A 72,089-nucleotide genomic window follows, 5' to 3' on the forward strand; every position below is an offset into this window, starting at 1 on the left:
CGTTCACATTAACAAAATCTGTTTTTTGACGAAAAATAAATAACATAGGTCAAACATAGGGAAGGACCATAGACAAACCGCAGAATTCACCTTCATTAAACGCCCTTTGGTACTAATAAAAGGCAAGCCTACATAATTAGAGGAGCACGTGAATCTTTGATAGTTTTAAATAAAACCTTGAAAATGTTTTATTCAAACTGTTGCTTACAATTCATCTTTATTCACTGCACAAGTCCAGCTTTGTTTCGTCGCTGTAGTAACGAGCGAACGTTGCTCTGAGTAAATACTAAACAGCGCTTGCGCAGTGGCACTGCCCGGCCCAATCAAATACGCTATTAACATCTTTTTTTAACCTTCAGGATGCTTTAATACTATTTTCAACAAACAGTGTTAAAAACAGACGCGAAGAATAGCTGAACAAATAGATTTTAAATATCCCTTCGGACCCACCGCGGGCCTTTTTTAAATGACTTTACGAAGGGGAGCAGCAGCCTCTTGGCAAACACAGCCCTCTTTGATTTAGCTTGTGATTCCTTGATATTCACAAACCACCAGTGGCGCCCTTTCTCCGCAGGATCTCCTGAGTGTCTGCGGTTTGCCGCTTACAAAAACAAGTCAGGTGCGCGTAAACAGTGCAGGATTTGCGCAGCCGAACACGGAAGGGGAATAGCCAATTCGTACGTATTTGTCTCTGGGAGAAGTGTCCGAGGGGATGGGCCAGATTCTCGGGAAATGCTTCCTCCGTGTCGCTGGGATCCGCGCTGGGGTTCGGGAGTTGTCCGGCTGATGGCACAACACAAGCTGCTGACTACAACGTGAGAAAGGAAGGGCTCGTCTTGTCCGCCGAGCCCCAGGCAGTGTTACCCTCTGTGAGCGGCAGTCACCATGCCGAGCTCCGACGGAGGGGCATGAAAATGACCAGCACTCATCGGACTGCCTCAGCCGACGACGTGTTGCAATTAAGCGGAGGACGGAGCCGTCAGCGTCCAGCGGTTTGAAAACCACCGTGAGATTGATTTCGCTCTTTGACGGCATGCACCAGGTTTGCCTGACAGCCGGCACATAACCGAGGGAGCTCCAGCGCTTTGATGTCTCCGGGTCCATTCATCCTCCTGTTGTAATGACGTCTGTGCGGTTATTATAAACACATCAGTGAGACATTTGTGAATCCATCACCCACCCCAGCCCTGAGCCGGTGTCGGGGAGAGCGAGGCTGAGGGTGGTCGGCAGTCGGAGGGATATGGGAGAGCGAGCAGAACCGATGCAGTGGGTCTTGGCAAGGCATCGTCAAAATTCAGGTGAGCAGCAGCAGCAGCAGCAGCAGCTACCGGATGAGGACAGTTATCTTTAGCTATGTGCACATGCAGGGCAGACGGCACGCACGGCGTGACCCGGCTCCTCAGTCCATGTTTTCAGGTGCAGGTTGGAGACACATTTCTTAGGCCACATCTCCATTAGCTAGGCCCGCAGGTCGGATGCCACCTGAAGCAGCTGTCCTGATTAAATGAGATCAGACAGCACTGCCGCCGCCGCTGCTGCTAAACGACTTGTTGGAATCACACATTTTCATGCTGTTGCACACACATCAAGGGCTGCAGCTTCAGTGGCAGTGAGTTATTGCACATTATTTTGCTGTATGAAATGCCAAAACAACGGCAGACGTCGATCAGAAGTTACACGAGGTCAAAGTGATGTGACATTTGCTGTAGTGGAGTGTAGTTGTTGTAACCTGCACGGTCAGTACCTCAAAGTGTTCACCTGAAGTGAGTAAAATGACAGGCCCCATTACAAATGTCTTCTCCTCATTTGGTAGCTTTATGATTTAATGTTTCATAATTCATTAATAGTAGTAGACTTGACTAACCGGATTTAAAGCCTAGCCTACCATCCAGACTATGCATTTGGTAGTTTAGTAGATGACATGCTGTGACAGATCCTTATTATCTTTTTTTTTTTTTAACAGCGACAGCAAGGGGAATGTCACACCTGTTTATCATTTACACTTGGAATATTTCACAGATAATTTGTGCCCTCCTCCTCCTCCTCTCACGACTTCCAGTTATGGATCCAGTTTTTCTCTATTGCCATTACATTAATGCCATTGAAAGTGTAATGTTTCAGCATACATGACCAGAGGAGTCCTAATATATATAATAATAATAAGGATAATGAACATTTCTATAAAGGCTGTGCAAAAATGACATCAAAACAAGAGTTCGGGGAAGAAAAATGAAGGAAACGTTGTTCATTACGCATAAAGTGGCACATACTGTAGTCTAGACCTCTCTTGTAGTTTCTGGTAGTCGTCCAGTAGCCTTCTGTTCTACGCTTCGGCACAAGATAAGTTCTGAGGGGTACTGAGAATTCATGACACACAGAAGAGTACTGGACTTTATCCCAGAATTTACCATTAACATTTGATTTTATTCTGATTCCTGCACTGTGTTCTGTCTCCTTCCTCAAGCCTGCCGAGTTAAGACAAGCTTATACACTACATACTTAATCAAATTTAGATAAGAAATCAATCCAGGCCCAGCTTTGTAAGGCTGCATCAACACCAGTGTTTACACTTGGTTCACTGGCATCCCTGTAGGCTTCAGTCCTAGTGGAAACCAAGCACCTCCAGGGAGTCCTGGCAGATACAGCATGTTGTCTCTTTGTTTTCCAAAGCATTGTGTGTGGCCTGTCCTTGTTACAGAAAACTGGCTTCTCTGCTCTAATATTGGCTAATTAATTTAGATCATTTGATTTAGCAGGGCCTAATGCTGGCATTCAGATGTATAAAGGTAGTTACACTGCTTCCAATAATGATGGAAAACATTTTTTTTAATCATTTGTGATGCCCTAATGTTGTTTTTGCATGATTGCAGAGAATTTATAGCTCATATCTCAGGTTTGTGCCTTATACAAAGATTTGTACGCCAACCTTTAAAAATAATAAGTAAGGACTGAGTATAATGCATCGTTTAAGAACCACCTAAAGCCTGCTATCTTTTGATAACTACTCAGCTACGAGTGGAATATAACACGACTACACGATGACCCAAAATGTAGGTCACTCCTTTTAAACAGAAAGAAGTCCTGTGAGATACAACCGCCCATAGGCTGTTGTTTGATGTGTAGTTTATATTCCTGTTCTAAGTTTTCTCTACAAATTTTTCATCTTCACCATTTTGTCCTGGACTTCCCCTTTCCCCTTTTGAGGAAGGAGAAGTATAGTTTGTGCCGCCCCAAAAGGTTTAAGGGTTTATGTTATTTAGAAATAACACATCTATAGGCCATTTTCATTCACCATGGTACACACACTAGGTGTATGTTGTTTTTATGTATATGAAGCCACAATTTGTAGGCCTGTATAATCTCAGCAGCCCATCTCCAATGTCGTGTCATGTCGTGATGATGTGTAGGTGAGTGCTCGTGAGAGAAGAATGGACGTAGGAAATCCATACTTTTTAAGAGACTTTTTAAAATGTAAACGCCGCTCCATTAATGTGTACACATAGCCGCTAAACCAAGGAGTCATTAGAGTGAAACTTGCATTATCGTTCAACTGCAAATTTTCAGTCGCAGTTTGACAGCATAATGCCACAGACTCTTGAAATTCAAGTTCATTTTGTTGTGTGTGACGAATACATATCGGCATAAAAGGCACTTGTTATTTCTGTTATATCGGATCTTGTAAAACATGTTTTTTGACAACAGAGTATTTCTTTGAAGTGAACAGAAGTGTGTTTATTCGTAAGTTGAGTTGCCTTCCGGAAATCTCCCTGTATTCATTTATCAGACTGGGGCTTGAAATGCAAGTTCGTGAGAGATAATGAGGCAATTAACATTTCACGTTGCAGTTGCTAATAACCTTCTTTTATGTCCAGTGCATGTACAAGACTGATTTATATAAGATCTTCACTACACGGAGATGTAGATGCCATAGTATACACCTAAATTTTAGACCTTGTCTTTTTAACAGTGCACAGGACAGGTGATCCAAATGAGCCGCATGTAAAAGGGCATCAGTCTGTGACAATATCGGTGAAACAGTATTAATGGCCTGACAGGTACTTTGCCGGCGGGTGTGTGTTTGTGTCCACCCTTGGACAGACTTGCGTGTATAGCAAAATCTATACACTGAGATCATGTGATTCTGCAACAACGCCATTAATAGACAGCTGTGTGAAAAACACCAGTTTAATACATTCAGCACGCTACTGAAAACCTATGGCTGCAGCAGTGTGTTGCACGGACAAAACTGCTGCTACTATTTTCAGTATCTGACCAGATACAATGACAAACAGATCTGTACATGGTTTGTGGCAGCAAGCCACAGACAGGTTGGCAGAGCACATATGTTACCAAGACACGCAAAAAAAAAAATTCATGTGTACATAAACACACACATGCAATCAGCAGTGCACATACTATCACATCAACTGAAAGAAGAGAAAATGGAGTGGGAAGAGGTGAAAGGGATTGAGTGGGTGGCAGTGGGAGAAAAAGATGGAGAAAGAGGCAGAGGGAGAGTAGGAGTGAGTGGCACATGGCTTTCAGTCTAAAAAAAGATGAGCAACACGAAACCAAAACCAGAATCTGGATTAGCTAGATAAGGAAGAGGAGGGGGACAGGGGAAGGCTCGAGGAGAAAATGTAGGTTTCCTCTGCACTGAAAATGGTGCAGATGCACACGCTCAGTTTCATGCTCATAAATGTCCTCTAAAATATGAATACTGAATGAGTGTGTGGGTAGGAGGAGAAGAAGGAGAGAGCACGAGGATGGGAAGACAGAAGATGAGAGAGGCAGAGGGTGAGATGGAGGTAGGAGAGAGGGTGAGATTGTTTAGGATGGACAGTGTACTGCTGTAGTGTGACAGAATGGGGAGAGACAGGATTGCCGGAGACTGCAGGAGCGGAGCCAGAGATGTGACAAATGCTGGAGAGAATCTTGATCTGAGCAGAGTGTAACACTGACCCAGGCAGAAAAAGAGAGAGACGGGAACAGATGAATGTATGACACAGAGCAGGAGACGGAGATATCTGGGACTGTGCTGCAGCCGCGCCTTCATGCCAACCCGCCAGAACCTCAGCGTTTTCTGCGGACATTCTCAGCCCCCCCAAGCAAATATTTTTCCTTTTTTGTTGATTCTTACTGATTATGACTCCATAACAAGCTACCTGGAAGAGAAAGTCACCACATACCTGTGTGCCCACGGAGCTTCAGTTCACTAACTAATTGTGAAATAGTTGAATAACCCTTTAATACAAGTAACCATCACTTGATATGAGTCGGTCCTGTCCGAAAACCACTCTGGTTGAACCCTGTGTATGAGAATTTAATTATATTCCCAACAATCTTTTTGTTCACCAAATAAATGCGCCACATTTCACTGTCACATCCCATGGATCAGCACGAGACAATCGGTACTTGTTGCAGAAACTAAATGTGCTACAGTGAATGTCAGATGCATCCAGGATGCAGGCAGATGCTAAAGTGAAAGCCGCAGTCTGTTTACCTGGGTTTCGTTGGACCCACCTTAGTGTACATAGACTCTCTACTCACCTCCAATGTAAAGAATCACACCCTTGCTGATTACTGAAACATGTCAACAAGGGTTTTGGGTGGGTACAATCTAGAAATGTAGTTCTGTAGGAAGTATTTGGTGTCAATTGCTTGACTAGCGAAGTAACCCAAGCACGCCGCCAAGGGACTGCACTTTAGAAATGAAATAGATTTTCTGATGTGCTCTGTCAAAACATTTTGATCCGGTGTGATTACTGAGGAAGAGATGAGGTCACTGGTCAGTGTGATGTTTTTTTGAAGCACTCCACAGGAAATGCTGAGTGCATCAGAACAGAGCATCCCAATTTTGACTGGACATCCACAAAAACACAGTTTCAGAATGACATCCCGTGGTATCATCTATCATCTGTTAAAGGGGAGCAGTTATGTTTCATGCTTTTTTTCTTTTTTTAATGAAGCGCTGCAAAATGCACAGCTTGTTTCTGAGACAACCAGGTGGCCTGTTTTTTAGTGTCAGACTAAATGTGTGCACCTGCACAATCACCTGTTGTTTGTTGGTGGATGTACCTGTACCATCATATATCTGTTCAAGCTATAATAATAATAATAACCACAGTGTTGCTTGAAGTGAGGCAGCACCCAAAATCATTTTATGTATCAAACAGTCTCTTCCTGTAGGCCTGAAAGATTTCAGTGGTGACATGTTTTCACAATGAAAAAAAGAAATCCAAAAGTCCAAAGAAACTTCTTAAGTCACTTTGCAGCATAATAAAATTATCTGCTGTTCACGCTCAGTGTGGTGTGTAATCACAGAATTTCACAGTAATATGGCCGAATACTTCCAGCGCAGCTTCAGAGCTTCGAGGGGCAGCAGCGCATCATGAAAGCTTTACATTTAGGCTGTTTTGGGAGAAAATGGTCTCTGGAAAATTCTGAGATTCCGTTTGGTTTCAAGAGGCTTATGTGGACATTTTGTTGCTGACTTTTTCCAACATGAACAACTGGACACTGTTGGAATCCATCGTAACTGGCAGAAGTCAAGCTGATAATGAGGAAAAGGCAAACTTTGTACAATGACCTTTTAGGCCTATAGAGGGTGTTTGGTTGGAGCTCATAATGTACTACATGACAATGTTTTAACAATCTGTTAAAAGTAGCAGTGTTGTTTTTCATTGGTGTGAAGGCAAAATGAAAATACTGAAAAATACATAATCAGATTTATTAAAAAAATTAAGGATTAAGTTAATCACCTCTAAGACCTGGCTATTTCTCATATGATAATGGATCAGAATTTCTCGCCTGTTTGACTTCAAACCAGTTTGTGAGATCTACTTTCTCATGTATGTGTGAGGAGATGTGTGCTAGCCAAAGTAAATATTCTTCTTGATCTTGAGTATAGTAGTGGTAACAGTTTTTTTCATAGAGAGTATGATAGAATATATAGAGGCTGTGATGATAAAGAGGTTGTATGCTGGTGCAGCAGACTCTCCGTGAGTGAGATGGAAAAAGGGAACAACAAAGCACCTGCTGCTTGTCCTACCAGATCAACCTGCTGTCTGTAAAACAAGGTATATATAACAATGTTGAGTACACATGGGACTTCAGTTTTAAATTTTAAATTCAGATCCAGTATCTGTAACTACCTACGGAATTATATATTGATATGTTGATGGTGTTCTGTGTCATCTTTTGAGCAGTGAGACTTGGGGACGTTTAAAGGTAAAATGAATAGGATTTGTCGATTGCAGCTGGGCCCTCCTCCCCGACTCAGCTACACCAGAAATGCACGCCGTCTGACAGCAGTGGTGGTGGTTTTTCGGTGCTGTGTCCGCCATTGTCGTAGCTTCCTCTTGGATGTTTGCTTACAATCTGGTACCTGGTCGCTATTAGCCGAGGGCTGCACCGTTGATGCCCAGAAATGTCCCGTGGACCGCAAAATAAGAACACCCAAGCCGAGGTCAAGCTCTCTGCAGATACTGACACTGCCACATACTTCCAGTGGGTCATTAGTGATGATATAGAGAGATTAATTTTGTATGAATCCATACATTGTTTTTAGGAAAATCCTACTACCATTTTTTCCCCTTTATCAGCAATAGTGGATATGAATGCGTCCTGACTTAATGAAGAGATAACAGAACAGCCAGTTTTCTTAAACACCTAGAGGCAATGTGTAGGCTCAAATAAGATTACTATGGTTGCTACAAGGTTATAGCATCTGTAGGAGATGCATCAGGTAATTCAAAAACAATCATTCTCAGTAAAACATGTTGGATGCCATGCTGCATTCCTGCGTCGTGTTTCTTTCAATAAGTCCATGTCAAAGACAAAGCCATAATGACGGACGGGGAGCCCTGTCATTGTTGTTACATCATTGTTGTTGCATCACGTGGGTATGGCCCTGGGCCTGGCACACAGTAGCACGCCGGTCTGGAGCACAAAAGCATTGCTCACATGCAGGAATATATCTCAGTCTTTTCACAAAACACATGTCATTTGGATTCAGACGGAGTCACTCACTCAGGATGAGAGTCAAGAGTTTGTATGACTCATGCCGTATGCAGAAAGCGCTATCATAGCAGAGTCAGGGACGGCAGCTCAGCCTGGAGCTGTCTGTGTAGCAGAGTTGCCCTAAAGGTCAGGTTTTAGGCATTTAGGTGCTCTTTTGATCTCAGGCTACAAACACAGCAGGATGTGTGGTGTGTGTGTGTGTGTGTGTGCCAGCTGTAGGTGCTGGAATCGAATGTATTTATTGCTAGTGAGGAGGTGTAAAAAATACAAAATCTCACCTCAAATAACATTAGGAAGTTTCTCTCCTATTCCCTCAACATCAATAAGGGATGGGCTTGGCATTTGCTTTCATCCTGACTGTGCATAATCACCAAGAAAATCATGGATGGTATAACTTGAATTAGCAAAGCATATGTTATTTCAATCAATATCCACAGTAATATAAACATGGGCATTTGGACAGTGGAATAACAAACTTTGCTGTCATTTCTAAAAATAAATACCTTGGACATTCAGGGTATGAATACCTACTCTGCTGATGTATCAATATGCTTTGAAAATCTAAAAATTGTGTAATTGTGGTAATGCAGGCATGACAGTTTTTTGCTGATCAGTGTTTGACTTTAGAGCTAGAAAAACAGTCGATATACTGCACTTTGATATGAAGGGTCCTACTTACAACTGCTCAAAATGATTGATTTTAAACCACTGAGTGAACATGTCCATTTAATTTGGGTCGGAGCTTAAGGGTTATGCATTAACATGGACAGAAAAGGGTTACATGAAACAAATGAGAAGTCACATTGTGCCCATTTAAAATAAAATCCATGAGCTCAAAGAATGTCTGCTCATAAAGAAATTAAAAAGCAATTTCACAGTGTATGATATCCAACTTAAATTGTGCTTATTTTGCACAATGATCCATAATACTTTCTTTGACTTTTTCTCTGATTCAAAGAATAGTCAGAACCATGGTCCGCTTAGTGACTATGCCTCACAAAGTGAAAGTCATCAAGTGGAGTTTAAAAGTTTTGAATTAAGCTTGACTTTATGTTGTTGGGCAGAATCCAATCAATGACAAGTCCTGATAACCCACACCCCCCTTTTCCCGTTGTCTTTTTCTTGTTGGCCACCTACTTGTCATGTTGATTGTTTCATCACAATAAAATGAAATGTTCAGGTGTGGCTTGAACTATTGATAATAATGGCTATTTGAGAGAAGTGGATGCATGCTGTCAGGATAGCATTAGTCTGTCAAAAAGTGCCATATTTATTCAGTAAGGCCTTAACATTGTAACATTTTAAAGTGTCTATAAATACAAATGTTTTATTGCACAGAAATTCTTTTTCTTAATATTCTATCATCTTTTCTCTGGCAGTATATTATGACCCAGCTCGTTAGGGGAAAGGGAGGCAACATAAAACCAGATGTTCCTGATAAAGCAAAGTCATTTAATATTAAGTGAGAATTGGACAGTTGTGCAAAACTAAAAGCAGGCAAACAACAAAGGAAAAGGCAGATAAATCAGAAAAATTTACATAACCAAAAGGGGGCTCTCACAAGCTATTAGAGCTCATCTATGTAACCCTGTTTAAAGAAAACCAAAAAGTAAATAAATGCCTCACTAACTACAATTAATTACTCCAGTCACAAACAAAATGTCTGAGGTGTCTAAACAAATGAAAATTAAGCGTGTGCACATCAGTTCAATCAACAATATCTAAACCTGGCCCGCTCCAAGGAAATTTCAGTACTGTCTCATCTAACAAAACACCAATACTAGTTTTAACACAGTCACTGAACAAGAGACACAAAGTCAAGTCATAACCAAAGATTCAGCCGCCCAGACTGTCGAGCTGGCTCAGGATTTAAAGCTTCCCACTCTCGATTGCCTCTTTCTGACTTGGGCAAGGACTGGGTGCTGCTCCAATCAGGACTGGGAAAGCTCTGCTCAGGAAAGTGGAAGGAGCTCCAGCGTCCAGCAACACACAAATACAAAAACACACTTGCTAGACTCACACAGGCTGTGGCCCTAACACAGCATTTGTGTATTTTGTCTATTTTATGGCGCTTTAGTAGAAGATTATACTTGCATAAACAGCCATGATTATCAAAGGATTGCCGAATTTCATACTCTAAAACCAAATATCATCATGGTGCAAGATATATCCACCTCTGGTTTCTCATGAATTCTGAATTGCCTAAGTAAGGCAAGTTTGCAATCAAAGCACAGTTAACCATGCAGCTCTGTCAGTGCACCACCAATGTGATCTGCTAGCATTTCGCTGTGGTGAAAAAAGCCTGAGTGCATCTGCTAATGTCTCCAGTAGAAGCTAAACAGGACCACTAATAGGCTAACATCCCCTGAGTGATGGATGAGAAAGCCCTTGAGGAGCCAACTGCTATTAGTGAGGATCTTGGGTTGAGACATGTACTGATGGCCAGAGCTTTCTTCCATGAAATGAGGCCGGCAGAGCGGATCTCGTCAGAGGTCATTGCTGATTAGTTGTACACACAACTGAATACTAGAATGACAGGCTGGGATTCGGGTGTGTGACTGTGCAGCTTGATAAATCACCTATACTGAGATTATTGGGCTAGTGTACTCTCTTCTTGAAGGTTTTTACTGCTGAAAAGGAAACGCTTGAAATGCTTATTATCAACAGAAAGTGAACTTCAAATTTGAGGATTCAAACGTGATCCTGTGAACTAATCGCAGGCATGCTTATTCAAGTGTTTTGCTGCTGGTCTTGAACAGTATCCTGATAGTTAAAGGGACACTCTTCTAATGTTCCTATTGCATTGATCAATTGAAAATATTGACTGACTTCTGAATCAGTGGTCACCGTTGTTGCCTGACAAAGGCCCGAAAAGTGAGAATGCAACCTGAATACAGATTGAATAAATATACAGTGGGGCAAAAAAGTATTTAGTCAGCCACCAATTGTGCAAGTTCTCCCACTTAAAAAGATGAGAGAGGCCTGTAATTTTCATCATAGGTACACTTCAACTATGTGAGACAAAATGGGGGGAAAGAATCCAGGAAATCACATTGTAGGATTTTTAATGAATTAATTGGTAAATTCCTCGGTAAAATAAGTATTTGGTCACCTACAAACAAGCAAGATTTCTGGTTCTCACAGACCTGTAACTTCTTTAAGAGGCTCCTCTGTCCTCCACTCGTTACCTGTATTTATGGCACCTGTTTGAACTCGTTATCAGTATAAAAGACACCTGTCCACAACCTCAAACAGTCACACTCCAAACTCCACTATGGCCAAAACCAAAGAGCTGTCAAAGGACACCAGAAACAAAATTGTAAACCTGCACCAGGCTGGGAAGACTGAATCTGCAATAGATAAGCAGCTTGATGTGAAGAAATCAACTGTGGGAGCAATTATTAGAAAATGGAAGACATACAAGACCACTGATAATCTCCCTCCATCTGGGGCTCCACGCAAGATCTCACCCCATGGGGTCAAAATGATCACAAGAACGGTGAGCAAAAATCCCAGAACCACACGGGGGGACCTAGTGAATGACCTGCAGAGAGCTGGGACCAAATCAGTAACACACTACGCCGCCTGGGACTCAAATCCTGCAGTGCCAGACGTGTCCCCCTGCTTAAGCCAGTACATGTCCAGGCCCGTCTGAAGTTTGCTAGAGAGCATTTGGATGATCCAGAAGAGGATTGGGAGAATGTCATAGGGAACAGGGAACAGTCAAAATAACAAGTAAGGGTGAAATAAAATAGCTTAAAATAATGATGATTAATCAGACAAGTCTTTGATTCAACATTATACACCCTCTGACAGCCAGTGTTGGTCATCATTAAAGCAGTTGTTATAAATGACTGTTTCTAAGATTTTAGTAGCCATCGCTTCATTTCTGTACAATTTTAATCCGGCAAACGGTGAGCTCAGCTTTGATTAATCTGATTCATTTTATGTTATGATGATATCGTGATTCGTGGTTATGTTGGACAGATAATGTCAACCTGATTTAATAGTAGTGCAAGTACTGTATTATTTTAGATAATAACCAAATAAGTGCCAAAATCAGTTATTGTTTGGGCAAAAATGTTTTGGATTAGGAATTGGGCATCCGTCAACCACAATGCAAATTAATTTGGAAACCATATGACACCCGCTGCATGCTGGGATAGGCTCCATTCCCCGTGATGGGAAGGGGTAAGCCGTTTTTTAAAGAGGTGATGCGTGTATAGATAGAAGGAGCCGGTGCTACGTTATTGGACTTTTACTCAGAAAACCTTAACTGAGTATGCTTTACACTACAACAAGGCCATACTCTCTAATTCCATTTAATTTGTAATTATGTCATGCTGTTTTTTCCACTGTTGAGGTCTCTGCTGGGAGTTGAAGCTATATTATAACAACAGGCCTGGAGGAGAGTGCCGATAAGTGTCCGTAAATGAGATTTGAGGGGGGAGTTCAGATGTTCCTCTTCATTTGTTTCCCCTCTGTCTTTCTGTCTTCCCTCCCTCTCTCCCTCCCTCCCTCTCTTCACTGTCCTCTTTAATGTTACTCCAACCCAGATAGAGTTTTACAAGTAGCTGTGAGGTGGCTTCAGTCACATGAACCCATTCGCATGCCCTTGTTTCTTTCACTCTCTTGCATTACGTCAAAGCTGGGGAGCCACATAGTAGGATAAACAATAATAAGTGGAATCTATAGGTCAAGAGTTGTGCCATGCCTAATGTGTAGGCATATAAGTTCTCAGTCTCCTCTGAAGCTTTGGCTTATTATCAATAATCACAACAAGTACCCAAGCTTTATTTACAGGTATCCAGCCAGTTACTGTGGATGGCTGAGATTTAACAGATTTTTGTTCCAGTCAAACACTAACAGCTGATATTGTTGTGTTCTCCATCCTCTTTGGTTGAAGGTCTGCCAATCAGTGAAACCACCTGCTGTAGTGCTTTGATTGGAAGGAAACCCCTCATACTGTCACTCCACTGCTCATGGCTTGACCTCAGTTGTAATCACCTGCCAACACAGCTCAGGCCGGGTTGCTGTGAAGGCAATTTTTGTATCACTAAAATATTGAAGGAACAAGTCATTATTGGGCATAAATTGTCCTGCAATGTTTGTGCCAATTGCACGAAATCAGTTTTTTTGGTGTTTTTTTATTATACCTGCAGGTGCTTCTTATTTTATAATGCTCAGCCTCTGTGCTGCAACTGCTGTGCTGTCTGTGGGGTCTCAAGTGGTATGATCCCCTTTTTCATACAAGCACATGTCAAAGTTTTAGAACAGGGAGAAGCAGCTTAAACCTAGTGAATGTAATTAAATCACGTAACCAGTAACACCAGTTTCATGAAGCTCACAAAACGTGTGTGTGCTGACTGAACTATATACTGTAGTTGCTATATAATGCTGTGTTTTGAGCCTGTTGTTTGAAGTCTTGTTCAGCAAATGCAGCTCTAAGTCTTTCAGGCTCTAATTGTAACCACCGTTGGGAGGTGAGCAGTTAAAATTTGTCATTGTAGAAAAGCAGACGGGTAGACCTCTTTGCTGCTCATTGTACAAGCAGTCAAAGCAGGCATTTCACAGTCAGGTGAATAGCGGGTGTCTGCTTGATTAAGGCCATTCACAAAGCAAAACTAGTTCCACCAGTCATTTCTTCCTCTCAATAGAATATAGAAGAAGTCAATTATTGTCATGGCCCGTCGCCCTACAATATGTGATTCCCTTTTAGCTGTGCCTGTTATTTTGTCACAATACCTACCCAGGCCCATGATGCATGTGTGCATATGAAGTCCATGATTCATTTCCAGCTCAATGCTGCACAGTATTAGAGCTAAAGAGATTGTTGTCTTTATAATAATATGGTTTAATATGCCTATTAAGAGTATCTTTATTTCATATTTAAAGAATTTCAGTTTAAAGTGCCCTGTTTACATTCAATGTTACTCGTCAAAACGTGTATCCTTGAAACCTAACAAATGTGTCGAATGCATTTTCTTTCTTATAAAACATTTGCAAAGTCAAAAAAAAAAAATGAAACCTGCAAGGCTACCAGTGGTAAAAAGGGAGCATTTAATCTTTGATGAAATAGTACACAAATGCAAAAATATTAATCAATATTAAGCATTTTGAGCTTTAGTGAGCACACAATCATATTTAGACAGGATGTTCATAAATGGCTGCAAAACCGAGTACTGCAACCTACTGTTATGACCAACACTGAAAGTATCAAAGCAAATTATTAGAAACTAGAACATAGAAAATCTGGTCACACAAAACACACTGATGTTACATACTGCTACAGACATTTATGTTGGCATTATGGCAAAGGAACAACAATATATGTAGGGTACCTTTTTTTTATAGCACAGTTGCAACGTAGGAAAATCTTAATCTTCTCTTTGACCTGTTACAGTTTTATTATAGAAAACATATTTTGTCAGATGAAATGAATCAGGACATGTGATGGGTTCTTGCCTCTGTTGAAACTCAAACAGTGACCTTGGCTGCTTCAGTCTAGTAGGTGTCCAGATTGCTGGAATATAGGTGCCAGTCATATGTGCACTAAATTTGTTGGTGGTCTGCCGTACCAGACCATGCCAGCTGAATTTCACATGTATGAAGCTAAATGAACTACATTTATGCACATAAAATAGCAAAACTCACAACAATATTGAGAACAATGTCCATCTTGCCCAAATTGTAATATTTGTGATCATTTTTGAGGGATACAAACATTTGCTATGTCACCCGGTGTTATATATGTTACTATAGTGATATGAAGAAGGAATAGCTGAACTGAGCAATCCAGCATTTGTGTAGTGAAATTATTGGGTTTTAGCATAGTCCATATAGAAGATCTGACGGAGAGAAGTCACAGTCATGATCCGTCTAAAAAGTGTAAGAGCCCCTATGTCATGTTGGTCCCAAGCAATGGGGGAAACCTTTATTTTGTATTAAGTCATAATGCAAGTCAGTGTAATGTTCATGCCAATGAGCAGTCACCAAAAAAAGTGCTGAAAATGTTATTTAAAATTTTGTAGATTTGGCCTTCTTAGAAGTTAAAAGTCCAGTAAACATGACAGCAACGTCTCCAGTGTTTGTGTGTGTGTGTGTAGTAGTAGGAAAGAAAAGAGTTTGTATAAAGGTACTTCTCCAGATCTGTGCAGAGGAAATGCCTGTGTTCTCTCTACACATCCGTACTGAGAGTTATGTAGGTGGTAGCACAAATGCCTCAATGAATGTTTCTTTTTTTCTTCTTTGCCCGATTTCATCCTACAGAGGTAATTGGGTGCATTCTTGTTGAAATATAAACCAGGTGCACTATGTTCTCTGCACAAGCATTGCTTATATTTTCAGGGCATTTCCCAAGATCAGCAAGCCCGGATGTTCAATTCATGATAATGTGCTGCGCTAGTATATTGAAAACATGTAATATAGAGTATGAGAATGATTTGATCCAGGGCAAGTCTTGTGCAGATGTCAGGAAAATCCTTGCTATCTTGTTATCTCTGTGTTGTCATTTTATCTCTCTTAAAAGCAAGTACTCCCAGACTCTGCCTATCATTTGTGCATTTATCATCATTATTAGGGCATTAAGTTGCCCAAGAAACTCTTAGTATACATACTTCTTTACTGTTACTGTAAAAAGGAGCTTAACAGAACACAGTGAAATACAAACCACAAGGATCACAGGTGCTAGTTTCACAGAAAGTTACTGTTCCACAGACAGACGGCCTTTTTTTCTACAGTTCAGCTGGATTTGTTATTGGCAGCTTGTACTTTCACCCTCTAAACGAGTGGCCACACTTAAACTAGGAGCAGAGTGGCCCGCATGTCATCGAAACATATATATGGGAAAAAAAACATTACTATACTTTCCAGTCCCGTTAATTTCAAAAGACCGGCACAAGACTCGCAACACGAACAAGACACATAATGTCAGGAAAGAGAAGTGTGAACAAACTTGGAGAATATCAAACAAAGGGATGCCAAATGAAGAATTTTGCTACACCAGTAAGTTGTTGTGCCAGTACTTGGCCATCTTGGTCCACTCCAACCACTTGCCACTGACGTTCACTTTAGTGCACAATTGCACACTCTTCTTTTTGATCCATTTAAATTGGCAGATTGGTTCTTGCAAGTCCTGCATTTTGCTTATTTATGAGCTCACTAAATTTTCTCTGCAGTTACACCCTTTGTGGAAAGGCAAAAACACTGCATATTTGCTGCTGCATTTATAAATTTCAAGCAGAAAGTTCTTGCATCATTCCTTAGTCAAAGGTAAATGTAGTAGTATTATACAACAATTTCATGCTATTTTATGCAGGCACGATGCAAAGTGAGACTTAACAACTTTGATGACTGTGGTATTTAAGGGCAAAACAAGGAGGGTGCTGCCAGTTTCTCAATAACTAAAAACATGTGAAAAAAATGTTCTGAAACAATACTAAAAAGCAGAGGAGTGCTGGACAGTGACCAACAAGAAATCTTGAAATTAAGTTGTGCTGCTTTTATCTGTTGCTGAGCTCATCTCGAGACATTTTTTAAAATGTATATATGGTCAACAGTTTTGGCATGATGGATGGCATACTTTTTTTTTGACAAGAATGAAAAGCTTTCAGCAAATATGTAGGAGCAGTGCACGATAAAGGCTGTATCAGCCTGTATCAGCACCATAAGGCCTGCATCAGCCTCTCTGTGGCTCTCTCTCTCCCCACTATTTCCTTCCTACCATGCTTTTTACAGTTTATGTAGCCCAGAGGCAACTTGAGTAAACTCACAATGTTTGTTCACCAAAGAGAATGGACAGAGTGACTTAAAAGATGCTTTTATTTATTTATTTTCTTACGTGGCCATAAACAGCTTGGTGCCATCATCAAAGCTGGTTCTCCTCTTCTTTGTTCATTAAGTGATGCATTTTCTCTGCATCCCTTCACCCGCCTAGTCTCATCTCCTCCAACTCCCATCATCTTTTACCCTTCTCTTTTGTGAAAGTCTATTTCTGTTGTAATCCCTGCAGCCCCCTCTGTTTTGATATAGAGACTTTACGAAACACAAAGTAAATCACTGCCCTATTCATGCGGATGATGGCGAGCTTTAAGCAGGATCTGACCTGTTGAGATGTCTCTGCCAGTATAAAAATGCTGTGTTTATTCATCATTGGTGTGCACTTTTTTTTTTCCTTCTTTCGAAACTTGACATCATGTAAGTGTTAAAGCCAGGTTGCAAATGATTCATAATCCCTGACGTCGTCTCTCTCCCTTTGGTCTTCCCACAGGGCAGTGATGCCTGGCATGGTGATGTTTCGGCGGCGCTGGTCAGTTGGCAGTGATGACCTGGTGCTGCCCGCCCTCTTCCTTTTTCTATTGCACTGCATTTGGTGAGCGGGTGTCTCTCTCACAGTACTGACTTTTGCATATAGATGTTCTCTTTTGATTTGTCAGTGTATCTCTCTACAAAAATGTTTGTCTTGAATTTACTTCCTTTCCTTCTTGGCTTTCTTACTCAGGTTGGTGGTTCTGTCCGTGGTTCTGTTTGGCCTTCCGTATGGCTCAGACCAGTCCTGTTCTATAACACTGGTGGACCATGGTCGAGGGTACCTGGGCATCCTGGTCAGCTGCCTTATCTGTGAGAGCGCCATCATGTGGCTGAGCATGAGGGGCAGCATTCTGTACACACAGCCCAGGGAAGCTGTGCAGTACGTCCTCTATATACGGCTAGGTAAGACTCAAAGGCCCACTCACACTTCTCTCGGAGGCTCTCTTTGAAACAGGATTACCTCTTGATGCTAGGGGGTTTTGGGGATTACAAGTGGTCCCACATTAAGATTTGAACATCGTTTACATTGACTGGGCAGATATTGATCTTTGCTCTCTCCCTCCTTCTCTCACCAGCTATTCTGTTGGTCGAGCTAGTATATGCTGTGGTGGGAATCGCCTGGCTCGTCCAGTACTACCAGCCATGCTCTGATGTCACTGCCAAAAACCTGGCTTTGGGTGAGTAAAAGAGCATATAAAGGAGAATGGGGATGAACATTTTATGTTAAAATGGGTTTGTTGTGCTTGAATGTGAATGTTTTTATATTCTCCACAGGCATAGTTGCATGCAACTGGCTAGTGATTTTCAGCGTTTGCATTACCCTTATGTGCACCTTTGATCCTACGGGTCGGACATTTGTCAAACTGAAAGCCACCCGTCGGCGCCAGCGCAACCTAACTACGTACACCCTCAGGTATTAACATGCCCTTAGATTCTCCGTTTCTCTCCGTCTCTGTATTTTGTCCTGACACACAACTCGACCAAAACACAGCATCCATGCATGCAGTCTTAAAAGTGTTGTTTGCCTATTTCTCTCCATTAGGCACAGGCTAGAGGAGGGCCAAGCCAGCAGCTGGAGCAGGAGACTAAAATTCTTCATGTGCTGCACAAGAGCCCAGGATACACAATCGGTGAGTCACAACACACACTTAGCCATTTCCTCTCTGCGCTTAAAGTAAAAGAGAAAGGAATAAAACCAAAAATATATCAGGCATAAGGTCCTCCGAGCCACTCATTAAAATAAGCCCAGACAGGATGAATCAAAAATGTGACACAAAGGAGTTTATTACTCAGCTACTTACTGGCGACATTAACAGTTTTCTATAAAATATGAGCGTAAAATGATTTCATTTCAGGCTAAATCAATTTACCAGCTGTCAGCAGAAGTAAAGCACAACTGCTCCAACATTGACTAGTCTAGACTGCAGAACTAAAGTCAAGAAAGTAACAAAAAGACTGCCATTAGCTTTTAGCCAACACTCCAGAATATTTTGCTTTCTCACTAAATTGAAATACTTTAGGAAGACATTCTGTCCTCAGCAGGTAGTTATAAATCCACTATACATGACAAACCCACTGGTTAGTATGCTTCACAACATTCAGTCTATGCAGGCAATGATACCATACTACCTTCCATGACATGCAGACATAAATACGTACTTTGTGATGTCCAAGTGTGTTTTTGGGGTGATCAAGAAGTCATATTTTGGCAAAAATAGTGATGTTAGTGAATTAGGGAAGCCAAAGTTGCCTCACCTTTGGGTTAAAGCTATGCTACTTAATTCATAAAACTACAAAATAGCAGTTGGATTGAGAAGAAATATACATTTTAAATTTGAATATTTTTCACTTAAATAGAGAAAAACAAGCAGATAGTCAGACAGTTTAAAGGTTGCATAATGATTATGTCTATTTTGTGGCAAAACTCCTGTAGTTTAATCCTCTTTTATTTGCTGTGCTTTGCCAACATGTCCTGATATCTGCTGCTCTCCCGTCCAGGACGCTTATTCAGAAGTGGCCAGCCTGTTTGCAGAGTTCTTCAGAGACCTTGACATTGTGCCTAGTGATATTATTGCTGGCCTGGTACTTCTCCGCCAGAGACAGAGGTCTAAGAGATCTTCTATCTTGGACCAGGTATCACTGTTGAAAAAAATATGTCACTGTCTCTATTTTTATGCTTGTGTATCCATGTATGCTGGAATTAAAATTACCTTTTCCGTTTTCTTTTCCTAAGGCCAACAATGACATTTTAGCCTTCTTATCTGGAATGCCTGTAACTCGTAACACTAGATACCTGGACCTTAAGAACTCGGTGAGTTTCTATCCATGTGATAAACTGACAAAGTCAAGTTTGACTTGTGTTTTGTATCGCATGCTAAACTGCAAGACCCTTTTGAAAGTTAAAAGGTTTGGTATTCAGGTAAACAATAAATTACTGAATCACCAAAATACAACATGTATTATCGTTCTTAAAGGCACTTGTGAGTCCTATTTATCCTTTTTTAAAGAATATTATTTGCTTAAAGTGATATAAATGGTTGTTCACAAAGAAGGCTCACATGTAGCTAATCAAGGTTTCAGAAGGACATTGATACTTTTCTCCAGAGATATTCACAAATTACAATATGGAAATAAGTAAGTAGACATAAATATGATTGAAGAGACCTTAGGGACCTCAGGAGCTATTGGCTCCATACAAAGCAGTTTTGTATGTTTTCACACCCTATAACAAAACAGAGACAACCACCAGTTGCTATGATGAGAACTCTTTTTAATAGTCTTTGTTTTTCTGCGGTTGCGTACAGTACATTTATATGCTATTAGTGCGTGCAAGCATGCGCTCGTATATCTGGATCAACTTTGTATTTCTAAATACAAAGCTGTGGTGACTCTTACTTCTCAGTAGTTCTGACATATGTCCGTCTTGTCTGCCTTTCCCTCCCCCAGTCCGAGATGAACATGTACAAAGATGTGTGTTATTACATGCTCTTTGCCCTGGCTGCATATGGTTGGCCCATGTACCTAATGAGAAAGCCTGCCTGTGGGCTGTGCCGCCTCGCCAGCTCCTGCCCGTAAGCACTCAAACACACACCCTCACAGCTCTGATCTATTTGGCTTCTGTGTCTCTTGAGCCTCTCCACTGCGGATCAAAATTCACATGCGTCAACACTTGCCAAGTGGTAATCCACTGAGACAATACCACTCTAGTTATACTCACTCACACAAGCAATGTTGAATTAATCACCTCCTCCTGCCTGCTCTGGGATATTAGATCATATCTCTGTAATTTTACCTGTTTACTATATTTCTCTTATGTTTGACCCACCTGCTGTTTAACAAAAAAACAGCCAGTTATCTGTTTTTTTTTTTGTTTTGTCTCTGTGTTTTATTCTTATCCTCCTCTCTCACCTCAGCTGCACATCAGTGTCTGGCTCTCGGTTGTCTCAGTCAGTGACAGTGGAGGAGGACAATTGCTGTGGCTGTAATGTCCTGGCCATTCGCCGACACTTCCTGGACAGGGACCTCAAGCAGGTTCACATTGTCTACACTTCCTGCCACGATGCTGTGAGTAATCCGACAACCGGCTAACAAACAGTCAGAGGTTTTACGGCTTTACAGTACTTCCTGAGTACAACTCAGGATTGGTTGTATGGAGAAATAACTTGTCCATCTTTTTGTTTCAATGTTAATGCATATTGCATTTTGAGAAATGCACTTTTCAGGTGAATTATAGTGTGCTCTTCTTAAGATGTCCCGCATGTAAAGCCTCAGAGGGCCAGCATACGATGCTATGCTTGCAAACCAGACAGTAATCTTGTCAAACAAATATCAGTCAGCACAGGGCTGCGGTGCAGTGCTGCACATCCACAAACTAGGAGACAGATCATTTAGCGTGTTTTGTAGTTTTGGCCATTATTTCTATCTGTTTTGGTAACACTTTATTCACCAGTTTAGTTGCTGAGATATGGGGAGCCAAGTTGCTGTGTACACATCCTCGGCAGTAAGTCAAGTGTGTTCTCAGTAGGTGATGGACTCTGCCAAGGCTGTTTGTGATTGTCATGGACAGAATCCTAAGGTGCAGCCAAAGAGGGGACAGAGTGCACTTTGTTAGCAACAGGACTGGATTTCTCTCAATGTATGATGCAGTTTTGCTGGCTTTTGGTGAATGTCCACAGTTATGAAAATGTTCTACTGATTTATTCAGTTCAAATTAAGTTCCAGTCTGGATGATTTGAAAGGGAGAGTCTCTCCTGTGGTGAAGGTGCCATTTTTAATTCACTTTTGATTTCACTACAGTATGTAATGCTGGAGACTTGTTTTAAACCTGTGTGTTTAGTATATCATTGCCTGGTTGTTTCCTTGTCCAAATTTGTTGTAATAGTATTTGTATGTACTAAAGCTGTTGCATTCCTACATTTAAGCAAATGAGTGTAAATAATTATTCAAAAAATTAGATTTTTCACTATTTTGGTGCAAAGTGTAGTTTGAAAGTCAAAATAATTTCACTGCCATCATGCATAACTCACGTTCCCATCCAAATGTGTGCTCATATTCCCAATTATTCCTTTAAAATGATGCAAGCTCAGTAAGTAAATAGAATAGTTGCTAGAATTGTTTCCTTCTTACATCAGATATTGAATCAACTCATTCTTTTATATAGAATTTCCATAGCATTCACAGGAGGACTTGAGCCGCATAGTGTTGATGTAAAGCAGAGCGCGTCTAAGCGCTGAGTTTCCATCTATAAATTTCTCTCATGGAGCGACTTTTATGGCTGTGTACTGCGCCAAGTGGAGAAAGGTTTGACTTAACAAGTGCTTGGTTTGCTGGGATGGAAATGGAACTCACTACACCCCTCACCAGTTCATCTCACTTCCTCACCACGGCTTCTGTCGGCTCTGCATCTTCCATACAGGTTTACGAGACTCCGTTTTTTGTGGCAGTGGATCATGCGAAAAAGAAGGTCGTCATCAGTATCAGAGGAACCCTATCGCCAAAGGTGAATTTGCCTCGTTTTTACAGTAATATTTCTCCAACCGTCACGTAACGTTGGTTGACCCTGTTCCCTTTGGTACCTCACAATGCCAACACCTCCAGAGCAGATGAAGTTCTCATAGTTTGATGCAGTGTTCTCAAACTACTACACCCTCCATGCACAGAGCAGTGACAGTTCACTTTTAGAACTGAAAGTGCTATCCATTTTTTTACATAAACATTTGAGAAAATCCCTGTAGTGTTTTTAAGGCCTGAATTAAGCAACAGCTAAGAGATTAGTCATGGCCTTATGACGAAGGCAAAACATCGTGGGACGTTACAAAGATTAAAGAAGCATTTGCAAAGTGTTTGAGAATATATAAATACTAAAGTCACTGCCTTAGGAGACAGTGCAGAATTTCATTTGTAATTTGGAAATGACAATCATTCCTTAAACATAGACGTATGGACTCTATATACGCATTTACCGTTTTTCATAGCTCTTACAGTTCTTCAGGTACAGTTAATAAAATGTACCATTTACTAATAAAATGTACCAAATGTACCATCAAATTTGCAATGGAGATTATGAATGATGCCTAATCTGTGCACTTCTATTAGTAAGGTGTGGCTCAGTGGTAGAGTGGGTCGTCCCTCAATCAGAAGGTCAGGGGTTCGATCCCCAGCTCCTATGGGTCAACATGTCGAAGTGTCCTTGAGTAAGACACTGAACCCCAACTTGCTCCTGAAGCATGGCTTCAGAGTGTGAATGAGTATGAAAGAATAGTCTCCTCCAAATTACATTTCTCCTGTATGATTGATGTGTGAATGGGTGAATGAGGATGTCATGTAAAGCGCTTTGAGTAGTTGAAATAACTAGAAAGGCGCTATACAAATACAGACCATTTACCATTTTACTCACTTCCTCTGTCTAAATTTCCACCTTTCCCCTCATCCACTTGTGTTCTTTACTTTATGCTGTCTTTGGTAGAATTTTTTTAATTTGTCTTGTGTGTATCAGGATGCCTTGACTGATCTGACCGGGGATTCTGAACGTTTGCCTGTAGAGGAGCAGCATGGGACCTGGCTTGGCCACAAGGTCAGAAATTACTGTTTTAAACCACTCGCCTAAAATACACACAGCATACTCCACTGTACAGTCTCCTCTGCGCCGTAGAGAACAGATAAACATGAAAGAGGAAAAGAGTTTCAACAAGTAAGATCACCCCGGACTCCAAAGGTCATTTCAGCTGTTAATAGAAGAATAATTGCTATGGATATTTCAACAAGAGATTAATGACACCGACTTCCTGACCATATTTCTTTCTCTCTCGCCATCCTCCCATCCACTGACTTCTTTCTTTCCATTCTCAGGGGATGGTTTACTCAGCAGAATACATTAAGAAGAAACTGGAGCAGGAAATGATCTTGTCACAAGCCTTTGGGAGAGACTTGGTACATTACTTAGTATACTTTATAAAGACTGTCAGGCTGAAAAATGAACATACTCTATAATTTTCACTGTCACTTTGTATGAACACCACTGCAATTCGTAATGCAAGCTGTGCAACATCACACTAACCCTACTGTATACAAAGCGTACCGCAATTGGCAGTAGAGTCAATTTGCTGATCTGATTGTAGTGACAAAAGTGTGCTGTTATGAGCCTAATGACTCTGGCTGTCTCTCACAGAGCAAAGGCACCATGCACTATGGGCTGGTGATAGTCGGGCACTCTCTTGGTGCAGGCACTGCTGCTATCCTCTCCTTCCTGCTGAGACCCCAGTACCCCACACTTCACTGCTACTCTTACTCCCCACCTGGTGGCCTTCTTAGGTGAGTCAGTCCAAGACTGTACAAGTCAAAGTCCGTCATTTGGTTTGAGCACGTTGTGCAGGAAGTTATTGAAAGTCTGTTTGCCACTTTCATGCATCAATCCCATGTTTATGTTTATAAGTCCCTCGTGTTTAGCCCCAAGTTTGACTGTTTCATACCACACTGCTGTCACAGGTTATAGCCAGATCACCACTGTTTACTTAAGACCTCGGTCTGTAGCTGTTGTTCAGTTTACATTACTGATAAACCTTTGAATTGTACCAGACCTAGTATGAATGTTTACCAGAGCTACCAGTTCCCACTTAATCAGAAGTTGTCACTGCAGTATTTACTTTTGAGAATAAGCATGACAGTGTGAGCAATGTGGTGTTGTTTTTATCATGTTTTCACGATTGACAGTATAGAGAGAGAGGAAAGGGGGTATGAGCCTGAACTCAAACAGGGGACATTGCAGTTATATGGTTTGCGCCTTTACTGTTTGTCTTGCAGGGCACCCCATTGTGGCTTAGTTGTATAGGATCATTTTTCTTTATGAAGTCATTTTAGTAAAAAGCAGAATGTATGGATGAGAAGTCAGAATCGCCACCAAAATGTGTCACAGAATAATAATAATAATCCTAGTGTAATTTCAGTAACTGAATTTTAATGCTGCAATTACAGAATGTGTGTGCATCATTTAATCGTTTTACGCTGAGAATGGGAGCTGTGCCACAGAGCTAAAACGTATTTATTTATTTATTTGAAACGATTACAGACGTGACTTTGTACCCATTCCATTAGTCAGGATATTGTGATATCCTTAAGCGTCATACAGAATTGTTGTTAAATACATCATATGAAAAACCAGGGCATTGTAAAGTAAAGGAGACTGAACCACTGCACCAAAAATACATGTCTCAAACACTTTTTCCAGAGTTCATTAGTGTGTTGTCTGTCTATACTTGAGCACTATCTAACACCCTGCCATACAGCTGGCTGCAGTGTTACCTGTGTTTGCCATGCAAATCATAATGGAAGAGTGTCTGTACCAAGAGATTACTAACTGCTGTAGAGCACCTTTGGTGATTCATTGAAGTCAAAGCAAGGTAATTTGTCAGACTTTTAAAGATATAATCTGGTATCAAAACTTCAACATGGTATTAATGGCCCCTCTGAATGCCATATGAATGCCTCTAATTAGCCATTACATTACCCCGTTGGACCGTACAATTGTAACACTGCATGATGGGTCCTGCATGTCTTGTTTAGACCACATGGTGAGTGTGTCGTAGAGATATCTCTGTTACCCAGATTCATCAGACCAGGCAACCTGTTTCCTGTAATCAATAGTTATATACCATGAAAAAAAGAAGGGAGAAGCTTTGTTTGTACCGAAATCTTTGTCGCACCATGATCGCACTGTGCTGTTTATTCTTGTGCTGTAGATTGTTTTGGCGTGAGCTACCCAAAGTCTCCCATTTACATCAATCAAGAGCCTTTGCACAATAGCAAAAGTGTGTGTTCGGGTACATTCATTATACACTCTTGGTTGCCCCATTCAAAATGTGGCAACGCTTAAACCCATAATCCTCACATCCGCGATCATGTCCTTATTCAAAGTCTGACACTTGATGCCCTTTCTTGGCAATCTGTTCACTGGCAACTCAAACATGAAAATTGTGAAGTTGTTTTGTTTGCACCTGTTTATGTTGTGAAACATATGCAAATGGGAAGGGAGAGTTCTTCTGCAAGGATGCTTCTGTGGTTTCTGACCTTGTTTTAATCCTTTGCTTTTGCATATTTTTGTGTCCAATTATTTCCACCTTTGTATCACCTCTTGGCAGTATGGTCAGATAAATGTGTTCCCTAAATATCTGTTGTAGAATAGTGTACAGTCTATCACGCACCATTATTTGTTTCCAATGGCTTCTTTTTCCTCTCACGCCCTTTACTCTCCTGTTCACACAATGTAACAGTTTTTTTCTTTTTATTTACCCAGCGAGGATGCCATGGAGTACTCCAAAGAGTTTGTCACATCTGTGGTATTAGGAAAAGACCTGGTGCCAAGGTATCTCTTCTACTATATCCAGTGGTTAACTTCACTTTGCTGCAGTATTATTTTTATGATTATAATAGACATTTGTGCTGCTAATCTCTCTCTAGACTTGGCCTGTCACAACTGGAGGGTTTCCGACGCCACCTTCTGGAAGTCTTACAGAAAAGTAACAAGCCAAAGGTGACTTTATCTCTGTAGAAGATAGACTTATAGACCCTGTGTATTATGATAACATCAGAAAGAAAGATGGGAGAAGCGACAGATTATACATCCCATGCTGTCTCGCAATGATTTGGGGGAATGCTTTGTGGGCAAGAAACATATCTGTAATGCATATATACTAATGAATGATTAAATCATAATCCACTACACAAACCCAGTAGCATTACACTTCCTCATTTTCCAGGTTCTGATTTGGCTGATTAGAATAAACTGCAGGCTTACAAACAACCTCTGTCAACACTGCAGTTACAGTATGTCTGCTGTAATTAAAGCATCGTTTAGTTAAGCCCTGGCTGCGGCAGAAAAAAATATACAATATACAGACGATGCATTTAGATTCAGACGCTATGAAGCATAACTAAAAACGCATTTTTTTTTGCTACAGTGGAGGATCATTGCGGGAGGCACCAAATGCATCCCAAAATCAGAGCTTCCACTAGAGGATGATGATCCTCAGTCTCAGCCAGCAGCACCCCCCAGCAGTCGCCTGTGGCTCCACCCCAGTGACCTCAGCATTGCCCTTTCAGCCTCCACCCCTCTCTACCCTCCTGGCAGGATCATCCATGTGGTGCACAACCATCCTCCCGAGACATGGTGAGACAACTGATCTGAAAGCTTAGGGTAGATTATAACCATCAAATCCCTCAATGTTGTCCTTTTTACTGTTAGAGTTTCACTGTGTGTTTGCTGAAGCTTTCAGAAGTGAGATCAGTCATCGGTTGAGTGGTATTGGCTCTTAAAGCTCATCTTTGTCCTAAATGCACATTTTCACCACACAACTCCAGCTCACAAATGGTCAAGTGGTTGTATAACTGATGCGTGGACACAGTAACCTCAAAGCAAATCTTAGATTTGTTTCACACCTGTGACATAGAACAAGAACAGTGGGAGAAGGTATACGCCGCATACCTGTGACAGTGTGTGTTTACAGTGTGTCATCTGGCAATTTGCTGCTGTGCTGTGTATCATATATTTTCTTATGTATACATTTTCTTGCTGTCTATTGCACCTGCTGTTTCATAGCAGGTTGTTGTGTTTTCCAATTTTGTACAGAATTGAAATGTATTTAAAGGAGAAATATAAATCGGTCATGTTAGACAGAGATATAGAGATGGACAACAGAGATATTACAATTTGGTACTGATTCTGTCAGACATTAGTATCAAACATGCATGACCTGCATCAGATGGGCATAAATCCTCAGCCAGAATACATTTTAGTACATTTTATGAATAACAGGTGGATGTCACTCTATATCTCAAAGGAGATAAAAGAGTCTGTCAAAGATCTGGAAAAAATTATATATATTTTTTTTAATCTTCATTCACACGTCAATTTAGAGGTCGCTGTCTGGTTCGGTTTAAGCGTTTTCTGGCTTCTGATGGTTGTATTGTAGACCACCACTGGAAGCAGATTAACTCAAGTCTATGGAGCAACAGTCTGACCTCGGGCGTGTATTAGTTCCCTGCTACTGCAGTGCTGTAGCCTTACAATCTTTAACTACCCTCTGCAGGCTGGTGAAAAACCACAGTAGTGGTTTTGCCAGGTTATCCTCACAGTGATAACCCCATATGTGTTATGTCTAATAATAGCAATAAAAAGAACACTGCAATAGAGCTACTGGATACCTCCTGTTCAGCCCTATCCTTCTTCCTCTTCTTACTATACAGCACTCACTCTATCGTTAGCTATATGCAGCTAGAGAGCTTTTTGTTCCAACGTTTCTGGTTTCTATTATGAGCTCATATCTAAAGTCTGTTACAGAATATTTTACTCAGTGGTGTGATGGCCTGCGTTAAGCTTCTAGCACATGCACAGCACTGTAATTGAAGGATAGTTTGGCAGACTGTGGCTAAATCAGCACGTGTGTGGACTTTCACCATGATTGACAGGCTTTCTATCTCCCTCTCTGTAGCTGTGGCCAGGAGGAGCCAACCTACTCAGCTCTGTGGGGAGACAACAAGGCCTTTGATGAGGTCATCATATCACCTGCCATGCTTAATGAGCACATGCCCCACATGGTGATGGAGGGTCTAAACAAGGTCTGTTTTATATCTGTGTGTATGCCGATAGATTTGTTGGGGTTGGTGGGGGGATTTTAAATAGTGCTGAAATGGCTTTCAAATCTTGTTCCTGGATAACTGAATTGATAAGTATGTATGACTTTCCTCCTAACTATAAAAATGCAGGTGCATTCACAAATATATTTAACAATTGTTCATAAAGGGAGATACCACTTTTTAAAAACCACATGTTGCACTGTGTGGCATAAAACATAAACATAAAAAATCTTTAGACCAAAGCGAGAGAACCACTGGTTTTAGTTGCAATATAATATTTCTGAAGTCAGGGCTTTTCTTTGTTAGTTTGTAGATTTTACATCATAATTGCTGATGTTCTGCTGTGATGGATTCCAGTGCCTACAGAAAATGACAGTAGCTATAGAGGCAGATAAGTTTGCCTAGAGCATCATTTTAAATCAGTCATCATTTAAAGAGACTCCAAATTTAATACACTGATTCACTTATGTTGGTTAAAATTTATAATAAGAACTACAACATCCAGTGGTTCTAGCCGCATGCATTATTGTCTCTCTGGGCTCTAAAGCTACCCATCTCATGACTGAACATTATAGCAATCAAAAGACACTGAAGTGATTTATTTCATTGTTTTGTTAATAAACACATAATTGTAACAACACAGGAAAAACTTTGATTTTTAAAATGCAGTGGTGTGCCCCTTCAGTTAAAGATCTTTTTGAGAGAGTTGGAAGATTGAATCTGAGAACTGTGTTTGGTCAATTTATGCATGTAACCTGTCATTAACCTTTAACTTACCGTCTTTGTTTTCTTCACATTGCTCCAGTTTTAAAGCATGGGAACGGTTCACTTCTGGGTGGTTTCATGGTGTCCTCTGGTCTTTTCAAGTGTATGATTCACAAGCATTGAGATTACAGGGTATTAATGTGTATGTTTGCATGTGATGGATCCACTTTGGGGATTGCACTGCCTTGTGGCTGAATTTGTAAGTTTTGCATTCGTTTTCATGGCTCAGCACTGTGCCACTATGTCTGTTGATGGATGTTTTTTAAATTTCTGTATGTGTGTTTTATGCGTATGAAATGAGTATGTGTGTTTAGGTCTGCTGTGCCTGGGCTGTAGTGTGATACCTCTGGTGTTTCTGCAGGTTCTGGAACCATTTTGTCCCCTGCCCGAGCAGGAAAACTCGGAAGCAGAGGACCTGGAAGTCAATCAACCTACCTCCAGTACCGAATTAAACTCTTGTGTTCTTCCATCTGATTCCTCCTCTCCCACCCACAAAGACCTGTCTTGCACCGCCTCCCTCGCAGAGACTGAGGCTATGTCTGTCCCTCTGACTGTCATTGCTTCTCCCTCTTTTTCAGATGCTGAGTCTGTTCTACCTCCCCCTCCTCTATCAGACTGTACTTCTACCTCACAGCCATGCTTGGTGTCTGCTCCCCCACTTTATAACAGTCTTTCCAACTCTCCCTCAGGAGTGCTCTCGGTTGAAGATGATTCATGCATTCCACCACAAACCCCAGAACCACCCAACTCTCAAACTTGTGCAGATGTGATTGCCACTCGTCTTTCTGATATCCAATCTGATGAGTCTAGCTGTAGTCATGTAGAAAGTCCTCCTGTCAAAATAGTGAGATACCAAAGCTCATTGCTAAAAGATGAGGTCTCTAGTTTACAAGTACCAAACAGCTCTGATTCTCTTGTGTAGACTTTGACACCCAGTATTAAACTTTACTTTCATTGGCCTAAAAAGTAGGAATAATGTACAATGAAACACTAAAAAACTGTCACTTGTATAATTAGTACTGTGAAAATAGTCAGAAGATAATGTGATGTCATGCCCTTGTGCAAGTTCAGTAGTTCAGTATTTTGCCTGATGTAAAACAGGATCTGATGTCGGTCCTCTTGAAACCATTTAAATAAAAGCATAGACTGTATATAAGAAGTGGACGAAGCCACTGTGATGCCACCCATTGGTTTGTGAGCAACTGCTTTGAAGCCTCTAGTGTGGCTTCATGGGCATAGCCATTACGATTTCATGGCCGTCGCCATCTTGGTGTTTTTTGGAGCCAGAAGTGACGTTCATTCCACGAGGGCCGCCTCTGATTGGCTAGTCACAAGGTAGCCCAGCTGTAAAGCATACCCACTTTGTTGTCTCTTTTCCTCTAAATGAGACCAAAATGTACTAAATGAACATCATGATGTATTAAAGAAGACTTGAAACGAGCGATTGAGACCATAAACTCATTCAAAATGCCTTAACTGAGGTAATAAAGCAAGTGAGAGGTAGGGTCATTCTCTCATAGACTTCCATACATTTTGATTTCTCTTTGCAACCAGCAGAGTCGCCCCCTGCTGGCCATTAGAAAGAATGCTGGTTTAAAGCACTTTACTTCAATGCATTGGATTCACTTTTCAGCTACATCCAATTCTTTTGTACAGTTCATGAATAAAAGTCACCATAGAGGAGGTGGAGGGAGCCTCCCATTTCCTCCACTAAAACAACAGAATGGGATGAAAAGCATCTCAACCAGTATAGCAGTTGAGGGAACACGGCAAAACTCTCTCTTGCTGTAAAACTTCCTACTAGCATTATTGCCCTTTCCACTTGCACACATAACTGCTCCCTGGGTGCAACAAGTCCAGGCAGCTTCTCCTGGATGCCTCTGAAAGGCGTTCCGGGAAAAGTAAGGATGAGGACAATGTGAAAAAATGCAAAGCATTGACTAAGCAGGTTGAGGCAATAGATGTGTGTGCAAAACAAAGTGATGTGGTAAATGGCTTAATAGCTCTTGGAATACATCACAGGTTAATGGTGCATGTAACAGTATGAGAATATGTGGTCCCTTTTAAACCTTAGCAGAGAATAAACCAGTAACCCTGCATGATGAGTCCAAACCCACCTGCTCTCTATCTCTCGTTAATGAACTTCATCATCCAGCTTTCCTCATATCAACCCTTCATTTTTTTTTTTCTCCATTCCTCTCACAGCCATGGTACATTTGGTCAAGTGCTTTGACATGAACTTGCTAACCCTGTTCCTCGAGCTAACAAGTTTTCTTTGTACTCTCAAAGTTTCCATGGTAACCTAATTTCTTCCACATTAACTGCTCTTTCTTCCCTCTTGGCTGGGGTTTTCAGTAGCTGCCGCTCTCCTCTCTGCATATCTTTTCCCTTTTTTGCATTTTGAAAGCACATTCAGCGTTTCCTCAATCATAATCCCTTCAAGGAATTGTCAATTACTCATCAGCAGCAGATGGAGTAGCAAGGGGGAACAAATGTGTAACAAATATGGAATACGGAGTACTCTGCCCAGATCCACTCTAAAATTGCTGCTCACTGAGTGTAAAAAAAAAATTAAAATTTCCTCTCGGTACAGTGGAGGCCTTTCATTAACAAGACTCTGAAAACTGGAATTATATTTTAATGTCCTCCGCTGTGCATTGCCTTGCATAATGCTTCATAGATTGCTTTCATAAATTATATATGTCGTATGAAGCTAAGGCTGTAGGGCTTGTAGTACATCATAATACAAAACTCCAAGTATAAAGCTCTCTCTGGGAACAGAGTCTGCAGTCTCATGTTTGATTCTTTTGTTTTTGCGGTCCTTTTTGTGTGTCATGCTTACAACTGCAGGTGATAAGTTTGATATTGCTGGTGCCAAACATTTGCTGTAGTTTACCACTTGCAGCAGTCTTATCATCATGTATCACTGGTCACTCACCCATGTAACATTGCCATGTTTTCATTTGTGATCCATACGCATCTGCATAACCCAAACATGATAAACATGTTTAATGTCATTTTAAGCTTACTTAACCTGTGTTCTTAAGATTGTCAGTCTGTTCATATTCATTTCCATTTAGTTTAGTCATTTTACATTCAGTTGTCACATGGATTGTATGTTTTTTTTTTAATGTGTTTTCATGTTCTCTTACAGTCCCATTTGTTTTTATACAACAATGTGCTTCCACCAAGTGTTTTAACTCATTAAAATTAACCATATATATGTAATTGTGTGTTGATGTGACTTGCTGTTAGTGTTTGTGTGCTCACATTTTTAATTGTCAACGCTGGTAACGTTTTGTGGGACCGGGTTTTCTTGAATGTTTTATATGTACAATTGGCTTATGGTTTACTACTCCTTATCATACTGTAGGTTTTGTGTAGTTCTTGCTCAGGCATCATGAGTCCGTTGTGGGTGTTTAATGTCAGTTAGTGTAGGTGTAAGCTCACCTTTTAGATTGCACTTACATTTATATGAACTACACTCTGCTTTTTAACACTTAAATAAAAGATGTAATCATATCTTCAGTTGAATATAGATGTAGTGGTTTCTTGGCTTATGTCATTGAAACTATTGAAACAATTATAGCTTTACTAAAGTTGATTCAAATACATTTGTGATCTTGTTCCTGATAAATGACACAAGTGTCCATGGATTAAAAACTGTGTGTGTGCATGTACTTGTACTTGCTACATAGTGAGGACCACAAATTTTTAACCAACAGAGTGAGGCAATGTTTGGGAAGTCAGAACATTATGGCCTTAACTTCAAAAGATGGGTTTCAAGGTTAAGGTTAGAATTGGGTTAATGTTATGGTAAAGGTTGGGGTTGTGCATTTACTTATTGTTTAATAACGTAGGGCCCTGGGAATGCATAATATTAACGAGGGGTCCTCACAAGTATTCAAGTACAAGGGTGTCTGTTTGTTGATACATTTCCTAACCGTTGATGTTTAGTGAATTATACATTGATCTACTTGAACCTTCTAACTCTTTTGCTTTTTCATCCTTCCTGCTGTCATATTTTATGAAGAAAGAAATGAGATGTCTCTGCATCCAGTTTTTTGAGCACACAGTAGAAAGAAAATTGAAATAGAATTAATCAGTCAGGTTATTTGTTTATTTAGTCTGCAAAATTCAAAGCAAAGACTATTGTTTTACTGCAGAAGGAATAGGATAGGCCGAGCTCGTGTATCTTTACATATGCAGTTATTATTCTGTTCATGTGGATTCTTAACCCCAGTGCACACCCTCCTTGCTCCTGTTGTACTTTTCTCTGTCAAGTCACGTGTCTATGTATCTTTTTGCTTGTGACAGGTGCTGGAGAACTACAACAAAGGGAAAACCGCTTTGCTATCAGCAGCCAAGATCATGGTGAGCCCCACAGAAGTGGACTTGAACCCAGAGTCCATTTTCATGGATGCATCAACAACTTCTCAGCAGCCGACGCCTACAACCCACCACCGCAGGAACAGTAGTGTTCGGTTAGTACACCAGGCACCATTGTGGGTGTGTTGAAGCCTAAAAGAAAATATAAAACAGTCTGTTTGATCCTTTGTATATTCAGTTTCCCCTCTAACTTCATATGTAATGGAGCAAACATCCTCCTAAACTGTAAGGATAATCATGGGGACATGCCTGATTTTGATATAACTATCTAGCCAGCACTAAACAATACTACTGCTACTAACTGCTACTTTATTGTTTTCTCAAAATCATTATTTCTGTCTGTTCTGTTTGGTTTAAAAAACAAGACAAAAACCATTGTTACGGTAAGCAAAGCATGCTAATACACAATCTTCATAATGTCCTCCCTTCTTTCATGCACGCATGCACGCTGTCTGACCACAGAGCGGTTGCAACGTATGGTAGTATTCAGTTCCCACCTCGTCCTCTCTGGTTTAACCCCTGTCCAAAGTCAGTGTGAATTTCTGGTAGTGATGGTTGAATTATGGTGTTACTTCTCCTGTATTAGATGCTAATACAAGAGAACATATGCCACTAGGATACACTTCTAGGCTCCCAGTCTCTTTGTTTCTCTGTTCTTTCTTCCATCTTTGTAATGTTTTGCTGGTGTTCTCGTAGTTTGTAGAATCTAGACATGGTTTGAATACTAACACTTCACCATTTTTCCCTACTTTAAACGTCCGTTAGTTGTTTTGACCCATTTTTCATGTCTGTGATTTGGATCCCCTCTCCCTCCCTGTCCCTGTCTCTGCTCTCCAACCCCTTCCTCTCCTCTCCTCTAGTTCATGTGCCCAGTCTGAGATATCTCTGGATGGTTTCTCTGAGTGCCCTCCTCCTCCAGTGCCTGTTGTGCTGCGCGGAGCACGGGAGCGCCTTGCAGTGGAGCTGAGGGACCGCAAAGCACCACTTGCTGTCATGGAGAGTCTCTCAGACGCCGAATCCCTCTATAGTCTAGATTCCCGACGCTCCTCAGCTGCGCTGAGGGGTTCTCCAATGCTGAGCAGCCTTCCGTTCCCTTTGGATGCCCCGATCCCAGAGGAGAACCCGTCTCTCAGCTCTCGCACTGAACTACTGGCGGCTGACTGCCTCTGCCAGGCAACGCCAGAGCACCTGGGTGAGGTTGGGCCCTTCTTTACTCCACTGGAATCCAGATCCACCCCGGATTACCCCATGCGGCTGTCTCCTGCCACACCTCGCTACAGTGGACACCATTCCCCAGCTCTGCCAAACCAGAGCGCCTTGGCTCAGCCTTTCAAGCCAGAGCTGAACGCCAACCCAAAAATGCTTCCTGATGGGGATCACGAAGAGATGCCTGGTGTCTACAGCCCAGGGAGCACTCCTAACGCTCCTCTCAGCCCACAAATTTGTTCAAGACCAATGGATAGAAAAAAGGAAGATTGGGAGCTGGACACAGCAGAGAACCAATTAAGTGCAGAGACAAGACCGGCAGCCTCAACTCCTCCACCCCAACTATCCAACGGAAACCCCAGCCAGGCAGTGTTGGAGTTCGCCCAGTACTTAGACTCTCTATTCAGATTGGACGGCAGCAGCTCACCACCTCTGGAGCTGTCCGACGGGGAGTCAGAGTCAGGCCGGGGCTCCTTTGGGCAGGGCGAGTGTCTCGGAGATGGACAGCAGTTGGATGACAAGCAGCTTCTTGCCAGAGCAACAATGGAGCCTAACCTGGTCCCCAAGCCCCCACGCACTTTTGCGGGATCCGCTGACCCCTCTTCAGGCATCTCTTTGTCGCCCTCCTTCCCTCTCTCGTCGTCTGAGGAGCTCAACGACCTTTCCCCCGGTGAGGGTGCCCTGCCGGCCATACATTCCCTACGAACATCTACCCCTTGCCACTGTCCCGAAGAGAACACACTATCATCTATGGTGTAGTGTGCTCCCAAGACTCCAATGTCCGTTGCTCGAAATTGAGAGGTGCAGTCATCCAGATTTTAAAACATATCACAGTACATGCATGCGATGGAATGCAGTCACTCATCAGAGATCCAATGACAGAACTTGATAGACCAACTCACAACTATTTCCATTCTTCAGGTGTCTCCTTTGAACGCTGTTTATAGCATTTTCACACTATTGCAAAGACTAAGAAAAAAAAAAAAGATACCTCTCTCTGCATGCCAGGGGGCTGTACTGCTTTTGGGTGAATATAAATAACTGTAGCTTCACAATGCCATTCCAAAACAACGTCGTCTCACCTTCACAGGGACGCGTCAGCATCAATTCCCTGACTTAACAAAATCAAAGGGAGAACAGAGCAGGGATTCAAAAACTAACACTGTAGAAGAGGTTAGCATAGGCACATCATCTGGGTTGATGTACTGTACAACTTCCTGCACCCTCAGCAGCTCCAGCTTTTATTTTATTATATTTCATTTTATTTTTTAAAATTAGGAATGTGAAGATGGACATATTCGTCTGTCCATAGAGGTGAGAGGTGAAATGTTCCTCAGGTCTATAAAGAATTGACTTTGAGAAAGAGAGTAAGTGTGTTACATTGGTGAGAATTCATGTGTCTTAAAATTTTAGTGATTGTGACAAAGTTATTACAGACGCCTATGGATGTTTTTTTGGAGTCTTTTGGTTGAGTCTTTATAGTGCATGAAGTTTTTTTTTTTTTTTTTTTTTTTTTTTTTTTCCTTTATTTTTTAAAGAGCAATTGTCAATAAGCCACTTAGATTGACATTTGGAAGCTCTTGCACACATCAGATTGCTCAATTTACCCCGCCCCTCCTTGCCAAAAAATTTAATACATTATATTGCCAAATGTATTTATGAGATGTAATTTTGTATATGTATATGGATATTGCTTTATTTAAACACAAGCTCAGTTCATTATCTCCCTCCCTAGCCATTCTGTTGGTTCCTATATAGACTGTTACACAGCAACACCACAGAAAAGATGCCATCCTGACCTTAAAACACTGCCATGGCTTTCATCTCGAATACACAACCTCTGTACCTTGGGTTTGAACCAATAATGAACTTGCTAATAGTTGTCCTAGTCTCATAACTACTGCACCTTTCTCTTTGGAGAGCTCTTAGCAATGTGCCCAGGTCAGGGTCTGCATGCTTTATGCATTTCAGAGTAGCATGGCTGGTATAGAACAAGTCTTGTCATTACGTCACAGTAAATAAGCTCTTAACATTATCAGAAATTATAGTACGTGTAAACCGAAACCTTTTGAGAGGCTGCTTAAATGCCCAGATCACCAGACGGGACCAAATTGTGGATCCTAAAAGTGTCCCAGGATATCGTTTCTCTTGTTCTCTCGGTGCTCTCGGTTATCTTGGATGTCAAGGTGTTTGCTTCCCTTTAATGTGGTTCATCTCAAACATCCTTGAGGTTGGACTGAATGAATAAATGAGCTGGAACATCACGTGATTCTAAATACTGTAAGTGGCATACAATCCTCCATATCACTCTGGGTATAACAGGTGGCTCACAAATTGCATTATTTATTACCATTAATGTTGTTATCACTTTTCTTGCTATATTTGATGGTATTATTATCCTTAATGCTCTTGCAACAGATTGGTTTGATGTCAGTGGTTTTTATCTCAGTTTTTGGGACAGTGTGGAGAACTTTTTAGACTTTCCCAAATGTAAGGAGTTATATATTTCAGCTTTTTTTCTGTCCGAGTGGAAAAGTATTTGACATTATGCCATAGCATGGTAACAATATACTCTTTTTACCAATGTTTCATCGTGGTGAGACACGCTGCAGAGTGACAGCCTGCTTACAGTGACCTTTTGGTGCAGCGCCACCGTCAAGCCCGGAGTCACCATAGTGACCTGCACAGTCTCTCTATTTGGAATAAGATTTGCTGTGGTTACTCACAGCAGACATTTACAGCCAGTTTACAGTCTGACACTACTCGAATCATGCTGCTAGTCCCAGTAGTCTCTACAAGATACACTAAGGTTGGGCCAGCAATTTCCTACTTTCAGTAGCTTTGCTTGCAGCCTGTCATACACTAAATACTGCTAGAAGAAAGCACTATAATACTTTCCACCATGATGTGTACAGCACCATCTTCTATGTGTAATTATTTATGCAGATGTCTAAAAAAAGAGATGAATTCCAATAGAGTCGTGTAGAAAACAACTATATAACAATAAGGAGATAATGACTATATTATAAGATATCAGTATTGACGTATAGGAAAAAAAGATATTTCATCTGAAAGTTATTTATTCAAACCATTGGCAGATTTACAAATTGGTCTATATTAAAAGAGGAATAATTCAACTATGTCTTGTCCATGTTTACCTGGTTTGCTTCCCCTCTTTCCCTGCCCCACAATGAGAATGTATTTAATCCCTCCCCCTCACTGCCCTGCCTGTAATGGAATAAACTGCAAACTATGAAAATAACTATGAATTTCTGTCACGTCTCTTTCAGCATGTTCTACCGATATGCTGTCGTCGAGAGTTTTGATCGCCGTCGGTTTAAAGACATAGCTCATGTGTTTTCTGGTTCTGCTTGTTTTCCTCACTGCTTGTTACAATACAGTTTAGCTTTAGTATATTAATAACCGTATAATGGGAGTCCAAATGTCTTTTTATGAATGTATTATCAGTTTTTGATGAAGGATGATATGAGTAGTACACGTTTAGGCAAACAATTACTCCGCTTGATAGACTTGGCTATTGTGAAGCAGTTTTAAACCAATAACTTTGAATTGCTAAATAGCACGATGGATCCTACTTGGGAGCAGAATTTGCCCAAAAAAAGCAATCCTGGAAAAGTGTGTGCGTTAGTTTGGATGCAAAGAGTGTGTCATCAGTTTTACAAATGCTGACTGCAGATGGACTCCGAGTAAAGATGGCATGAGTTGTTTTGAGCTATATTCAAGCCCAAGTGTAGGTGCAGTGTATGATTAGTGTGTAGTGGGTCTGATGGAGATCAGAATCTACCGTTGAGACTTATGGAGGTGTCATGAGTCAGATGACACAGTGTAGATGGGAGGTGTCTGTTTGATAATACCAGTGATACACTTTAGACCCGTCTCACGAGTTATTTAACACCCCTACTAGTAAAAAGTATAGCATAAACAAATATGCACTAATAACTATCAATATCCTATGTTCATTTTATTAATTGATTTTATATTGATTATAGATATTAACTGCTCTGTGACCAACAGTTGATTTTTTTTTGTGAAATCTATGATTAAAGCTCAACAGAAGACAGAACAGATCAGCCTCTGTTTCTAATTAAACAATAACTTAAATCATACTGATGTTGTGACTGCCTTGTGCCATATTATACGATACAAATCACACCAGTCAGATCTTGGTTAAGTTTGAAGTTTTACTGAATAAAATATCACAGGGAAGGATTTTATAAATGACACCACTGAAAACAAGATCGCTCTCCTTAAATAAGTTATCCATTATTTTGAAATAAATATGTTGGTGGCACAACTGATCGGTCAATACCTCAAATCTCAAGATCAATAGGGTTAGTATGACAATCTTAAGAATAGTTTGAAAGACCATAAGACCATTGGCAAAACGGTAAGGCTATTATCTGCTGAGGAAGACCATGAAGTGTGGTTGAAAGCAACGTGAAAGAAAGGTAAGTTAGTAGACCTTTAGTCAAGACTTTTTTTGTAGAGGAGTTTACATTTCAAAATGTTTTTTAAAACCCTGAAAGAAGCATTTTAGCTGAAGTTAGAAGAACATGTTAGTGTACCTCACTTACACCAGAGGGCAGCAAACTATCTACTTCCGAGTCACAAAAGTCCGCAAAGAAGAATGACTTCCGGAAACCACGGAAACATTTCCTGGAGGGCTAATGCTAGCGGGATGCTAATTTAGCATTAACACTGTGTATCCTGTTTTCCAACCTTTGCCATGAATTGAGTCCGAACTGTTGAACCCCGTTTTGTTTAACGTCTCGGTGAGTAAAAACATTCATCTACAACGATAAAGAAATCTTGTTTTTTGGCTTTTTATATCGCTTTATAGCGTTTAATGATGCCAGCAGACGCTAGTAAGCTAACTTAGTTAGCATGGATGTTTACACAGCTGGTTTAGCTAAATTACAACGTTATCTGCGGTTAGCCGAGTTAGCTTTACTAGTTGATTTAATATAAAATAACCACTCTTATCGTTGCTCTGGTGGGGCACATTAAACATTCACCGATAGCTCATGAAGTTGTAATATGTTGACTTCTTTTAGCTTCATGATATGAAGTTGGTAGTTAGGAACATTTCATCGGTACGATTGAATTTACGTGTCTTGACAAATCATTATCACACTGACAGCTGATTATTGTTTACGGGTTACAAATTCTACGAAACGATCTTGGAGTAACGTGACAGGCAGTGTTTTTTGTTTTTCCACTTCTACTGTGTATTACCAGGACTTAAAACTGTCATTGATCTGAAATCTGTGTTTTCAGTGGCTGACTGGAGAGTGAGAGGTGTCAGTCATGTATGCCTCTGGGAAATACAGTTCACGGGGCCCTGCTCTCATCCCGCGGATGAAAACTAAGCACCGTATTTACTACATCACCCTCTTCTCTGTGGTGCTCCTTGGACTAATTGCCACGGGGATGTTTCAGTTCTGGCCCCACTCCATTGAGTCTGCAGCTGACTGGACCCTTGATAAACGCAGTGTCCACGACGCACCTCTGGTCCGCCTGCCTGTCTCCAGCCCCATCCCTGAGAGGGGGGACCTCAGCTGCCGCATGCACACCTGTTTTGACGTGTACAGATGTGGCTACAATCCTAAAAACAGAATCAAGGTAAAAGCCCTCACATCACAGAGCTTGCACAAACCAAGCGCATCCCTTCAATGTTTAGCATGTTAGCGTTCCTTGTTGAAGTTATGACACTTTGTCTGAATTGTTGCTTTTGTAGGTCTACATCTACCCTCTGCAAAAGTTTGTGGATGAATTAGGGGTTCCCATCAGCAGCACGGGACTGTCCAGAGAGTACAATGACCTGCTCAGTGCCATCTCTGATAGTGACTTTTACACAGATGACGTCACCAGAGCTTGTCTTTTTATACCATCTATTGATGTGCTGAATCAGAACTCCCTGCGTATCAGAGAGACTGCCCAAGCACTAGCAATACTACCCAGGTAAAAGTTTACACTTAACTGTGCAGCAGTTTTACTGTTTCGTCCCTTTGTTTGTTCTTTGTTCAGTCATTCCTGTTAAGTAACCTGTCTTTCTCAAATTACTCTCATATCTGTGTTTTTCTCATTGGCATGAAATCTCCAATGTAGCTTTTTAGTCCCCCTATGGTCACTTAACCATGTGTTCTGTGTCGGATGAAAACTAACAGATGTTTTCTTTAAATACCAAATAATATATTAATTAATCATTTATGTCATAAAATGACAGAAAAGATGACCAATGTCCACATACATTTTAGTTACTTGTTGTTTAAAAATGGAGTCATTTTTTGCATTTGATAAAAGTGAACATTTCATATTTTCTCTCAGTAATTTCATAAACCATTACTTCTTTGGGTCAATAAACTCCAGCACTAATCTTTTGTGTGTTTTGATAGATGGGACAAAGGGATGAATCACCTGCTTTTTAACATGTTACCTGGAGGCCCTCCAGACTACAATACTGCCTTGGATGTCCCCAGAGACAGGTAACTATGGCATCTTAAAAGCCATCTTAGTATTTAAGAATGGGTTCATTGTATTCTGAATCATTGTGAAACCTAAAATGACCAATGTTGGTTCACTCTCATAATGTTCAAATGATACAATGGACTTAATGGTGTCTATGGTTCCTTGTAGTTAACAGGGTGTATTTGTAGAATTTCAATGTATCGATTAAAAACATGCATATTTTAATCAAAGTTAGAGGTCACCACCATAGATTTTATACATGATTTCATCACTCAAAGTGTCATAAGTTGATAAAGCCCTACATTTAATTCAGACATCTACTGATGTCAGCAGCAGCTTACCATTTGAATGTCTATACCACTTATTCTTAAGGGTCGCAGGGTGGGCTGGATCCAATCCCAGTTGACATTGGTTGCCAGCCAATCACAGGGTCCTTCACGCTCACACGCACACCTACTGGTACTTTAGAGCCACCAGTCAACCTAACCTGCATGCCTTTGGACTGTTCTCTCTGGAGTGCCTGGTGAAAACCCACGCAAACACAGGGAGAACATACAAATCTTACAGAGAAAGGCCACGCAAACCTGCCGGTCAGCAGATTTCAACCTGGAACCCTCTTGCTGTAAGGCAACGGTGCAAACCAAAAATCTAAAGGATTAAACAAATTTCTTGTTCATATATATTCTGTTTCTGGGAGAGATTAAATAAAATTTGAATCATCAGCTTCCGGTTGGTCGGTGGTTACCCTTGAGCTGTGGGCGTTGTGTTATAAAACCCCCATTGCCTGCTGCCTCGTTCCGACCTTGCCTCTGCATTCCCGCCTTAAACCCCTCTCCACCTCTGCTAGATTTTGTAACTTTAAGTAGCATTTGCCATAACTGCAGAAACTCTCAAAGTGTCGAGAATGATCATTTAATGAAGATGAAAGAGATATTTACACGCAATTGGGAGATAACATATTTCCCTTGAGGAGACGTTTCGAATCTGGTTGTATTTACCAGCAAAGAGCCGGTGTCTCTCAAGATGTCCTGTAGGCCAGAGTGATGGTTGAGGATGGAAGAGGTTTGGTTTATGAACATGCAGCATTGAGTCAATGAACACTATCTTTAGCTGCAAGGAATTTCCTGGGCTCATCCAGCTGTAGTCCATTTGTCATGGAGCATCATCAGAACCAGGTGTGTGCGACCGACTGTGTGTTTCCACTTTACATTCACCTTGCCCGAGAATAGAACAGGATCCAAAGTGCGTTTCATCACCAAGTGCAACATGTGGCATCCATTAAACAGGCTGCTAGGCCTTGTTTGATGTCACTTTATGTCTCACATCAGAATTGTTGGCAGTGTAAGTAGGAAGCAAAAGAACAAAAACCTAAAGTTTTGTTTTAAAGTGTGTTGTCGCTGCTCGTGTCTGTTGAAATCCCTAGTGTGGTAAAGCATTGTAATAACCCTCTGTTTGTTTCAGAGCGCTGCTGGCTGGAGGCGGTTTCTCTACATGGACCTACAGACAAGGTTATGACGTCAGCATCCCAGTGTACAGCCCCCTTTCTGCGGATGTTGAGCTGCCTGAGAGACAGCCTGGGTGAGCACATCTCACACTTTAACTCTCGCTGTCATGTTCGTTGTTATTTAGAATGAATGTAAACAAATGGATGTTTAAGTGTAATTGTGGTTCATCAGCACGGTTTAAGTGCATCTGTATTAAAGAGGTAGTTACAACAATGTATGACTTGATAACCATTTGCACATCTTATCTCCACACCTTATCGTATCTCCATTCCCCCAGGCCACGGCGCTACTTTATTCTGTCTTCTCAAACCGCAATCCACCGAGAGTACCGCGCCGAGCTGGAGCGCTTGAAGGAAGAAAATGGAGAGGCACTGCTTCTTCTGGACAAGTGTAGCAACCTCTCCCAGGGTGCTGCCTCTGCACGAAAACGCTGCTACAAGGGGCAGGTGTACGACTACCCACAGATCCTGCAGGTGGGAATCAGCACCTGCATTAAAGATGATTTATTTCAGAGTTGAAGAGCAACAAGATGCACCGTCCTTAAACACAATACATTTGACAGCAAAAAAAAAGTGCAGTCTGTTGGTTTTGGCTGCATAATTTATTTTACGAGAAACTTCCTTCCCAAGTATTATTGATACCGCTGACATGTGTTGTACACATGTTTGAGCAATCTAAATGCTTAGATTTTGCCACTAAGCAATGATTTGTGCCTCAGTTCTTGGATCCTGAGCTCCCAGGCCTTTAATAAGTATTTCTTTGGGAGCAGGGACTTTTTTGGAGGCAGAAGTTACAACCTAGGAACTAAAACTGGAACTACGTTACTGTCATCAAAATGTAGTTAAACTATAATGTTCTAAGTTTTTTGCAGTGGAAATTCATCCACAGGGTATGGTTTTAGTGTATTTTCCCACCTGTCCTGTTAACACTCTGTTCCCAAAATGTCTCTGCAGGAGTCTTCATTCTGTGTGGTTTTGCGGGGAGCACGTTTGGGTCAGGCTGCCCTCAGTGATGTGCTGCAGGCTGGCTGTGTCCCCATCATCCTCGCCGACTCCTACATTCTGCCATTCTCTGAAGTACTGGACTGGAAAAGGTCTGTCTAAGTCACTGAGCACTTGAAAGCAAGAAAATGGTTTGGCATTCTGCCATTTTCAGTTGACTAATGTCAGTGTTTCTGCGCAGGGCATCTGTGGTTATTCCAGAGGAGAAGCTGTCAGAGATGTACACCATCCTAAAGAGCATTCCTCACAGACAAGTCGAAGAGATGCAGAGACAGGTAACAATCACAGTGCCTCGCTGAAGACAAAACCTCTCTCACTAAAACATATTTAAAGTACCTTACATTCAGCTCTACTTGCATGCCATGTCTGACATGTGTCTGTACCTTAACCAACCAACCAAGCAAGCAAGCCTCCAGAAGCCGAAACTATTTTTTTGTGATGCACGAAAGACAGAAATTTGGATACCACCCTCACTTTTTGTGAGTTTCAATTTCCTCCTTTGCTCAGTCCAGATTTTAAAAGCTTTCAGAAGATTCAGCTATGTTGATTTTAGCTTGAGTGACGTGCATGAAAGACGGCTCACGGTTTCTTTCCATTTGATATCTGCATTGAGCCACAATAAACAAAAGTGAAAGCAACTATCAGAGACGTGTGCAGGTTCAGCTGCTCCTCATTCAGTCCCAGTCCATTTAGTAATTATGCTGGCCAAAAAGATGTTTTAGGCCAAGGGCTCAGAGACGGGGCTTGGGGTTGGATTACACCAGACAAGCTCAAGAACAAGGCTTGGGTGGGGGTATTCTGCTGCGTATAGCTCTGAGCTAACTGAAGCGTTTTATATTTATATTCACTAGTCACTGTACTCTTCTGCCTGCTAATGGTTTATTATATAGGACTTTTTTGTGCTGTTGGTCCTGTGTCACATTCTAAACCTACAATAAAATCAGACAACCGAAGTATGGTTTAAGATTGTAAGAACAACATTTCTCTAAACAATATTTTCAAGTGCATTATATTTAATATTTTAATTTTAAATCAAATGCTAACGAAGCAAGTTCCCTGCATCCTACTTGTCTGGCTTCATTTGATACGTCATAAAGAATTTCCAAATCTTTTCAGTCATGCTACACAGCAAAAACAAGGCTCGTGTTTTAAAGATTATGTCACACCTTTGTGTTTGGTTTTTAACATTAACTGCTCTGAAGGCCCAATAGGTACATTATTCTGTTTCTTATGTGATAAAAATCTACATAAACACTTAGCTTTAATTTTATGCAGCACATGTATAGATGGATAAATCTAACTATAGGATGTACTTGTCTAGTTCCTGTTGTCATCAAGATAAAATTGTAATTTGTGAAGGTTTTCTGAGGCTTTTGCATATACCTGCCGATGTTCCTCATCCACATTTTAGCCTTCCAGATACTCTCCATCGTCCGTGGCGTAAAAGATTTCAGTTCTAATCTTAGTGAGAAAACATTTTTATGCGCGCAAAAGAGGATGATTTCTTAAAGCATAGGAAAGCTTAACCGTTGCTTTTTTTGATGTTGTCGAGCTGATGTATTTCATTAGCTTTGCCAGCAGGGGGCTCAGTAGCCTTTGCTTTCACATTGTTCTATGTTCCCATGTGGTCTGACTTTTGTGCTCACAAATGTAAAAAAGGAAAGGACAATGCAGAGGCCAGATACCAACCAAAAAATAACTACTCCAAGTCCTCAAGTTCGTTTTAAAGTGTTATTCATCAACGGCCTTCAGTTGCCAACAAGTTTATATTTATTATTATTATAGTTTTTTTTTTCTTGACCATAGCAGGGGAACCTCTGTATTAGTCTGTTGATCACACCCATCTTCCCAACTGCTATGTAGCCTCTTATACATGTCATTCAATCTATGTAGCCACTCTCCACTGTGCAGAACAGTGCACTGACTGCAGCTGATTTAAACAATATGAGCAGTTGGTCTCCTCTCCTCTCCCTTGTTTGCTCTCTGCTTTTCTCCTCAGTCCTGGTTTCTTTTTACACGCACCCCCCCACCCATACAGAACTGAGCAGTCACCCAAGATGATGACAGGTGTTAGAGGCTTTTTGGTCAATCAAAAACATGTAGTGATTGCTTCTAAATCCAAATTGAGATTTGCAGATTTCATCTCCTTGAACTATCAGCTGATGTCCTCCACCAGATTCTTATTCTCTTTCCTTACCTTCTCAAATGCATGTGTGCCTTTTGTGTTGCACTGCAGAATGTTTAGAGCCACACAAACTATGGTCTGTCAGTGTGGTAGTCTGTAATCTGATCTGATCACTAGCACCAACACTGTATAAGGCCCACATGACACCTGCTGCTAAAGCAGTGGTTTGGAGTCATGGCCTCTCTGATTAGATTTACACCTGGAAGACCAGGTAATTATCAATAGGTGTGTGTGTATGTGTGCGTGTGTGATGGTTTGAAAGTGAAGTGCTAATAAATCCTAAGCAAAATAATATTCCCAGTGAGCAGCTCATATGATTGTCATGGACTTGGTTTCACTGCTGTTTTTGATTATGTGAAAAAGGCTAAATTCTGGTCTTTAGGTTGAATCATCTGTCCGACAACTTCAGCTGAGTTAAACAACATGATGCAGACCACTGTAATGTAAAACATCTCTGATAATCTTTTTGGCCTTTATTTTAGCAACATTAAACAGTAAGAGTGGGAGCTGCTGGGGAGCTTTCTAAACTAGAAGGATAATTCGATTTTAACCAAGCGTTACATTGGATGACTGTTGCATTTGACTTACAGAGAAATATAGTTTGCACATGACTCTTGGCATTGTTTGCATTATTTTTCCATTAGTAAAAATGACTACTAATGTTAGCTCATGGATTGAGTGGGTCAGAGTTGCTATATTTGTACTGCTACACATCTACATCTACACAGTTCATCAGCAGAACAAACAGGAAGGAAGTATAGACTATAGGCCAGACGCTGCAATTGAAGTAAGGGTTTCTCTTCCTCTCTTCCAACGCTGTCTCTTCTTCCATGCTAATAAAAATTCCTGCAGGCACTGGGAGAGGGTGAAGGGTGGTGGGACGGGCCCTCGGGCCAACACAGTTTGCTTTCTGCCTCGTCCCGGTCAAAAAAGAAACTTTCATCACTGGCTGATTTATGGGCCTTTGGGATTCCCCCTTGAGATTAGAAAGTCTTTCTGGATTCTCCTCACCCCCTCTATAAAAATAAATGCTGTTTTTGTGTTGTTGTTGTACGTCTCTAAAGCTTCGTCCTCAGACGTGGGTGATGTCGGCAATGGTCACATGTTCACGCACCACTAAGGCTGTCTTTGTTTAACATGGGGAACATGCAGCCAATAATACACACTGATGCATTGCAATAGGAGGATGAGTTTGAAATACTGCTCAGTGTTTTACACTTTCAGTTTGAAATATTCACAACCTCTACCCCGGAGCTGTGGGTCACTGAGGAACTGGTGGGCTGGAGTCAGGTCAGTGTAACATGGTGCCTCCTGGCAGGAGACAGTGTTGTTTGAAGCTTCGTTAACTCTTATAGGCCTCTCTCGCCTCTGAACTGTCCCTTGAAGTTTTTTAATGGATTAAGGGCCTGCAGTCGGCAAGGGGCCTAGACACATACGTCACCATCAGTAGCACCACTCTACATTAATCAGTTAATTGTATCTTTGTTTTTATGTTATGAAAAGGGTTCATGAACACTATAGAATGATCAGGTTTATTTAATTCATTTCTCTTCAGAATGATTCTTCCCTGCATCTCGAGCTTAACACAGTCAGATTAAACATAACATTATTAACATATTTAAACATAATTAAACATAATAAACAAAGTCGGTGTACAGGTTTTTGTTTTGTTTTTTCATCCTCGCAGTTGTGTGAAGTGAATTTGGCGTTGGGTATTCCAGCAGTCAACGTGATAACATTAGGATATGGGTTAACGGTTCAGTTATCATTCAAGTCTGCTTTTCCCATCAGAGATCTGCTGAAGTAAAACAGGCACAGTTCAGGCTCAGACGAGATTTTAGAGAGCTTCAAGAGAATAGTTGTTGAAGGTCAGGAGGCTGGAGAGGGCTGAAAATGGTATTTTAAGTCTTGGACCAGGGGCAAGTCTGGGTTTTATAGTTATGACTTCACATTGATGTGTTATAGTTTGTCATGTAATGGTCATATCATGTAATAAAAATACCAAAGGTTTTATATAAGCAATAACAGCATGCCAACAGTTAAAATAATAAGTTTAAAGACTATCTTATTCAGTTTTATAATTATTCCAGTCCTCATGAACATAATCATTGTCTTCTTTTATTCTGTGTTACTTTGTCATTCACATTTCCATCATATTTACTAATTCTGGCAATGGTAACAGGGATTTCTTACACCTATAAACAGCATGTTTTGATAATGATTTATTACATGTTTTTTCCATCAGTCTATGCAGATGCCTTAATTTCTTAAACGTACAGTTCTGTGGTCTTCTCAGCATGTTTTGTGTCTTTCTGCTCTTTGTTGCTCATTGTTGATTGTATGTGTACATTTTAAGAGGTCTCTTCCATTTGTCCACAGGCGCGCTGGTTCTGGGAGGCCTACTTCAGCTCAATGAAGGCTATTGGCTTGACAACGCTCCAGATCATCAATGACCGTATCTACCCATACGCTGCACGCACTTACGAGCAGTGGAACAATCCACCTGTGGTGGTATGTAACAGTGCTTTTAGCCATTGAGCACGAATATTGTATTAACATTGTGTCCTAACCTTCAACTGTTATCTTTCAGAAGTATCCGATATCTGATATTTAGCTATATCTACACCCTGAAGGCTGTTCTCCTCCAACACACAGCTACATAATCGCTCCAGTCTGTGTGCTCTACTGTGCTGAGCCACTCAGTTGTATTTCTCAACACGCTTTTTATTGCAGACATCTGAATATCGGGCATCCAGAGTAGATCTTTGACCATACTGATGCTCACAGTGCCACATAAGCTTCTCCACTCTACTGTGTCCTGTAAATCAAAGCCTCTGTGGCAGAGTGACAGAAGACGCCTTTGCTCTGTCTGCAATGCCACACATGCAGCACTTCACAGTTTTTGGTATACACCCAGCTAGCTCTGAGACAGCCAGTTTGTGTCAGCAATTCTGCAATAGGAGGATGCCTCCGTTGTGGTGAAAAATAAGTTCCTGCATGTCTGAGTCATTGTGTTTGTAGAGAGTGTGCTGGATGTGAAGAATGGTGTGTGTGTTTAGCATCCCTGTGGTTGTGGGAGTTTGTGGCTGCAGACAGCTTGGCTAGGCGACCATCTCTCAGGAGTTGTTAATCAGCCTGGTCTGATCTAGAGTCTCCTCCATCCACAGCCTGTGCGGTAGAGGCGTGTGCATGTGAGCATGTGTGTGGAAGCATAATGGTGTCTTTGCATCTGTCAAACATCTACAAGTATCCCAGTTTAAGAAGATTCACTGCAATGCTGAGGCTAGAGAGGTGGCAGTCAGAATCAGCTTGCACTGGTGTAAGCAAGCGGCGCTCGGAGTCGTGTTTTCTGATGTTTGTCGTCTCAGTTCTGCTCACATCTGTACTGTCACTCAGGATTAGTCGGTTTACAGTCAAACAGCTGCTCACTCTTGACCACGGCGGCCTGTTTTCCTCTGAGCAGGTAACTTGTTCAGCAGTTACACTTGACATTGCCCACTTGCGTCAAAATGTTTTGCCAGAGCGTCTAACCCCGCAGTCCAGTAAATCAGCATCACTCAGGTCTCAAGTTTTGCCCAGACCCAGAGGAGGTTAATTGTGTCAGGGTACAGACCTTTAGCCATTCCTGCACGAGATGGGAGATGAAGTGTTTTCTCGATGGATCCAGTGAATGGATGGTGAGAATAACTTGCACAGAGCACTAAATAAATCAGTCAGACGTTTTTTCCCCCTCTCCTCTTGTAGTCTTAAGGCTGGTAATTGAAAGCACATTTCCAAGGATTGCTGGTGCCTTTGGAAGGAGGGGGGGGTTCAGAATAAGGGACAAGCTGCTTTTTGTTTAAGATATGTAGGTAGTAGGCATACTTGTAAGGTTTATACATGACAAGAACTGAGGCATCTTAGACTTTCAAATTTTGTAAAACATTTTGTGGTGATTGGCACCAAGGCATGTAAAAGTCTTATTTGATCACTATCTTGTTTAAAAGTTATTGTACAGAAATGATATATTATCCCCGACAGATAAAAAAAAGTCCTATGAGCCCTACACTGTTCAACCACTATGAATGTGAATACCTTAAATACCCTTAAAACTGAAAGTCAGCACTTAAATCTGTCAGTTTCCTTTTTAAAGTTTAGTTGGATGACCAGCCGATCACGGGCCCAACAATAATGCATTGTACTGTATCTCATTTTGCAACTTTGTTGTTTGTATCGCCCAGCAGTAAATTAGATTTGAAACACTCCAATACTACATATGCGGTTAAAGTTTAATGTAAAAATCTATGCGTCTCAGTGGGAATGTTTCTACTGATAACCAGATAATGGCATTTTTTAATGCTCTCCAGTTCTTTGCTTTATCTTGCTCCTAATCAGGGAGTTCAAGCGTCTTAAGATTAACAAAGAACCCCTCAAAAAGTTCAAATAACCACACAAGATTCTTCTTTTTTCTTTTAGTGTCAATATAAAAACCGCATTCGCTCCTTCAGATCTGTGACATATTGAGCTGCTCTCTTTTCATCTAATTAATTCTATTTGACTAATGACTTAAGTGGTCTCTGCCTCTTTTATTCTGTTTTAATGCATCTTTGCTGCGTATATGTGTTAGTTTAATTATTTCCCCCTCCGCTTGTTTGACAATGTGAGAATGACCACAAGGAAGTTTCCACTTGCCAATAAAGTGAATTTTTATTGGTGGAGGAGTGACTGATGATGTGTTAAAGGCAGTGGCTGTGTCTCTGTTGACAGCCTTGTGTTGATGCTGTGGAAGGAGCCACATAATCACTGTGTGGCCACCTGGTATCAGAGGAGAAATAGGGTTTATATGTACTTCAAGAAGCCCACAGATTTACTGTGTGAGATGTGCTGTCTTTGCCCTCCTCAGACTGATTGTCACTGTAACCAGGGTGGAACATTTTTGGAGCCTTTGATGAAGTGTATCAAGACACTCCTGTAGTTGCTAGTGTTATTGTAGCATATGTTTGTAAAGGAAAGATATTTGTTGTCTTTTTATTTCACTTGAGAAAACAAAAAGCTTATCGTTTGCACACTGACTAATATTAGGTGTCTCACGCTTTGGTGTCTTGGGCTCTTTTGTAACTTTTGGAGTGTAGTATTTAGTATACACACACCATCAGAAAACTCTCCAGTGGTTTCCTTTATTTTAACAGTGTCACTTGATCTTAGCTGGAGTCACCGTGGCTCCCAGGGTTTACAAGCCATTTTAAAGGGGAGCAATGACAGAAAAGCCAAGTCCTACACTAGAGATAGACAGCCACTATTCATTACTTGGCAAACTCCACTCTTTAACTGCTGCCCCATCCCACCCACCCCCCCACCCCCCCTTCCTCCTCTCCGTTGCACCGTATTTCTCAGGAGACCCATAATAATAACATCACAAGAGCAGTGGACACAAGACGGTAACTAACCTGTCTTGTTTGCGAACTCCTTCCTGGTCTTTCTTGTCCTTCACGCTTGCTTCATACATATCTGCTCTGTACGGTTTACTTGGCATTCTGGCTGGAAGCTTTTGGCTTTCCATGCCGCTTGTTAGCCCCTGAGAGACATTACTGGCTGATTCTTGCTCCATAATAAAAACCATCATCTGGAAATTACAGCAGGTGACCTCACAGTCCAGTTAAGAGCTATTATAGTGTAATCATGGAAAACATGACAGATGAGGTTGACATGGAAGACAAGAGGCTACCGCTACAGTAGCTTTCCATGGAAATGAAAACTGAGTGAAAAAAAATGTGTTTGCGGCCTAAACAGCTTGTGTTTGTCTTTGTTTCTTGTGTTGTGTAGAAGTGGTCCAGTGTGAACAGCCCTCTGTTCTTGCCACTTATCCCACCGAGGGCACCTGGGTTCACAGCAGTTGTGCTCACCTACGATCGCGTCGAGAGTCTCTTCCGGGTCATCACAGAAATCTCCAAGGTGCCTAGCTTGGCCAAGCTGCTGGTGGTGTGGAATAACCAGAACAAGAGTCCCCCTGAAGGTGAGTATAGCAGATTCTCATCAAAAGTTGATGACGATTTCCAAAATGTATAATTTTATATGCACTCCATTGCCATTTTATTAGGTAAAACTAACAAAAACCACTGCAGTGAATTGCAGTCTTATACAACCCTGAAACAAATCCTACCTTGGTGAGCATTATTATATTTTAGCTTGCAGTTTGTGGTGCTGTTGACTTGAGATGTTACTACTTTACTAAGTACTCAGCACCCCAAGCATTGGCACACATACAATTCATCTATTTCTATCAATAAAATCTAAAGAAACCGTCAGTAAGTCAAAGTCCCGACTGACCAACAGTAGGGATGGGCCTTGATTTACTTGAAATGCACATCCTTATCCAGCAGTACTCAGTTTAACTTGTATTTTTATCACCTGTCTGTCTCCCTTTTTGTGATGGAGGCCCTTTTTTTTTTTTTCTTTCATTACCTTCATCATCAGTTGTAGTCAACTAGTGATGTGTCACACTAAGCTCTTTTGTTATTTATTGCACCTTGCGCTCTAATTATTTGCCTTAATTTGGCAATTAACTACACAACAGTTAATCGTGCCTTACCCACTGACGGCTTAACTCAGACGGAGGAATTAAGTCGGCCCTGCTCCTGCAAGAGTTGGCTGATGTAATAAAGTAATGAGGACTTTGAAGTGCTCCCTCGTGGCTGCGAGTTGCCTTTTCATTAGAGGCATCAGCGGCGCCTGGCTGGAGCTTTGTGACCCATTAGAATTAACAAGGGACCATTGACAGGTCGGACTCATGGGGCTCAGTCCAATATGAAGCCAGATTTCTTCCGCATTCACACCAAGCCTTGATCTGATGTGTTTACAGGCTTCTGTTTTTGCTTCCTCCTTTGGGTTTGTTTAAGAGGATACTGACAAAATAACACAGAATGTGTTTTTAGACAATCTAGCATAATTGCCTTTTTCTGTTTGTCTGACGATCATGTTTTGTAACAGACCTGAAGGACGTGCTTAACAGATGGTCAAGGCCTGCTGTCAGTGTGTCTGTCTTATGAATGCGTAAAAGTGTGTGTTTTGTTTTACTTATACAAAAGCTGACATTAACTGCCACGCAACTACAATAAATGCAGAAATCCCATATAAAAGCTTATTCTTCAGAATATGAATAATATTTTGCATATTCTTCAATACAGTTTAAGAAGTCACCGAAGAATTAACAGCATGAGCATTTTGGTCCATGCCAAGGTGGAGCTAAAATTTTAAAATTCAGATAATTACCTCACTCCTACTGTCTCTTTTCAACCTTGGAAATAAAAGAAGGGTTGACAGCAACATGGACAGAGTGAAAGAAGAAATTCTGGGCGTTTAACATGGCACTTTTCCCGACAATAGCTTTTGACAGGAAACCTCAGACGTGGTTAGGAGGACCTGGAGATCCTCTTATAGGCTGCCAGGCCCCAGTTACCCCATTAATGAGGGGACACAATCCCTGTGATCTGTCTGTGCCATAGTCCGTGCCATGGACACTGCCCAAGATCTTTGAAACGCTCCGCTGAAAAAACACTTTGTTGATCTGCTTCATGAAGAATCGTGGTGTGGTTAGATTTGCACGTGCTTGAGGTTAGCGTAGCGATCTGTGTCAGTGAGTGAAGTTAATTCCCAGAGCACTGATTTTCACTGCCAGGACAGACTTCAAAAATCTCTGTCAGTGGTAAATGACATCATAATTCTTCACCCATCTTTAGACACTGAGAGTTGATATATTCATTGCTTTGTTCAACCCTTAAAAATGTCTAAAAGAAATGTATGATGCTGTCACATACTGTATATACACGTATGTATCTATGCAGGGCTGAGACTTTTTTGAAAATTGTATTAATTGATTAGTTGTTTGGTTAATGAAAAATGTATGAAAGCAAATTTTGAAATTGAAATTTTCGAAAATGGTTAACCAATCGTAAAAATTATTGGCAGTTAATTGAATTGTTTCAGCTCTGTATGAGTATAAAACTGGAACTCTGCTTGCCATGTATTGTTTCCCTCGTGGCAGAGTCTCTTTGGCCAAAGATCGGTGTTCCTCTCAAAGTCGTGCGAACCAAAGAGAACAAGCTGAGCAACCGCTTCTTCCCCTACGACGAGATCGAGACCGAAGCCGTGCTAGCCATCGATGATGACATCATCATGCTGACATCGGATGAACTGCAGTTTGGCTACGAGGTGAGAAAAAGACCCCCTATTCAAAGGAAAACCCCTTAACCTTGACATACTTTTCCCATCCTTCCTCAGGTATTGCAGGGAGCCATTTCAAGTTGATCCCAGAGTTTAAAGTCATTCAGGGAGATTACAGTCTCATTCTTCACTAGTTGGGGATTTGACTGCCTGCTGAATGTGTTTGATGTGTGAAGAATGATGACAGGTCTAGAGCTGATGCTTTCCATGCCCACATACCTGCCCGGCCCCACTTAGCCCGGCACACTCACCTGAATCCATTTAGAAGCCATTTAATAAAATTGTGCTCAGTTTAACCGTAATTACATGGAATTGCAGGCAGAATAGAGGAGCTGTCTGTCTGACTAGATGACTGTGCTTCCCGCCTGCACTAGAAGGATCAGACTGGCTGCTGGTGTCAAGCCCAAGAAATTCAGCTCAGAGATATTTTGAATTTTAAAGAACAAATTTCTATTTCTCAAATTCTCTTTTGAATACCTCCTAATCAGTCATGTTTTAGTTCAAGCCATCGGTACTTTAGTTTAATTCACCTGGAAAAGTCTGACAATCTGTCTCTGCCGTGCTCCAGGTATGGAGGGAGTTCCCAGACAGGCTGGTGGGCTACCCAGGCCGGCTGCACCTCTGGGACCATGAAATGGGGAAGTGGAAGTATGAGTCAGAGTGGACCAACGAGGTCTCCATGGTTCTGACAGGAGCTGCCTTCTACCACAAGGTGACCTGGGAATGTCTGGCTGAAATGAAGCAGTTTTGCCTCCTTGAGCTCTGCCTCTTTCTCCCTTAAAGCTCAAGGATATTAGAATTTTTACTTAGTACTGATGCACACAGAGCAAGTTTAGCTTCTAAAAAGTAATTGTCCCTTATAAGTTTTGCAGAAAGGCTTTTTCCAGTAGAGTTCTGTTTTGTGTTTGCAGGTTTTCAGGCAAAAAGACTACAATAGTAGACAAGCTGTGTCATAGGTAGACCTAGGTTATCTCACTTCTACTGAAACCTCATACACTCACTTAAGTTCAAAGCAACTTCTACTGCAGTGGATCCTCCTACATACTCTTGGGTCACTATGTCAAACAGTGTCTGCGTTATTATACGTAATCAGTCTGCAGTGTATCTATGTGACACCCAGTAATCATATGTTGTGTATCCGTTTCCTTTCCAGTACTTCAACTATTTGTACACATACAAGATGCCAGGAGACATCAAGAACTGGGTTGACGCTCACATGAACTGTGAAGATATTGCGATGAACTTCCTGGTGGCTAACATCACAGGCAAAGCCCCCATAAAGGTACATTCAGATCTCTGACTGGCCTTTAAGCTTGCAGGGGGAGACTGAAGCCTGACAGAGCGGACCAGCATCTCTGGGTTTGATCAGCTCTCACCCTTCGGTTTCGCTGCCTCTCCCCCTCCCCATCACGCTGACTGTGCCCAGGTGCAGGGGCCCGAGCTAAAGCCCGGCCTTAACCTCCCTTATCTGGGTGTCACTCACTGGCACTCCCCCTCTGAGTATGTTTTCTTAAGCTCACCGGGGCTCACGCACACCCTGCCATCAAATCACAAGCTGCACACTTCCCTGCGCCTGCACCCGCACCCCTACCTCCCACCATATCTCTGACAGGTTCCTTCAGAAAACACTCGTCCTCTCCATCCAGCCCTCACCCGTCTTCCCCTCTGTGTCTTTCACTTTCTTCTACACACATACATTCGCAGGTTTCGGGTGCAGGCATGTGTCAGGGGGGCCTAGATGTGATGGAGGCCAGACAGAGGGAAGCCATACATCATCTCTCTCCAACTCCACTGATGAGAATTTAGACATTTTCCCTCACGCCGGGCTTGACAAAAGTTCTTGCCGGATGTCACAGACTTATTTCATCAGAGTGGACAGTTTATAAGCTTCTGTCTGGGCTGCTGAGGGTTAAACTGTTTAAGTGAGCTGACATTACTGGTGTGACGTTGTTCTGCTTCTGTGTAGGTGACCCCCAGGAAAAAGTTCAAGTGCCCTGAGTGTACTGCCATCGATGGACTTTCCCTGGATCAGACACACATGGTGGAGAGGTACGGAAATTTTAAATGAAATGAGCACAGTAGAATCTTGTCTTTGTGTGTGTGTGTGTCTTGTTTCTCTGTTTTTCTCTGTAACTAAAGCATTTTTGCATGCGTTCGTTACACCTACCACATTATTTTGGTAGAATATTTGTAATAAATCCATTAATTTGTCAGTTCTTTGTGAAATTTAGAACATATTTTAAAGCACATGCATTTTTGTATACATATACTGTAATTCAAAGGTTAGTTTCTTATACTCACTCCGTGGAAAATGCACATGCGCTACTGAGGATTTTGTGTCATTCACTTTCTTTTACCACACTAAACATTTTCTGCTCATTGCAAGAGAATCTTGTTTACAGTAAACGGCAGCCACCAGTGTCTTGTTACAGCAGGAAACACAACAGCCTTTGCACAGTGATATAAGATTTGGGAGCTCAATTTAAAACAGTCCGCTCCTTTTTAAAAACTCACAGTATTTTTCAGTGATATACAGTAAAAAAAAAATGCTATACCATAATTCTTTCCAGGTACCTAATCAACATGTGGTGCAATCATTTAGTTCAAGTTAAACCCTATTTCGTACACAGGCAACGTCTGTTAGGTGTAAAAAAAAAAAAACACACAAGATCAATGACAGTGTAGAACCTCTCTAAACTTATATAATGTAAGAAAATAAGTACGGGAAAAAAGGTAAAGAAAAAAAAAACTCATCCAAAGACACAATTTGCAAACACTACTAATCAGAAGCTACTAAATAAATACATGTTTTTAGGCGGCTTTTATAGTAAAAAAGTTCTGTTTTCACCCCTAGATCTGAGTGTATCAACAAGTTTGCATCAGTTTTTGGCACCATGCCCCTGAAGGTGGTGGAGCACCGCGCAGACCCGGTGCTCTACAAAGACGACTTCCCAGAGAAGCTCAAGAGCTTCCCCAACATCGGCAGCCTCTGACCAGCCGGTAACAGATATTTGGGCCTCATCACAGCCTCAACGCTTCACAATGTGTCACCAACAACCTCTTTGATATCAACACGACAGTATTCAGACTAAAGTGGTGCATGCTTCCCCTCACCTCTCAGATCAAGTGAATCTGATTTTTAAATTAAATCAAAAATGGAAAATTGTACAGAACATTAAGTTAATATCTCTAAATATTATAGGCCTCTGAATTCTGTGGATGGCGATGAAGGTGATCAGAGTGACATGATAATTGGCGTTAAAGTAAAAGATACTTTCAAACATTAATCGATGTTAATGCTTAGACTGATGTTACATGAACTGCTGTTGAAGGCTCACCCTGATGTTTGTTGGCCAGGCTGCCTGTTTGGAGGCTTGTGGTCTCTCACTGTTACTCTTTTGGAGCTGGAAACTTTGGGCTCCAGCTGCTCTGGAATCAGCGTATACAGTGTATATATTTGTATTTTGCAGCAGTGCTGTATAATAGTCATAATTTATGATGCTCCAGCTAGGGTTGTCTTTTCCTTCTTTTCTTTTTTTTTTTTCTTCAAAAGCCGATATGGACCTATTTCTTTGTTGTTGTACTGTATGAAAAGGAAAAGTAATAAATGTTTAATTTACGCCATATACCATATAGTGAATGACTCAATGACTTATCTATGTCGGTTATATCTAAGGGTTAATTGAATGTGATAACACACACAGCATGGTGTCTATAAGATGATGTTTCACACGTCTGTTTTACACAATCAGATTGGACCGTTAGACAAAGCTGGTACCATAAATCTAATATTTAGAGTGAGTAACTGCTGATTTTAACATGTTGATGCTGAGCTACTGGAACATCTTGAATTGTAATTTTATACTGACTGAACAAAGTCATGTCATGAGCTGACTAATGTGTATGAACACTAAATCCGCATAAGAATTTAAGAATTTTTTTTGCCATGTATTTGATGACATAGTGAATAGTGAACAAGAGACAATTCCCAAATCCACAATCTTCAAAGCAGATGTGTATACACTGTTTAGGCAATGTTTTTTTTAAAAACCTTTTATCCCTCTTGTATGTGTTTATGTTTTTGTCCTTTTCATCACTACTTGTCCCAGCTCCAATATTTAGGCCATAACATAAAGAGCATCGCAGTCTTTAAGATGTTAACAATTCCGTGTGATGTTTTTATTTGCCTTTTTTTTTTTTTTTTATGATTTTCATAAGGTCAGTGAAATTGTTTTAAATTTTTTGACTGAGTTTATGTATCTACGTGTATATATGATTTTTGTAATACATGATAAGTAAAGACCACACTGGTGTGTGTCAGTTTGTCATGTGCTTTTTGCCATCTATGTGCGAGATAGGTGGGAAGAGGATGAGGTAAGACGTTTTCCGTTTTCATTTCATGTCTGTCTTTGCTGCGATGTAGGGCCGTCCAGAGCGAGACCCTCCGTGACATGGACGATCCACTGTTCCCTCCAGCCTGTCACCTGTTGTTAATATACACCGCCTAATCCACCCTGTTCAATGTCAGCAGTTCAAAAGGGCGTAGACCGTATTTTTGTCAACTTCAATTAGTGTGATACTCTTGCAGGTTGCGCGATCCCATTTCAACACTCGAGTCCCTTCAAAGGGACTGACATGCATGGGGATTTCAGAATGTGACTACAGGGATGACACAATATTTTGGCAGGGTGGTGCAGTGCAATAAGACACTCCAAATTCATTGGTTTTTTAACAGCAGACAACGCATTTACATGTGGCCAACCAGTATGTTTCGCTGATGACTTTAAATGCTTTTCTCGAAGCAGGCAGTGACTTGAGTGGCGTCTAGATACTAATAGGAGAATAGTCGTCTTGGTTTTTCTCTGTACTGTGGTAACAGTGGTTTCAGATTCCTGTCTAACATTTGGTTTGCTGTGGAGCTGAACCACCATCACCTTGCAAGAAATGATCCTCTTTACATACTGTATCCTGTCGTTTTAACCTTGTCGAGCATGCATAATTTCAAATTAAATGACAGATTTTGAATCAAAGTGTAATAACTTATTGTACTTTAATCACACACAAAATGTAACACAAGCATGAGTAAATTCATACACTCATTTCAAATGACAGCTCAAAGCCACAAAACTTGGAAAAAAAAACTTTTGAAACTCATAAGAATTACAAATCAAGAGAAAAACAATGTTCCAACATAACTCCGGAAATAAAATTTTACCATGTACCACCAAATGGAAACAAAGCCATACACTCAAATATTCGATAAACTGTCTCACAAAATAAAACAAAACATCTAATTAGTAACATTTCCAAAAGTCTTATGACACTTCAATCCATTTTGCATGCACCAAAATGTACATGCACACAACAACACACATATTTATTATATATTTACTCCTATACTGATTGCCTGACTTCAGTAGTATTAGAAAATGAGATGAAGTGGATGATGAAATCATCACTCGGGGATGGAGATATGCAGCATACAGGAGGAAGAGGCTTTTTAGATTAAGCTAATCTTGCATTAACAGTTAATGTGATAGTAGGAAAAGTAATTCAAGGGGTAGATCAAGAATGTCTGCCTCGCCTAGAGGAGTAAGACGTCACTGGAGATGTTTTAATCTGAGGATAATGGAGCATAAACACTGAGAAAAAGAGTGAAAACAGTATGTATTGTGTAAACCTGAGCTACTGAATACCAGTATGTCTGTGCGCACTATGCAGAGAAACGGTCTACGTTAAACCAACCACAAGACAGACGGCCCTGTCTGTCCTGACACACAATACTGCAGGCCACAGCCTCCACATGGCTCAGTGTTAATTAGAAAGCCTTCCTGGGTTGGCCGTGCGGCTGTGCCTCAGACTCTGTGATGGGGGGCTGCAGCTTTCAGCCAGTGGACGTAGTGGAAGTGAGTAAAGGGAGAGGCACAGCGCAATGTGTATGTGTGTATAGAGGTGGGTCATGAGGAGGGGGTGAATCTTTGAAAGCAGAGCCATGACAGCTGAGGGGGGAGCATGTGTGAGGCATGTTTGTTTTGCATTTACCCCCTGAGCGCAGCTGTGTGCACTGTCCTTTTCCCAGAACACCGGAACACAGCAGACGCCCTCGCGGCTCGCCCTCCGTCCAACCCCTCAGCTAGAGCACAGGGGGCCCCATGTTCTCATTTGCAAGGAGACCCTCTCAGTTTTGAGATATGTTCTCTACAATCAGAATTATCCATATGCCTTGGGTTTGGGACGTAGAGCAAAACTGGATGTAATTTGGGGCGATCTGCTCTGCTGACAGGTTATAGCCTGCACCCCGATTCTTTCACCTGCCCAGAAGGACGGTGAATGTGGTTCAGCTTAGAGAATTAGCAATGGTTGCCCTGCCTGAAGGTGTACTACTAAGATATCAAGTTGGCTTTTCAAAAGCATGCAAGTCTTTGTTATGGTTCAGGCCTAAATCAGGAATTGGAAACAAAGGAAGAACATGCATAACCTCATCGGTAAACCTCATCTGCTATTTCTGTCACGGGAGGAGTCAGTTACCAGGGGATAACAAGATTTACTGTTTTAATATTTGAATGATATGAGAATATGGTTATAAGGAAATTATTTGACTCAAAGAGACGGGGCTCACGTCTGGGTGGCTCTAAGTAAACGGGGAATAAAGGCTGACACCAGAGTAGAATCAGGGAACACTTGGCGGTGCTTTATCCTGACATATTGATAGCTTTACCAAAAGACGTCCTGCTCAGATATCATGCCAAAAGTCTACTTAGGCTTGCCTGTGTAGTCGTTGCATCTTCTCCTACTCTGCACAGTTTTAACGATTTTCAATCTGTAAGCATGGCAGAATTAACCTGTTTGGCGTTAACATTTGTTATATTTTCACTATAGCGCAGCTTCACTACATTTTGCCCAGAGACCCACAAATCAACCAGTACACCTACAGTATACTGGAATACTACCTGGTTCCAAGTTTTCTATATGCCAGTTTGTTTGTTGTACAGTTATCTTATTAAACATAACTTTATTCAGGATTATAAATCATGTAAGCATGACATGAGTTATAATAATTATGGTTTTAGAGCTAGATTTTTGCACACGACCCCTTTACAAGATAAAGCCATAAGATTACATAATAATATAGGACCCAGTTGACGTTGCACTTTATCGGTGCAAATTCACCAACAAATTTGCAAATAATCAAATTACCAAAACACAACTGACACACAGTGAATCTAGGAGTTTTGGGCCCCCCGGGTTTGTTGCCCACAATGACCGGCTGCTGATGAGGCTTAGGGTTAGGGTCCCGTTTACTCTTCCTGGTGCCCCACTCACTAAAACTGAATACTGCCATCGAGTATCATTTAGAGATATGTTAGACGTATGTATGTGATGAACAGAAGCATGTTTTGTTGTGGAAGAATAGGATGTAAGGGTGTCTGTAGATGGAGAATGAAACTGATATTTTCTCAAGCCTGTACTGAGTTGCACAAAGTGCCACAATGATTCTGAGATGAAGACAAATCCTGACTGATGACAATAGAGCTCACTCTGCATTAAATGGCCAATGGCTTCCTATGTTTGGCTGTGACAGAAATAATGAGAGAAAGAGAGAAAGAAATACAACAAAGCTGCTTCTTAACCATGCACTGGTCGGCTGTGACGGCCAGAAAAGGCTGCTGAAAGTCCAGAAAAGGCTGCTGAACAGACATCCTTTCAGTGTTTTAAAGTGTCAACACACTGTGTGTAATCTCCACCAACCTCCTCTGTTTCAAAGGTGGCTGCTGCTGCTTTCGCTGTTATTTCTGGCAGAGTGACTGACTAGTAGGCACTTCTCTCTCTGAAACTCCTGAGAGTGGAAATGCACGGGGCACAGTCGTGTCCACCTGGAGTCCGTCCTCCTGAAAACAGAACTGACTCTGTTTGGAGGCTGGCGCTCCCAGGCTCTTCAGCCCTGAGAGCAGCAGGCCTGCTGTGCCCCTCTCATACTCCCACACACCACTTCCTCCTCCATCCCTTCCTCTCTCTGGCCATCAGCAGGCTCAGTCAGTGCGGCAGGTGGATCTCTCACCCTGACCACACTAAAACAAACCACATTTAATCTGTTTGACTTTTAAATGCTAGAGGGTAGGAGCCACTTCTAACTTTTTTTTAGCAACTGAAATGTTTGTATTGAATCTGAGAAGCTTTGTAATGTGTCAGATATGCTCGATATAAACAGTTTTCTGTAGCATTATCACAGCATCTGTGTGACTTAAGTTACACGTTTCTGCATGTACTAATGCTGATAAAAAAAATTGCCTTAAAATAATATGTACATGGCATAAAACAACTATATATGAATTTCAGTTTTTAAGGATGCTTGCTGAACTATTTGTCAAATTAAAACCAGTAACAGAATGACTGGGGAGGAAAAAAACAATAACACTTACAATTTAAATAATAAGGTAGGAATAAAACAGCACCTGAAAACTGTAATGACACTGAAAGCACTGTACAAATAGAACTTCCTGTATTTTAGCAAATAAGTGCATGGATTCGTTTGAAATTATTAAAATTTTCCTAAACATTTTCTTTCAGCTATCATCAGCACTACAATGCAACTCGTGTTATACAGTACAGCATCACCTCCCACCAGGCTTTACACAAAGCTCACTCGCCCACTCTGGTTGTTTTCTCCCACCACAGGGGTTGAGAAACATGGCAGTACCACGCCACTTATCTTGCCAGATCTCTTCGACTAATCTTCACCCATCCGTGTATTTGCATAAGTATTTTATTGCAACATTTATGAAGGTAGTCACTGTTGCATTTAGAGTTTTTTTATTTTAGTGCCCCCTCACCCCATGCTGGGTTTGTGTATACAAGTCAGGGGTCGACAAAGTCCCCCATCCAGCAGGTATCAACACATCATGTGGCCCAAGATATGGCTGCACTGTGCTCTTTGGCCTTCATGCGCAAGGCGGCGATGCTGGAGGACTTTCGGTCAGGGTCCATGTTAAGATCGTACGTGTTGATGCCTGTAGCCATGCCAGGAGATCCTCCAAACAGGCCGCCCATGTGAGCCTGTCCCATGTGACCTCCGGGGCTTGGCACGCCCAGAAAATCAGACACCCCGCTGGCAGAGTGGGGGTGAGGTGTCATACAGGAAGTCACAGTGTCGCAGGGCACAACGCAGCCCGGCACGGGAGACGCTGAGCTGCTGCCACCGATCCAAGAAGGGTTCTGGATCTGAAATATTGATGGGAAATAAACATTGTCAAAGAGTGACAGAAGTGTGGAATTAGCCCCACTACATCGCTAGATTACTGCTAGCAAGGTTTTTAGACTGATCTCCTGCCTCTACATTTGGTTTCAGTACACAAGATTTCAAGGCATTTCAAGTTTTTGAGGTGTAGAGGTTTGTTACCATTAAGAAGAGCTCGACTGGCTGGCGTGACAATGATTTTGATCTCCTGACCCTAACCTTTGGCAAGGAAGTGAACGAGCGTATGTTCCAAAATAATTTTCTTTGATTAAAAAATAAAGGCTATTCTATGATCATTGCAATTAACCTGAACAAGGTTTAGGTTGTCTGCAAGTGGAAATGACAACTCAAAAAAAAGAGTGAAAAATAACCTAGAAATCATGTTTGGGTTAATGACAATGGATGTGATTTGGAATTAATGTGCTAAAAAATGTCAAACCTGTATCAAAATACTCATTCTGTACCTGTGCGTAGTTCTCAGGACGTGTCAGAAGAGGCAGCTCGTAAGCTGTTGAGAAATGTGTTCGGACCTGCTGCATTTGACCAAAACGCTCCCTTTTCCTCCATTTCGCCCTTCGGTTCTGGAACCACACCTGCGGAGAGAAAAATGTCTGAATGTCATCAAACTGACGGGATCATTAGCGATTTTCAGAGAGAGCAAAAGGTCTTTACTTTCATCCAGCAGAGTGATCCAGTCTAAGTCTTGGGTCAACGAGAGGTTTAAAATTCAGAAAATAGAGTGTAGTGACTTGTACACCTGAACCCTTTAACAGGAAGTTTCCCCCAAATCTGAAGGAAATACTTTTCTACAGATAAAAATCTAAGTTTCCCTTTAAAATGATCCCATGCAGTACTGCCAGAAGACTGAGAGACTGAATATCAAAAACAATATCCGCAGCACATCAAAAATGCAAACTTCTTCTCAAACTCAAGTGAGAACTTAAAGTGCACGGGTACAAACACAACTCGGAGGCAAGTCGACGTAAGTCTGTGTGGGCTGAGCTGAAGGAGCAAAGAAACCGGAGCAGGAAAATGGCCTCTGCAAACAGTGCAGCCTTCACTTCACTTAGGTCCTCAAAACAAAATGTAAACAGATCTCATCCGCCTCACCTTTGCTTATTTGCTGTCTGACAAGAGCAGAGCAGAACTTTTGCTCATGACTAGTGTTTTCTTTAATCATCTCCGACCTCTAAATCTGACGCAGAAATCGGTTGTTTACTGAAAGCATCATTTTGTTTGAGTTACCATCAGAGTGCGTGAAAGTAATCTAAATATGTTGGTCTCCGATGGGCTTTCGACCAAGCATGTTTTTCCTCAAAACTCAAAGTCAAAATGTAATGATTTGTTGTACAACTCTTGACTATCTGATTGTTGCTCTCTTGACGGACTGATTAGCGCACGCGTTTAGTAACAAAACCTTTTTCTGTCTGACCTCTATCTCTGATGTGATTTCTCTTATTTCAAATCTAAGGAGGCAATCTGGGAAATTGAAAAGTGAGAAGGGATTATAACTGAGGTTTGTTTGCATTTTCCTTTTTAATTTCCTGAAGCCTGAAGCTCCTGGCTTTGAGTTGCTGTCTCCTCCTAAGTTAAAGAAGCACACAGGCAGGAGGACGTAATCCTTCTTTTCTTGATGTTTTCATACATCTTCCTCTGGACTGTCTCACTCAGGACCTACAGTACAACCTCATACGAGATCGTTGTGTTTCCCTAAAATAATGTTGCCTCGTGATTATTACACAATGAAATATGCTTGTAAGATATCTCTACTTCCCAATATACAGTGTCTCTAACAGCTCTCATCTGCTCACTGTCTGCTTTGTGCCAAGTCTGTTGGCTATTATACAGGGAGAACATATTTTTGTGTTGCGCACACTACGTCGTGACAGTAATTGGTAAAGACCATGACAGCTTAAGTAGCTGGTGGACTTTCAATGAGGCTTTATTTATGTTACAGCCCCAGAGAGAAAGAGCAGAGAAATGCCAAACTGGCCCCAGCAGGAGAGCTGTATGGGGCTGAAAACACTTTGAAGTGAGAGACCAGCTCAGAGGATTGATAACCCGCCTTTGCTGTCACTCATGTCAGCTTCCATTCCAAAGTAAAAAGAAATCCAAGGCTGAGCCTGGCTTCAGTTTTCCAACACCCCCAAAGCACTAATAATATCATGGAAACACCTCTGACCACTGTTGGTGTTCATTAAATGTAAGTTTGTTCTATTTTCCACAGAATCCTCCGTGTGGCGTAATTTAATAAGGGTACATGTATTTTTATTGCTGATTATTTTCTTGATTAATTGGTTAATTATTGACTCAAAAATCTTCCAAGTTAAGAATCTCAAACCAGAAACTATTTGGCATTTTTGCCCGTGAAATGATTTAAATGATCAAATGTTTTTAAAAATGTGTATATTTATTAAGTGATCAACTAATCAGATAGTTTAATCTCTTAATCTGGCAAATGGTTTTGGGAGCCTGATTTAGAATAATAATAATATAAGTATATCAAGTGTACTTTTATAGAAAATGGTTGCTACGCAATTCTTTACTCCTCTTGATTAAAGAAATGTTTTTCTGTACTTCTAAAATTACCCTTTATTCCTTCCTAATTTGTTAAATCAGGCTTTGCTGCTGCTTCATCTTGAATGTTTGGATCCATAAAGTCATATGGACATCTGTGTTTGCCCGGTGAACCCCACATGCCAGATGCCATCTCGGCTCTCTCAGCTCTCTGGGCAAATCTGAGAAATGTGATGTTGTTGAAACCCTTCACCCCTGACCTTCCCATGTATCTGAACTTACTTTCTCCCTTTGAAAGACTGAGACTGAAAAAGCAAACAACTCCAGACTCTAATGTTTTTTAACTGAAAATCCCTTTTTTTTTTTCTCCTTTTTTGTCGGAGCCGTCAGACAATGAGGTGTATCACCACCCTCCTTATATTCACATGCTCAAAGCATTTCTCGTATTCAAACAAAAATGCTTGCAAATTTCAAAGGTTCAAGTAAACTTTTCAGCAGCAGTAAAGGTTTTTTCTTGACATTTTTTCTCTCCAGACGCAGAATTCATGAGCTGTGAGTCCTTTTGCGTGTGAATGACCTAAAGAGAGTACAGAGCCCTGTTCTCTGACTGACTCGGCATCTCGTGTCTTTTATCTTTTTAACTTGAGTGTTTAAGAGGGCCGCTGGGAGAGCCGAGGGCTGTAAAGCTGCATCCATCTGAAGCAGGCAGGTCTGTGATAGTATGAGCAGCATTCCCTCAGAGCCTCGGGGGTTGAGTTATAACCCTCTGGCTGCACAGACTTCCTGTGTTTGACTGCAAAGCTTTTCTGGTCGCTGTTCAAGCTCTTCATTTAAAAGATTGGTTTGAATCGAGCTCCCATGTACGGCACTGGCGCACAAAATGAAGCGGAAATATTTTATCTTTTCATTTGTTTTAGCAAAAACTGGGATATGTCATATACCTCTAAAATGCTCAAAATTCAGGCACAACTTGAAATATCAATCAGTATCTCATGAGAAGGGCTTCACACCCTTCCCTGGACACCGCAGCAGGGACACATTCTTGTCCGAACAGGATGTTAATGAAAGAAAAACACAGAAAATCCAGGGGCTTTGGTAGTCCATGGTGCACACGTACATGCACGCACACATCACTCGTAAGTACAGAAATGGTGGAGGTCACTTTCTTTGTTCACCAATGTTGGAATGCATTACGGCAGTCATGACCGGATTGTATGTAAATCAGGCCAGAAGGTCACCAGAAGGGTTTCAGTCAAAGAGGTGCTGTACGCCTCCGGCTCCACTAATACCAGCAGGACTGAACTCACAAATTCAGGAAACCGAACAGCTCACGTACAAAGAAAAAGGCCACTGAGACGATCCCATCGACACACAGCAGAGTCAAACAAGTCTCCTCATATGCTGATGAAAGTCTGTTCTCCTAAAACTGCACATATGAGGCCCAGGCAGCTCAAACCTCAGCCCCATGGGCCCCCTGGCCTCTGCTAGCTCCCACACCCCCACTCTCTCCCCTCGACTCCCACATTACCAGATAAATCTCTCATGTTGTTCTGTGAGTGACGTTATCTCTGCAGAGCTGCAGATGTTGAAGGATCCATGAGGTTGTGTTGTTTAAACATTGTCTGTTCTGCTGTGATGAAGAGCTTTTTCTTTTTTTTTTTAAGTCATCGACAGGACAGGCATGTTGTTGCATGAAGTTGTTGCCACGATTAGACCACTATTTTCATTTTATAGATCTATCAGCTGTCTTTTTTTTGTCATTTGGCTGCATGTGAAATTTCTCCAAAACGCTGTCAGAGTGTCCTGCCTTACCTGCACACGGGCTTCCGTCAGGTCGGTCCTCAGTGCCAGCTGCTCCCGGGCGTAGACGTCAGGATAGTGCGTCTTCTGGAAAACCTTCTCCAGCTCTTCCAGCTGGTAGCTTGTAAAAGTCGTGCGGTTGCGTCTCTTCTTGCCCTTGTTGCTTTCGTTGCCATCGCTCTTGTCCAGAGGGCTTGACAAATCTGTGCCTGGTGGCCTATCAGGGGCCGTCTTCACGCCCTGATCCTTCACTGTCAGGTAGCTGGTGTCCATTCCAGGTGGGTCGGAGTCTGGGGCCAAGTCGGAGTCTGCTAGACCTGAGCTGTCTTTACCTGCAGGGACATGAAGGAGATGAAAACTGTCACTAATTGTGATTAAAAAGACGTCTTTGTGAATGTGTTACCGTTTAACAGAAGGTTAAGAAATAAAGTATGAAGATCATCACATGAGGTTGAGCAAGAAGGAGCGTTATAACATGGCTGCTCTGGACACTTCCAGTAGTGCAGCATATAAAAGCATACAAAGATAGATGTGCATGTAATGCATCATGTTCTGCTGCTATTCTTCAAAATTTAGGCTGAAATGTTGGGTTAACTTATTAAAGTCATGTGTGTGGATTCATCGGATGACAATAAAGTAGCTTTTAAAATTCAGTCTTCAACGATCCTGAACTCCCTTTTTTATAGTATTTAAACTGGCTTTTTGCAACGCTGTCTGTTCATAATGCAACATTTGGTAATAAAACTCTTCAGGGAAATTGAGTTTTTAGTACATCTCACATGTCCACACAGAAATACAACTGCTTTTAATTCATAAGATTTGAAGTGAGTGATATATATAAATGCTGAAAGGGGGGTTTCTTTTTCATCCTACTAGAATGATTTTCAGATATATGTTCATCATCATCACAAGAAAGCAAACACTTAAAACATTTTATTGAGCCTCTGTTCTGCTCAGCTATAGTATTCAGTCACTTGCCCCTGGCAGTACATTCATACCACGGAGGATCAGTATAATAACTCAATGGGTTTGATAGGGTGGAACAAAGGAATTTCTCGCTCTTTGTGAGGAAATTCTGTGACAGTTGTGAAATCTGCTGGCGCGCAGTGTTGAGTGTGCGTCGATTTGTTTGTCTATCTGCTTGTGTAATAGATGGCCTGGATCACTGGCTGCTTACGGGATCCAGTTGTAGTCCGTAGATCATTCTGTGATGTGCCGGGGAACAGACACCCCGGTCATAATTTAAGACTGACACAAAGTTGCAGATTTTTTTACTGCGCACCCTCCTTAACCACCCACACCCCTCTACACACACACACACACACACACCATTTTCTCTCTTTCACTCCAACTGTGTTTATCAGTCCTGCATGTGGTTGAAGTCTATCATGTGGCTTCAAAGTCACCTGGCAGCAAGACTGTCGCAATTCATTTGCTGGGGAGTAATTTCTAGCCACACAAAGAAAAAGAGAAAGACACATCTTTGTACTCTCTCCTTCTCACTCTGTCACACACATACACACACACACACACACACACACTTGTTTTCTTCATTGCTGCAACTTAACTGTAAAACCTCAGGCAGCTTTCTGATCATAAATTTCCACAGCCGTGTCTCTGCTAGTGTTTTTTGTCTAAGCTGGCAGCTCTTTTTGCACTGCTGCTGCCCGTCACTGAACTATCCCGTTTATACACACATCTTTGGATTAATACGCATTCACATTGCGGAGGCCGTAATAGCTGAAAGCGATTGGTTTCGAGCCTCTTTTATTGAGGCATGCAATGAGGCCTTGTCGCTCTGGCTCAGTCTAGTGGCGACTCACAGCGCTGCACCTCCCTGCACCCTGATTTCCATCTGAGGTGAGGTTATTTTCAGGACGTCTCCGCTCATCTGCCCATCCTGCGATTTGTCAGGTTAGAGCCAGGAGGTGTGTGCGTTCATGTGTGCTCCGTGTGCACTTCTCAGTACTCTGTCAGCACAGAGGATCTCAAACACACACCCTCAACTCAGAGCCATGTTGGGTAATGTGCTGCAAGGTGAGATGAATGGATAGCTTGTCACAAACTCTCTCACAGACACACGCACAAAAGCGTTTATTTCAAGTGCATTTCTTTGTTGATGGCATAAATAAATTATAGTACCGAGATGAAGTTGTTGTTTTATTTGTGGATGAATAGACTGATATATTTTGCCTGAGATCCCCAAATTACTTCTGTACACATTTTGCTGTTATTTCAAGTATATACTTGTTTCTGGCTACACTTGTGGTGAGATTTTATTCTATTTCACGTCATTGTTATTATGTGACCTTTGACCCTGTGCATGCACAGACCCAGTGTCATATGAAGTTGCTGTACTGCTGTTATTCTGTTTAGGTATGTAACAAGTAATTCCTTCCTCTGTATGTTCAAAAAGTGCATACATTGCATCTGTCTTAAATATACTGTCTACAATACTTAAATATAAACACATGTACTTTTAAAAGAACAGATGTGATTTAACAAAAGAAGCCAAAGCAAAGCCCTATGAATAAAACAAACAGAAATACTAATTTTAGAAGGCTTCCATACTCAGTGCTACAAGAGGAGCTGTGCATCCGACCAGAGGATTTTGATCGCTAAAAGGTTCAGTGAGCACTGAGGCTCTGGTTCCTGCTGTGTTTGCCCTAAGGCGCTGGAAATGGACTTGAGATGAGGAGCCATCTTTGGTGGCAGATCACTCCACGGAGCTCCAACGGCCACAACATTTCCTTGCTGTCCATGACTAACACATCCTGCTAGGCTTGAAGGGAGCAAACGCGTTTTATCCCAGCATAAATGCTCTCTGTATGTTTCAACATATTTCCTCGGCCTGCACCCACAGTCACCACAAGGCGAGGGCTGTCAGGCTGATTGAAATCATGAGGCCTCTTGCCGATCAAAGGCCATTGTTTACATCGCATGTCATTGATGTTTTTTTGGCAGGAGCGGGATATTGTGACAATCTCCTGCTTGTTATCCATTCGATCTGCTGTAGCTAAGAGGCTCTCCAACACTGCCAAAGGTGAACAGCAGTGGGCCCTCCTGCAGGGAACGCCATATGTATGAAGAACACAAGAAAGTGTTATTGTACAACAATATCTGTCAGGATGTCATCTATGTGGAAAGAGGCAGGAAAGAGTGACTGTGGAAAACATACGCAAAACGTAAAACCTCTGTCTAAATGTTCACGAGAACAAATGGCTTTTTCTTCCATTGCACAAAAGACAGTTTCAGCTTACACCTGCACTTCTGCGTGCACTGTCCTCAACAAAAGTACGTCCCAACAGTTACTCAGCAAACTCAAAAACCCAAATTCTCTTTGTCTTTTCAGATGAAAATGCCATACAAAATGTTTTGAGTTGCAACCACAGAATGTTCTATTTTCACTGCAGTGGATCCAACAGTCAGCATCTGTTCCAGTTACAGCGCGCAGCGGAGAGAGAGAAAGTGCACAGGGAAAGTTCTGCAGAAGTTGAATACGCAGAAAGCGCTTCAGAACAAGGTGAGCAATGATTTGCAATTCATGAATATTTCAACCTACTACAGAACAACACAGGAGTTTCTATGTAAGTCTAAATGTACACAAACATATACAGGTTTAGTATTTATATTGACATTAAAGTATGCCACAGTAGGCATTTATGAATCGAGATAAGGACTAATATAAGACCTTCCACTGCTCCAAATTTTTTTATCAATCGGAGGCACGTCCCATGTGAGCATCAGAGACAAAATGACGCTCTTGTAGGTCAGACATTCAGCGCGGACAGCTATTAATTCACAGTTGAAAACAAGGGGGCAACATCAAAGTGTAATTTAACTGGCTGTAAAGCGACAGGGCACCTTCCCTGCTTCTTTATTGACTGGGATGACTGGGGTCAGCTCATGGTGTTAAGAGGAAACACTATAAATTACACACCACACGGCGACTGAGAGAGATTAACAACATGTTGCTCAAACTGGAAAAGAAATATCCGAAATAGAGGGAAACATAAACAGTAGAGAGAGAGAGAGAGAGAGAGAAAGAAGACTTTGTCCAACTGACTGCAGAGAAGAGGGTAAAGGAAATGTGAGAGCAAAGTGTTTATTTGTACGTGTTTTTTGGGTTTGTTTGACTGACTTAAAATATCTACTGGGATGTAGCACGGAGATTTGAGCAGTGGATGCCTCGTAAGTCTTGCTTGGCTGCAAAAACAGAAGCAGGCTGAGTCACTGATGCTTGATGCAGGAAAATAAAGCCGAGCCAAGGATGATACAATTCTTCTAACATATTAAATTATTCGTGATGCTGTCGGGTTTTGCCACTAATGAAGCAAATT

At 41.4% G+C, this 72,089-nt stretch overlaps 3 protein-coding genes across 3 annotated transcripts in view; 2 read left to right on the top strand and 1 right to left on the bottom strand.

Moving 5' to 3' along the window:
- The first annotated feature begins 607 nt into the window (after positions 1-607).
- Positions 608-38,080, top strand: dagla (diacylglycerol lipase, alpha). The gene is made up of 20 exons (XM_070833438.1): positions 608-1,298; positions 17,291-17,392; positions 17,522-17,733; positions 17,907-18,008; positions 18,106-18,244; positions 18,374-18,461; positions 19,330-19,464; positions 19,565-19,642; positions 20,278-20,402; positions 20,745-20,895; positions 22,247-22,330; positions 23,327-23,404; positions 23,680-23,760; positions 23,999-24,141; positions 26,120-26,188; positions 26,284-26,356; positions 26,784-26,992; positions 28,314-28,440; positions 33,541-33,707; positions 34,473-38,080. The coding sequence occupies exons 2-20, from the start codon at positions 17,298-17,300 to the stop codon at positions 35,575-35,577; spliced, it is 3,261 nt and encodes a 1,086-aa protein (XP_070689539.1). The 5' UTR covers positions 608-1,298; positions 17,291-17,297; the 3' UTR covers positions 35,578-38,080.
- A 1,428-nt stretch (positions 38,081-39,508) lies between these two features.
- On the top strand, positions 39,509-59,133 carry ext2 (exostosin glycosyltransferase 2). Its single transcript, XM_070828637.1, has 15 exons — positions 39,509-39,611; positions 40,117-40,461; positions 40,577-40,800; positions 41,235-41,324; positions 42,769-42,885; positions 43,090-43,285; positions 43,766-43,905; positions 43,995-44,088; positions 48,378-48,509; positions 51,801-51,990; positions 54,019-54,185; positions 54,766-54,909; positions 55,351-55,479; positions 56,164-56,246; positions 57,052-59,133. The coding sequence occupies exons 2-15, from the start codon at positions 40,147-40,149 to the stop codon at positions 57,188-57,190; spliced, it is 2,160 nt and encodes a 719-aa protein (XP_070684738.1). The 5' UTR covers positions 39,509-39,611; positions 40,117-40,146; the 3' UTR covers positions 57,191-59,133.
- Positions 59,134-61,792: 2,659 nt separating this feature from the next.
- The window catches only part of alx4a (ALX homeobox 4a), a 17,935-nt gene continuing 7,638 nt past the window's right edge, over positions 61,793-72,089 (bottom strand). The window contains exons 2-4 of the mRNA XM_070832990.1: positions 67,762-68,081; positions 63,897-64,025; positions 61,793-63,416 (exon numbers count right to left, since the gene is read on the bottom strand). Of these exons, the coding sequence (XP_070689091.1) occupies positions 63,096-63,416; positions 63,897-64,025; positions 67,762-68,081 (770 nt within the window). The 3' untranslated portion in view covers positions 61,793-63,095. The remainder of the gene's footprint in view (positions 63,417-63,896; positions 64,026-67,761; positions 68,082-72,089) is intronic.

The sequence above is a fragment of the Pempheris klunzingeri genome, chromosome 1 (assembly GCF_042242105.1).
Source record: "Pempheris klunzingeri isolate RE-2024b chromosome 1, fPemKlu1.hap1, whole genome shotgun sequence".
Lineage (NCBI taxonomy): Eukaryota > Metazoa > Chordata > Actinopteri > Acropomatiformes > Pempheridae > Pempheris > Pempheris klunzingeri.

Bases quoted from the DNA above. Each gene is read 5' to 3' on its own strand.
- dagla (XM_070833438.1), top strand. From the start codon at position 17,298: ATGCCTGGCATGGTGATGTTTCGGCGGCGCTGGTCAGTTGGCAGTGAT. The intron at 18,009-18,105 runs GTGAGTAAAAGA...TATTCTCCACAG, and splicing joins TGCCAAAAACCTGGCTTTGG to GCATAGTTGCATGCAACTGG. The intron at 18,462-19,329 runs GTGAGTCACAAC...TCTCCCGTCCAG, and splicing joins GAGCCCAGGATACACAATCG to GACGCTTATTCAGAAGTGGC.
- ext2 (XM_070828637.1), top strand. From the start codon at position 40,147: ATGTATGCCTCTGGGAAATACAGTTCACGGGGCCCTGCTCTCATCCCG. The intron at 43,906-43,994 runs GTCTGTCTAAGT...GTTTCTGCGCAG, and splicing joins GAAGTACTGGACTGGAAAAG to GGCATCTGTGGTTATTCCAG. The intron at 55,480-56,163 runs GTACATTCAGAT...GCTTCTGTGTAG, and splicing joins CAGGCAAAGCCCCCATAAAG to GTGACCCCCAGGAAAAAGTT.